This window comes from Toxotes jaculatrix, chromosome 2 (genome assembly GCF_017976425.1).
Source record: "Toxotes jaculatrix isolate fToxJac2 chromosome 2, fToxJac2.pri, whole genome shotgun sequence".
In the NCBI taxonomy this organism is placed as follows: domain Eukaryota; kingdom Metazoa; phylum Chordata; class Actinopteri; family Toxotidae; genus Toxotes; species Toxotes jaculatrix.
Window position 1 is genome coordinate 9,962,053 of NC_054395.1, and position 60,769 is coordinate 10,022,821.

Sequence of the window (60,769 nt, forward strand, 5' to 3'; positions counted from 1 at the left end):
TGCTCTTCTTTGGTCGTGTTCTGGGCGGTGTCCTGCTGGAGGTGTCCTATTGCTCCTCTTTGGTCGTGTTGTGGGCGATGTCCTGCTGGCGGTGTCCTCCTCCTCTTTGGTCGTGTTGTAGGTGGTGTCCTTCTGGTGGTGTCCTGCTGCTCGCTGGTCCTGGAGTCTTCGGTGTTGTAGGTGGTGTGTCCAGCTCCTCGCTGACCCCAGGATCATCTGGACCAGGACACCGCCTACAAGGAGCAGGACACCACCTACCTTGTAGGCAGTGTCTGGACCAGGACACCGCCTACAAGGACCAGGACACCACCTACCACCACCCCTGGGGTCTTCGGTGTTGTAGGCGTTGAAGACCCGGTGTTGAAGACCTCTGTGTTGTAGAAGGTGTCCTGATCCTGGGGTCTTCGGTGCTGTGGGCGGTGTCCTGCTGCTCACTGGTCCTGGAGTCTTCAGTATTGTAGGTGGTCAGTCCAGCTCCTCACTGACCCCAGGATCATCTGGACCAGGACACCGCCTACAAGGACCAGGACACCACCTACCACCACCCCTGGGGTCTTCTGTGTTGTAGGCGTTGAAGACCTCTGTGTTGTAGAAGGTGTCCTGATCCTGGGGTCTTTGGTGGGTCTTTGGTGTTGTAGGCGCTGAAGTGTGTTCTATTTCCTATGAACCTTAAAAAAACATAAATGTCAGATATGTCATAAATAAAATACAAATACAAATACTTATTTTACTTCGCCTGTTGCTCCTCTTTGGTCCTGGGGTCTCCAGTGTCCTGCTGCTCTTCTTTGGTCATGTTGTGGGCGGTGTCCTGCTGGAGGTGACCTGTTGCTCCTCTTTGCTCGTGTTGTGGGCGATGTCCTGCTGGCGGTGTCCTCCTCCTCTTTGATCGTGTTGTAGGTGGTGTCCTTCTGGTGGTGTCCTGCTGCTCGCTGGTCCTGGAGTCTTCGGTGTTGTAGGTGGTGTGTCCAGCTCCTCGCTGACCCCAGGATCATCTGGACCAGGACACCGCCTACAAGGAGCAGGACACCACCTACCTTGTAGGCAGTGTCTGGACCAGGACACCGCCTACAAGGACCAGGACACCACCTACCACCACCCCTGGGGTCTTCGGTGTTGTAGGCGTTGAAGACCCGATGTTGAAGACCTCTGTGTTGTAGAAGGTGTCCTGATCCTGGGGTCTTCGGTGCTGTGGGCGGTGTCCTGCTGCTCACTGGTCCTGGAGTCTTCAGTATTGGAGGTGGTCAGTCCAGCTCCTCACTGACCCCAGGATCATCTGGACCAGGACACCGCCTACAAGGACCAGGACACCACCTACCACCACCCCTGGGGTCTTCGGTGTTGAAGACCCGGTGTTGAAGACCTCTGTGTTGTAGAAGGTGTCCTGATCCTGGGGTCTTCGGTGTTGTGGGCGGTGTCCTGCTGCTCCTCTTTGGTTTTTTGTGGGTCTTTGGTGTTGTAGGCGCTGAAGTATGTCCTATTTCCTATGAACCTTAAAAAACATAAATGTCAGATATGTCATAAATAAAATACAAATACTTATTTTACTGTGCCTGTTGCCCCTCTTTGGTCCTGGGGTCTCCAGTGCCCTGCTGGCGGTGTCCTGCTGCTCTTCTTTGGTCGTGTTCTGGGCGGTGTCCTGCTGGAGGTGTCCTATTGCTCCTCTTTGGTCGTGTTGTGGGCGATGTCCTGCTGGCGGTGTCCTCCTCCTCTTTGGTCGTGTTGTAGGTGGTGTCCTTCTGGTGGTGTCCTGCTGCTCGCTGGTCCTGGAGTCTTCGGTGTTGTAGGTGGTGTGTCCAGCTCCTCGCTGACCCCAGGATCATCTGGACCAGGACACCGCCTACAAGGAGCAGGACACCACCTACCTTGTAGGCAGTGTCTGGACCAGGACACCGCCTACAAGGACCAGGACACCACCTACCACCACCCCTGGGGTCTTCGGTGTTGTAGGCGTTGAAGACCCGGTGTTGAAGACCTCTGTGTTGTAGAAGGTGTCCTGATCCTGGGGTCTTCGGTGCTGTGGGCGGTGTCCTGCTGCTCACTGGTCCTGGAGTCTTCAGTATTGTAGGTGGTCAGTCCAGCTCCTCACTGACCCCAGGATCATCTGGACCAGGACACCGCCTACAAGGACCAGGACACCACCTACCACCACCCCTGGGGTCTTCGGTGTTGAAGACCCGGTGTTGAAGACCTCTGTGTTGTAGAAGGTGTCCTGATCCTGGGGTCTTCGGTGTTGTGGGCGGTGTCCTGCTGCTCCTCTTTGCTTTTTTGTGGGTTTTTGGTGTTGTAGGCGCTGAAGTATGTCCTATTTCCTATGAACCTTAAAAAACATAAATGTCAGATATGTCATAAATAAAATACAAATACTTATTTTACTGTGCCTGTTGCTCCTCTTTGGTCATGTTGTGGGCGGTGTCCTGCTGGAGGTGACCTGTTGCTCCTCTTTGCTCGTGTTGTGGGCGATGTCCTGCTGGCGGTGTCCTCCTCCTCTTTGATCGTGTTGTAGGCGGTGTCCTTCTGGTGGTGTCCTGCTGCTTGCTGGTCCTGGAGTCTTCGGTGTTGTAGGTGGTGTGTCCAGCTCCTCGCTGACCCCAGGATCATCTGGACCAGGACACCGCCTACAAGGAGCAGGACACCACCTACCTTGTAGGCAGTGTCTGGACCAGGACACCGCCTACAAGGACCAGGACACCACCTACCACCACCCCTGGGGTCTTCGGTGTTGTAGGCGTTGAAGACCCGATGTTGAAGACCTCTGTGTTGTAGAAGGTGTCCTGATCCTGGGGTCTTCGGTGCTGTGGGCGGTGTCCTGCTGCTCACTGGTCCTGGAGTCTTCAGTATTGTAGGTGGTCAGTCCAGCTCCTCACTGACCCCAGGATCATCTGGACCAGGACACCGCCTACAAGGACCAGGACACCACCTACCACCACCCCTGGGGTCTTCGGTGTTGAAGACCCGGTGTTGAAGACCTCTGTGTTGTAGAAGGTGTCCTGATCCTGGGGTCTTCGGTGTTGTGGGCGGTGTCCTGCTGCTCCTCTTTGGTTTTTTGTGGGTCTTTGGTGTTGTAGGCGCTGAAGTATGTCCTATTTCCTATGAACCTTAAAAAACATAAATGTCAGATATGTCATAAATAAAATACAAATACTTATTTTACTGTGCCTGTTGCCCCTCTTTGGTCCTGGGGTCTCCAGTGCCCTGCTGGCGGTGTCCTGCTGCTCTTCTTTGGTCGTGTTCTGGGCGGTGTCCTGCTGGAGGTGTCCTATTGCTCCTCTTTGGTCGTGTTGTGGGCGATGTCCTGCTGGCGGTGTCCTCCTCCTCTTTGGTCGTGTTGTAGGTGGTGTCCTTCTGGTGGTGTCCTGCTGCTCGCTGGTCCAGGAGTCTTCGGTGTTGTAGGTGGTGTGTCCAGCTCCTCGCTGACCCCAGGATCATCTGGACCAGGACACCGCCTACAAGGAGCAGGACACCACCTACCTTGTAGGCAGTGTCTGGACCAGGACACCGCCTACAAGGACCAGGACACCACCTACCACCACCCCTGAGGTCTTCGGTGTTGTAGGCGTTGAAGACCCGGTGTTGAAGACCTCTGTGTTGTAGAAGGTGTCCTGATCCTGGGGTCTTCGGTGTTGTGGGCGGTGTCCTGCTGCTCCTCTTTGGTTTTTTGTGGGTCTTTGGTGTTGTAGGCGCTGAAGTATGTCCTATTTCCTATGAACCTTAAAAAACATAAATGTCAGATATGTCATAAATAAAATACAAATACAAATACTTATTTTACTGTGCCTGTTGCCCCTCTTTGGTCCTGGGGTCTCCAGTGCCCTGCTGGCGGTGTCCTGCTGCTCTTCTTTGGTCGTGTTCTGGGCGGTGTCCTGCTGGAGGTGTCCTATTGCTCCTCTTTGGTCGTGTTGTGGGCGATGTCCTGCTGGCGGTGTCCTCCTCCTCTTTGGTCGTGTTGTAGGTGGTGTCCTTCTGGTGGTGTCCTGCTGCTCGCTGGTCCTGGAGTCTTCGGTGTTGTAGGTGGTGTGTCCAGCTCCTCGCTGACCCCAGGATCATCTGGACCAGGACACCGCCTACAAGGAGCAGGACACCACCTACCTTGTAGGCAGTGTCTGGACCAGGACACCACCTACAAGGACCAGGACACCACCTACCACCACCCCTGGGGTCTTCGGTGTTGTAGGCGTTGAAGACCCGGTGTTGAAGACCTCTGTGTTGTAGAAGGTGTCCTGATCCTGGGGTCTTCGGTGCTGTGGGCGGTGTCCTGCTGCTCACTGGTCCTGGAGTCTTCAGTATTGTAGGTGGTCAGTCCAGCTCCTCACTGACCCCAGGATCATCTGGACCAGGACACCGCCTACAAGGACCAGGACACCACCTACCACCACCCCTGGGGTCTTCTGTGTTGTAGGCGTTGAAGACCTCTGTGTTGTAGAAGGTGTCCTGATCCTGGGGTCTTTGGTGGGTCTTTGGTGTTGTAGGCGCTGAAGTGTGTTCTATTTCCTATGAACCTTAAAAAAACATAAATGTCAGATATGTCATAAATAAAATACAAATACAAATACTTATTTTACTTCGCCTGTTGCTCCTCTTTGGTCCTGGGGTCTCCAGTGTCCTGCTGCTCTTCTTTGGTCATGTTGTGGGCGGTGTCCTGCTGGAGGTGACCTGTTGCTCCTCTTTGCTCGTGTTGTGGGCGATGTCCTGCTGGCGGTGTCCTCCTCCTCTTTGATCGTGTTGTAGGTGGTGTCCTTCTGGTGGTGTCCTGCTGCTCGCTGGTCCTGGAGTCTTCGGTGTTGTAGGTGGTGTGTCCAGCTCCTCGCTGACCCCAGGATCATCTGGACCAGGACACCGCCTACAAGGAGCAGGACACCACCTACCTTGTAGGCAGTGTCTGGACCAGGACACCGCCTACAAGGACCAGGACACCACCTACCACCACCCCTGGGGTCTTCGGTGTTGTAGGCGTTGAAGACCCGATGTTGAAGACCTCTGTGTTGTAGAAGGTGTCCTGATCCTGGGGTCTTCGGTGCTGTGGGCGGTGTCCTGCTGCTCACTGGTCCTGGAGTCTTCAGTATTGTAGGTGGTCAGTCCAGCTCCTCACTGACCCCAGGATCATCTGGACCAGGACACCGCCTACAAGGACCAGGACACCACCTACCACCACCCCTGGGGTCTTCGGTGTTGAAGACCCGGTGTTGAAGACCTCTGTGTTGTAGAAGGTGTCCTGATCCTGGGGTCTTCGGTGTTGTGGGCGGTGTCCTGCTGCTCCTCTTTGGTTTTTTGTGGGTCTTTGGTGTTGTAGGCGCTGAAGTATGTCCTATTTCCTATGAACCTTAAAAAACATAAATGTCAGATATGTCATAAATAAAATACAAATACTTATTTTACTGTGCCTGTTGCCCCTCTTTGGTCCTGGGGTCTCCAGTGCCCTGCTGGCGGTGTCCTGCTGCTCTTCTTTGGTCGTGTTCTGGGCGGTGTCCTGCTGGAGGTGTCCTATTGCTCCTCTTTGGTCGTGTTGTGGGCGATGTCCTGCTGGCGGTGTCCTCCTCCTCTTTGGTCGTGTTGTAGGTGGTGTCCTTCTGGTGGTGTCCTGCTGCTCGCTGGTCCTGGAGTCTTCGGTGTTGTAGGTGGTGTGTCCAGCTCCTCGCTGACCCCAGGATCATCTGGACCAGGACACCGCCTACAAGGAGCAGGACACCACCTACCTTGTAGGCAGTGTCTGGACCAGGACACCGCCTACAAGGACCAGGACACCACCTACCACCACCCCTGGGGTCTTCGGTGTTGTAGGCGTTGAAGACCCGGTGTTGAAGACCTCTGTGTTGTAGAAGGTGTCCTGATCCTGGGGTCTTCGGTGCTGTGGGCGGTGTCCTGCTGCTCACTGGTCCTGGAGTCTTCAGTATTGTAGGTGGTCAGTCCAGCTCCTCACTGACCCCAGGATCATCTGGACCAGGACACCGCCTACAAGGACCAGGACACCACCTACCACCACCCCTGGGGTCTTCGGTGTTGAAGACCCGGTGTTGAAGACCTCTGTGTTGTAGAAGGTGTCCTGATCCTGGGGTCTTCGGTGTTGTGGGCGGTGTCCTGCTGCTCCTCTTTGCTTTTTTGTGGGTTTTTGGTGTTGTAGGCGCTGAAGTATGTCCTATTTCCTATGAACCTTAAAAAACATAAATGTCAGATATGTCATAAATAAAATACAAATACTTATTTTACTGTGCCTGTTGCTCCTCTTTGGTCATGTTGTGGGCGGTGTCCTGCTGGAGGTGACCTGTTGCTCCTCTTTGCTCGTGTTGTGGGCGATGTCCTGCTGGCGGTGTCCTCCTCCTCTTTGATCGTGTTGTAGGTGGTGTCCTTCTGGTGGTGTCCTGCTGCTCGCTGGTCCTGGAGTCTTCGGTGTTGTAGGTGGTGTGTCCAGCTCCTCGCTGACCCCAGGATCATCTGGACCAGGACACCGCCTACAAGGAGCAGGACACCACCTACCTTGTAGGCAGTGTCTGGACCAGGACACCGCCTACAAGGACCAGGACACCACCTACCACCACCCCTGGGGTCTTCGGTGTTGTAGGCGTTGAAGACCCGATGTTGAAGACCTCTGTGTTGTAGAAGGTGTCCTGATCCTGGGGTCTTCGGTGCTGTGGGCGGTGTCCTGCTGCTCACTGGTCCTGGAGTCTTCAGTATTGTAGGTGGTCAGTCCAGCTCCTCACTGACCCCAGGATCATCTGGACCAGGACACCGCCTACAAGGACCAGGACACCACCTACCACCACCCCTGGGGTCTTCGGTGTTGAAGACCCGGTGTTGAAGACCTCTGTGTTGTAGAAGGTGTCCTGATCCTGGGGTCTTCGGTGTTGTGGGCGGTGTCCTGCTGCTCCTCTTTGCTTTTTTGTGGGTTTTTGGTGTTGTAGGCGCTGAAGTATGTCCTATTTCCTATGAACCTTAAAAAACATAAATGTCAGATATGTCATAAATAAAATACAAATACTTATTTTACTGTGCCTGTTGCCCCTCTTTGGTCCTGGGGTCTCCAGTGCCCTGCTGGCGGTGTCCTGCTGCTCTTCTTTGGTCGTGTTCTGGGCGGTGTCCTGCTGGAGGTGTCCTATTGCTCCTCTTTGGTCGTGTTGTGGGCGATGTCCTGCTGGCGGTGTCCTCCTCCTCTTTGGTCGTGTTGTAGGTGGTGTCCTTCTGGTGGTGTCCTGCTGCTCGCTGGTCCTGGAGTCTTCGGTGTTGTAGGTGGTGTGTCCAGCTCCTCGCTGACCCCAGGATCATCTGGACCAGGACACCGCCTACAAGGAGCAGGACACCACCTACCTTGTAGGCAGTGTCTGGACCAGGACACCACCTACAAGGACCAGGACACCACCTACCACCACCCCTGGGGTCTTCGGTGTTGTAGGCGTTGAAGACCCGGTGTTGAAGACCTCTGTGTTGTAGAAGGTGTCCTGATCCTGGGGTCTTCGGTGCTGTGGGCGGTGTCCTGCTGCTCACTGGTCCTGGAGTCTTCAGTATTGTAGGTGGTCAGTCCAGCTCCTCACTGACCCCAGGATCATCTGGACCAGGACACCGCCTACAAGGACCAGGACACCACCTACCACCACCCCTGGGGTCTTCTGTGTTGTAGGCGTTGAAGACCTCTGTGTTGTAGAAGGTGTCCTGATCCTGGGGTCTTTGGTGGGTCTTTGGTGTTGTAGGCGCTGAAGTGTGTTCTATTTCCTATGAACCTTAAAAAAACATAAATGTCAGATATGTCATAAATAAAATACAAATACAAATACTTATTTTACTCGCCTGTTGCTCCTCTTTGGTCCTGGGGTCTCCAGTGTCCTGCTGCTCTTCTTTGGTCGTGTTGTGGGCGGTGTCCTGCTGGAGGTGACCTGTTGCTCCTCTTTGGTCGTGTTGTGGGCAATGTCCTGCTGGCGGTGTCCTCCTCCTCTTTGATCGTGTTGTAGGTGGTGTCCTTCTGGTGGTGTCCTGCTGCTCGCTGGTCCTGGAGTCTTCGGTGTTGTAGGTGGTGTGTCCAGCTCCTCGCTGACCCCAGGATCATCTGGACCAGGACACCGCCTACAAGGAGCAGGACACCACCTACCTTGTAGGCAGTGTCTGGACCAGGACACCGCCTACAAGGACCAGGACACCACCTACCACCACCCCTGGGGTCTTCGGTGTTGTAGGCGTTGAAGACCCGGTGTTGAAGACCTCTGTGTTGTAGAAGGTGTCCTGATCCTGGGGTCTTCGGTGCTGTGGGCGGTGTCCTGCTGCTCACTGGTCCTGAAGTCTTCAGTATTGTAGGTGGTCTCCAGTGTCCTGCTGCTCTTCTTTGGTCGTGTTGTGGGCGGTGTCCTGCTGGAGGTGACCTGTTGCTCCTCTTTGCTCGTGTTGTGGGCGATGTCCTGCTGGCGGTGTCCTCCTCCTCTTTGGTCGTGTTGTAGGTGGTGTCCTTCTGGTGGTGTCCTGCTGCTCGCTGGTCCTGGAGTCTTCGGTGTTGTAGGTGGTGTGTCCAGCTCCTCGCTGACCCCAGGATCATCTGGACCAGGACACCGCCTACAAGGAGCAGGACACCACCTACCTTGTAGGCAGTGTCTGGACCAGGACACCGCCTACAAGGACCAGGACACCACCTACCACCACCCCTGGGGTCTTCTGTGTTGTAGGCGTTGAAGACCCGGTGTTGAAGACCTTTGTGTTGTAGAAGGTGTCCTGATCCTGGGGTCTTCGGTGCTGTGGGCGGTGTCCTGCTGCTCCTCTTTGGTCTTCGGTGGGTCTTTGGTGTTGTAGGCGCTGAAGTGTGTCCTATTTCCTATGAACCTTAAAAAACATAAATGTCAGATATGTCATAAATAAAATACAAATACTTATTTTACTGCGCCTTTTGCTCCTCTTTGGTCCTGGGGTCTCCAGTGTCCTGCTGCTCTTCTTTGGTCGTGTTGTGGGTGGTGTCCTGCTGGAGGTGTCCTCCTCCTCTTTGGTCGTGTTGTAGGTGGTGTTCTTCTGGTGGTGTCCTGCTGCTCGCTGGTCCTGGAGTCTTCGGTGTTGTAGGTGGTGTGTCCAGCTCCTCGCTGACCCCAGGATCATCTGGACCAGGACACCGCCTACAAGGACCAGGACACCACCTACCACCACCCCTGGGGTCTTCTGTGTTGTAGGCGTTGAAGACCCGATGTTGAAGACCTCTGTGTTGTAGAAGGTGTCCTGATCCTGGGGTCTTTGGTGTTGGGGGCGGTGTCCTGCTGCTCCAGAGGTCCTGCTTGTCTTTGCTGGGTCTTTGGTGTTGTAGTCGCTGAAGTGTGTCCTATTTCCTATGAACCTAAAAAAACATAAATGTCATAAATAAAATACAAATAAAAAATACTTATTTTACTGTGCCTGCTGCTCCTCTTTGGTCCTGGGGTCTCCAGTGTCCTGCTGGCGGTGTCCTGTTGCTCCTCTTTGGTCGTGTTGTGGGCGGTGTCCTGCTGGAGGTGTCCTGTTGCTCCTCTTTGGTCGTGTTGTGGGCGATGTCCTGCTGGCGGAGTCCTTCTGCTCTTCTTTGGTCATGTTGTGGGCGCTGTCCTGCTGGCGGTGTCCTGCTCGTGTTGTGGGCGGTGTCCTGCTGCTCCTCTTTGGTCGTGTTGTGGGCGCTGTCCTGCTGCTCCTCTTTGGTCGTGTTGTGGGCGCTGTCCTGCTGGCGGTGTCCTTCTGCTGCTCTTTCGTCCTGGGGTCTGCTCCTCTTTGGTGTTCTGTGGGTCCTCGGTGTTGTAGGCGGTGCCCTTCTGGCAGTGTCCAGACTGCAGTTCTGATTTTATAAGCTCCTGTACAACGGCATCGTGACGTCATCGAATAAGCAAACCCGTGCTTTGTTGCGTCAGCGCCTTTGATCACTTATGATGTCATCGAACGATCTCGGGGCCGTGAAATTTTTGGTTGATTAGACAAATTTTTTGTATAATTTTTATAATTTTTTAAAATTTATTTTTAAATATATATTTGTATATATATTTTTACTTTATAGCATATTTTATTTTATAATCTAACGATCTTTCCACGCGTGGGCAGCGTTGTGACTTTTTTGGACTACGCGACTTCCCGTAGAACGGTGTAATTTGTGGCTGGAGCTGCAAACTGTTGTTTCAGAAGAGTTTCAGGCTTAACAGCTCATAATGTAGAGTATAAGGCAATGTGGAGGCTGTCATCGTGACCAGAGGATGGACAGGCGTGGTAAGCGTGTTTGAACGCTATTAACCAGCCGTTCACCTAGAGAGCTGAGAATAACGTTAAAGCTACACAGATGTGTTTGCTAACCGTTAGCTTAAACCAGCCAGGGGCGACAAATGTGTGCTGACAAATGTGGACTGACTGACAGATTTTTATACTAACACCTGACCGAGTAATACAAAACATACCAGTTCCTCTTTTCTTCGGTAAAACAAACTCAACGAGCTCCACTAGTAGTAGTAGTAGTAGTGTAGAGAAAAAGGTTACTTCACTATAGTATCTAAGATCTTATTCTAACTAAAATAATCTACAGTAAGTTATTTTGATCAGAGTCATTCAGAAGCATTCAGTTTACTAGACTGTTTATTAGAATGTCCTCTCCTTTTGGATTTTAAATCAGGACGAAACTGCTTTAGTTTAAAGGTTTCACTTGCTTTACAGAAAAACATAAATATAAAAAAAAAAAACTAAATGCATTGGTATTAAATGTTTTAGGTTGCATGTTTAAACGTACAGTAACTGATTTAAATACAATTAAAACAGCTACCTGCTGCTGCTGGAACTGACACTGATGTGAGTGGAGAGACTGAACTAAAATCAGTAACGTTACAGGCTGTAAAACCAAAACAATTAGTTGAAAGATCCTAAAATGCTCCATACAGGCAAAGGAAACTGGTGATAATTCTCTTTGGGTTCATCAGTAACCTTTCACATTACACAGTCATGTGACCCATTAGTAATAGTACTGTATCAGTAGATGAAGCTGGTGGGGTTTTTTTTCTTTCTTTTCTTCTTTTTTTTTTTTTGCATTCTTGGCTCAGATGACCGTCTTTTGCCCGTCTGCTTATGTGTGAATTCCCATTTCCCTTTTCTGACTTTTCAGAGGGTTTGCTCGGTGTTACTGTGTGGTTGAAGATGAAACTGAAAGCCTGGACTTTCTTAGGGTTGGTCAAGGTTCATTTGACAGGGCAGGATTATAATATTCACATCTGACTTGTCTGAAGCCCTCTTTTCCTCCAGGTGGGCACTTTGAGCAGAGTTATTGATTGATACCTGGGGCAGGGTTGGTTTAAATGGGACATAATGATGACTTTCAGATGACTGGAATTCCTGTGGGTGTTGAGACAGTCTATTTAGGTGAGGTATGAGCATGAACTGGTTACTTGAAACCAGCTGTAATTCAACACCACTCAAGAAAACACTGGCTGCAGTTGGGTAGCTTATTGTCAGGTAGACGTGTCTCTGAACTCACAATCCAAATCATGGCGAATGACTGTAAACTCATAAACCAATGGGGTGTGACTTCAGACTTTTTTGTATTCTACTTTTGGTAGTGATTGGCCTAGTTAAAACAAGAAAAACATGTGATTTGGCAAAATAACCCAGCCTCAGTAAACCTTCACATGATTTCTGCTACAATCATGTGCATAATGGCAAAACGGATGACTCATTTCTTTTGCTTCTTGTGCAGAGTGTAGATTCTGTTGTGTGTCTCTCGCTCTGTGTAGCGTTCAAGAACTACAAGTAGGTTATGAGCCAAGGGACACAAACAAAACGTATTAACATACGGTATGTTATGGTATCCGCAACACAACTACAATCTCTTATCATGAGGAAAATATTACATTAATGATAACTTGATGTTTAACTCATTGTTTAAATGTTTTTGTTTGGTGACTCTGATAAGGCTGTGGGTGCCAAGGGGGAGTAAAACTATCAAATATTTATTGATGATTTATCGAACTGTGTTGAGGTGGGTGCTTTTCTGATCAGGTTGTTGGGGTTGTCATATCCATGCACATGGATATATGGCATCACCGATCATCTTCGTCTCAACGTTTCCCATGGCTTCCGTTTCCCAACTCCAGTCCGCAGTCATAGCAACAGTTGTGTAATACACAACTGGGTTTATTCGTCGTCAGAATCCGCCTCTGGTGGCTCGAGTCTCAGAGGCCGGTTATACAAGGTCTGGTAAGTCAGGTGTCAGACGCTCGAAGCACCGCGCGCAGGTGAAAGGAAGAAAGGAACGAGCAGCAGCAGGACTCAGAGGTGAGTCACAGCGGCAGCAGCGCTGACATTCAGCCTCTCTGTTAGCTCTTCATTTCGGGAAATATACTTCTTTATATAGACACCTGGTCTCGAGTTGACGGTAAGCTCGGCTACTTCCTTAAAACGTTTCAGAATGAATGAATGAAGTTGGATTTGTGTCGATGTTTTTAAAGGGCTTTGGAAGCGGAAGCGAGCATTCGGTCAACAAACAACTCACTTTACAGCACTTACGGTATTTTTATCTCCTATTGTTTATTGTATGCTAGTACTTAAATGGCGTTTGCTGTGGTTTAAAGTAAACGAATAATACTTTATGGGACGTTTTACTCTCCGCTGTAGTGTTTAAAAGTTAATGTTTTCATAGGGGCTCAAAGTGTGTCCGTGGTACTCAGGTGTGTTCACTGACCTTATTACCGTGTTTATGGTAACTCTGGAATCTCCTATTATCTCGCATATTTTCGTAAACTTTGGCTGTGTTTGTTTTGTGTCCTCTTTTTTTCCACTAGAATTATTCTGGGGCTTTTTGCAGAGGAATTACTTAAACTGAAGACACATAACGAAATTCAGTTGCGTATCCATAACCACTGTTTTAACCATACTGACCCAGACTACGACTGTAGTGCTGTTTAAAGACAGCCTTAAAGTTTAAGTACAGACATGTTTTAGTCCTTCACCTCCAAAGTTCATAAAAGAGATGTGATTTAAACCATGTCACCTAAAATGTGTGTATGCAACACGGACCAAACTATAGTTTAGCCCTGTGTGCTTTATTAATATTGACTTAAAGGGTGTGTGTTGTGCTGATCCATTCACGTAAATGTTGCAGCAGAGGAACTGTTTGTGTTAACAGCACTTCAACGTGTTTTGTAGGTAGTGTGGTGGAGCCGCAGAGCGGACTCCCCTCACCCAGTCCACGAGACCCCCTGCTCAGTCCTGACTCACACATGGTAAGAACCACCACAGTGTTTCTGCTAAATCGACAATGGCCACAAGTTTGGCAACTTATGTCTATTGTAGCAATACAAGTAAAGAATCTTAGTTGACAGATGGACAGGCTGCAGCAGTTGTGGTAGTGCCCTTGCTTGATATGGTGTGTACTTCCACTGACACCTGTAAATGTATAATTTAGAGAAGTAGGTATTAACTTGTTATATTTACAGACATAGAGGAAGCAGTGGTTTTCAACAATCTCTCATTTATTCCAGGTACCGCTGTCGAAAGCAGACTGTCACAGTCAGGCTTTTGACTGACTTTATGTAATATGGATGCTGATAAGCTAACCAACTTAATGGAAATGAGCCTCTGCTTAACTCTGTATTTGAATCTGAATGGGTTGTCTCAATCCTTTGCACCACCAGGATGTTCAGGGGTACAAGTGGGTGCGCTGGCGGGTGTGGTTATGTCGTCTGGGTGCCGTGCTGTCCTTGGGTCTCCTCCTGATTGTGTTTCACTGGCGCCCGCGGCTTGGTGTCCTCGCCCGCTGCTGCTCCTGCCCTCCGGCTTTGGCAGATATTCTGCTAATAAGAGTGAGAGAATGAAATAGTCCCTGCTTAGATTTAAAAGCTGCTTGGCACCTGTCGTTATTACTGAAACTGGATTTCTCTTGGCATTGCAAGAATTGTTCCTGACCTGCAAGTCACTTTGTCCCACTTTATCCGTTAATGTTCAGGACTGCACTCAGGCTCATAATGGTTTAAAACTGGCCTGGTCCTAAGGTATTAGATTGAGTTGTAATAGCTATTATAAAACCTGCACTGAAATGTTAGTTTCTCAGTCTGGTCTGTATATTAGTATTATGTTCAATTATGGGTGAATAGTATCTTCATTTAAAGTACTGCTCTAACCTTGAAAGAAATGAATGAGCCTCTGTGTCCCTTGATGTCCAAAATGCTGTGACAGATTATTTTCACTCTGGTATGAAATAACACACAAAACACAGTGCACTTGTAATTTTCATATACATCGGAGCAAAATCTTAGCAATTACCAGCTTCAGTTTAAAATGTTTGCCTTCAAAATGCCTATCAGTCAGGTTGCAGTGCATACTTCCTCTTGTTTCACCATTTTCTGACTAGTATTTATCATCCACGCTGCCTACCATCTGTTTGATTCACATTCATATACACTGGGTAGAACTGTTGATTAAAGTATTCCTGTTTACTCAGTTTTCATATCTGCAAACCGCCACCTCCAAAGCAGGTGAGCTAAGTATATCTATACCTTGATTTTATACTTTGCTTTATATCAGTTAGCGCTCCCTCATGACATTTGATTACACAGCATAGTGTTGTTAGTGCCTGATGGAAAAGGGGACAGTGTCTGTGGCAGTCTTTTGTATTGTCCTCTGATACACAGCATCAGATGCTTCCTGTGTTGGCTGGTCAGTGCGTCGTTTCCCACAATCACAGATGTGTTTATATTATCTTCACCTTCAGGACGTTTCTGGCCAGCAGCATGTCGTGGACGTCCTTACAGAGGAGATGGAGGATGGCAGGTCAGTTCCATGTCTCCATCCTCTGACAGCATCATCTTTAGCCTTTCATCTCTATGCACATGTCTGAGAAACTGTTGAAACTCTTGTTCATTTAGTTTTTTCCTTTCAGCTTGGAGTTGTTGGGAGAGCTGGAGGTCTCTGAATGGAGAGATACAGTTCAGCTGTACAAGGAGGAGGTAAGGAAGAAGGGAACAGTTGAGTGTTTTATTTTTTTCAGAATAATGTGCTGCATGATCTTCTTTCCCATACTGAAAGTGACCTCTATCATGTTACAGAAAACATTGCTGCGCTACTACCTGTTTGAAGGGCTGCGCTACGTCTGGCTGGACAGGAAGGGAGCTTTCTGTCGTGTTAGGTATTGAAACAGGAAATCCAGAAACCTATAGGATTTCATTTAGCCCTGAACAGCTAGGTTCATCCTGTATATCTGGGTATAAATCACTCTTAACACAGTACTAGTTTGTCCTGATACTCAGTGACTTGACATTGACCATTTTCAAGACAATTCAATCCAATAAAATAACCATAAAACAAAAACTTTTGAATTATGTGTGCGTGACATTATGGCTTTTTGTTTGTTTTTCTCAACAATATTGAACACGTCCTTCTTTGTTTATAGTGTCCTCAGTGAGGACTGGACCTGCAAGGACCTGTATGGTCTCCAAAAGGGCCTGAGTCACCTAGAGCAGAGCTTGAGGTAGGAGAGGATGCATTGATGGAGAAATGAGCTGATTCTGTAATCTCAGCTGCTGAGTAAAATTGTGACATGAATTCTTGCAGGAGACGCATTTATGGGCCCAACGTCATTGACGTGCCTGTGAAGTCTTATATGAAACTGCTGTTTGAGGAGGTGAGACGGAAATCACAGACTAATGCTCCCTCAGGTTTATTTATTTATTTATTTTTTATGTTGCTGTGGTTTGAAGTAATATTTAATTCAAATACCAGGTAAACTATTAAAATGAACCTTCCTTTTGTCTCACTCTCTCTCTGTCTGCTTCTTTAGATCCTCAACCCATTCTATGTGTTCCAATTCTTAAGCGTCACCCTGTGGATGATTGATGATTATTATTTGTACGCCATATGTATTTTAGTTTTCTCCATTTTCTCTATCGGCATCTCTCTTTATGAAACGCGCAAGGTGAGTCTGTGGTGGGAGACTTAATCTGATTATCATTTATGATATGTTTAACTCTGGATCTTAATGTAAATCCCAGTATGTGAACCTTATGTGACCTTACTCCACAGCAAAGCATCACTCTTCACAACATGGCCCAGCTGGTCACAGATGTTACAGTACGCAGAAACTCAGGAGGTGAGTTTAGTTTATTCATTTGATTGATATTTAGAGTAATTTTCTTCACTTTGGATGAACATGAGTCCTGCAGTAATGTGTTTCATCTGAAGGCAGGAAAGTGGCAGAAATATTTAAGAAATTAAGATCTAAAGACTTTTGGCACAGAAGGAGTTTTAGCCTGTTAAAGGACCAAGGCAGGGTGAGAGCAGCGTTTAACATAACAACCCAGGTGATGTTTTAGATGGTAGACAATAATAGTTGACCTGCTCTCTTGACGTTTCTGTTCCTTTTTCCTCAGGACAGAAAATCCAAAATAGTAGGTTAGGTTAGGGTTAGAATAAAAATAGTGAAAGGAGAACTTTATCAGCACCTCTCTTACAACAAAAGCTGAGCATGATAACCTTCATGAATGTAGCATTCATTGCAGCATTGTTGTATTAGAGTGAATTAGCTTTAAATGGGTGTGTCTAATAAACTGCAACTGAGCGTGTATCACATCCTTCGTCCTCCCTAGGGGCACTAGAGTTGACAGTTCTACATGGTTCCCTTTAAAACAGGCTAAACCATGGGTGCAACAAAATGACCATGGTCAGTAGAAGTACCAAAGATAATTTGTGCAACTGGCCTATAAGTTGCATATAAAATATAGCAAAGACAGTTCTTGTCATTAAAGGTGACATTTGGAGTTTTAGACCCCTGGAGCATTATGGGGCACTGTTGTTACAAGTGCATTCCAGTTTTGTTTGAGGCCTTTTCAGTTTTTACAGAAAAGGGCAACAAGCAAAGTAAACATGGATGTAAACAATGTAGGGTTTGAAACTTTCACAGAACTGGCTTTGCAAATATTTTCAGAGGAAGGATTTTTTTTTTCCCATTTCATGGGTTTTGGTAGGCAACACTGAATGTAAACAGAAGCTTTGTTTACAAAAAAAAAAAACCCTCCACAGGGCAACTTTAAGCTGTGTGACAGTTCCTCCCTCAAGGCAGAACCCAACTGAACTGAACACACTGGTGTGTTCTACCTGACTATTTAGCTACTGTACATCATTCAGCAGCTATGAAAATGAGAGCTGTTAAAATGACAATGCTCTTATTGCCACACTGTGAGGAGGAGCTTTCAATAAGTAACAGTACATGTGGAGAAGAATGTGGGATGACAAATTGTGGTCACGAGGCAAGTAAAATTTTTTTTGTTAAGTTGCAGGAAGAATTCAATGCTTATTTTAAGAAGAATTCACCTAAAAAAACAGAAATTCAAATTTTGAACCAAGAAATAGAATTGAAATTGTAGCTTTTGTGCCTGAAGCCGAATGCTTACATGTGTCTTGTAACTTCTGTCAACTTCTTTGTTTCAAAATGAATCAGGAGGTAATTTTGTTTTGTTGGACCTACTAAAACCAGACTGCTTCGGTCCAGTGATTCTGTATTAAACCCAGAACTCTGTACAACAAAACTGAATGTTGTGTGGACTGTGTTGTGTGTCTCTCAGCGGAGGAGCGTGTGAGCTCGAAGGAGCTGGTCCCTGGCGACTGTCTCATCATCCCTCAGGAAGGTCTGCTGCTGCCCTGCGATGCTGCCCTGCTGGCGGGGGAGTGTCTGATCAACGAGAGCATGCTCACAGGTGAATCATCAAACCTCAATACCACCAGCACCAGGCACCATTTGTCATATTTTATAACCTCAGCTATAAGAGTTCACTTTGTATTTGGGATTTAAGTTAGAACGCTCTAACATTGTTGACCAGTGAAAAAAACAGTAAATGTGGCAAAAAAAAAAAAAAAACAAAAACCCCGCTGGTAACAGTGTATGAGGGTATGAACCTGTTCTCATTATTGCAGGTGAAAGTGTCCCGGTGCTGAAAACCCCACTGCCAGCTGGTGAGGGGAAGTACAGCTCAGAGACTCAGCGTAGACACACTCTCTTCTGTGGTACCCAGCTCATTCAGGCCAAGGGGGGAGGACCGGGAGGTAGCGGTGCTGTTGCCGTGGTCACAAGCACTGGTGAGCAGAGCAACTGATGACAACATGTTGTTTACAAGGAAAATTCACAGGGCAACTTTACGAGTTTCCAACTGTTCTCCAAGTCAAACCAGTTCTCTGGCTTATTTGTCGTCTCCAGGGTTTTTCACAGCCAAAGGTAACCTGGTCAGCTCCATTATGTATCCTCAGCCAATCAACTTCCGCTTCTACCAAGATGCTATCAAGTTCCTGCTCATCCTGGGTTTTGTCGGTAAGAGCTTTAACTGCAACCTGACTTATTTTGTCTGTAATGAAATGTGCAAGTAAAACGATAAGCAACTCTACTGCTGAATTTCTCAAATTATGTTTTTCAAGCCTATTGACCAGTAACCAAACAATTATTAAACATTAATAATCTTTTTCCAACATTGTCCTTCTCTGTTTCAGCTTTAATTGGCACCATTTACAGCTTTGTAGTCCTCTTCAGATCCAATGTAAGTGTAAGTTACAATGTACTATAAAGACAAAATATTTTCAGGCCTGTCTTTATTTGACAGTAAATTATTATTCTTTTTTTACTGGACAAAAGCAACAAATAATGTGATTACATATGACTTGTGACTGGATGTGTGTCCAGGCAACTTGGAAGGAGTTACTGATCAGGAGCCTGGATATTGTGACCATTGTAGTGCCTCCAGCGCTGCCTGCTGCCATCACCACTGGCACCATCTACGCCCAGCGCAGGCTGAAGAAGCAGGGCGTCTTCTGCATCAGTCCACCACGCATCAACATCTGCGGCAAGGTCTCACTCTTCTGTTTTGACAAGGTGAGAATGAATCTGACAATTGAAGTTTACCGTGTACCTGAAGAACAGTCATGGCCCCTGTGTATGCCATGAGTATTTTTGTTTTTATCAGACAGGAACTCTGACAGAGGAGGGTCTGGATGTGTGGGGAGTGATGGAGGGGCGACCTGCTGGTTTCTCAGAGCTGGTCCCAGACCCCAGTCTCTTGCCCCCAGGGCCTATGCTCACAGGCCTGGCCTGCTGTCACACTGTGATGCTGCTGCAAGGTCAGCCCCTCGGAGACCCTCTGGAGCTCAAGATGATCGACTCCACTGGTTGGGTATGATAGCATAAAGCTCATCATTATTTACTTCAAGGAGTACTTAACTAGGGCCAGACTTTTGGTACTGACCCTACAGTGAAACAATACTTTTTTGATACTTTATTAACTTACTTACAAAATCCTGAAGAAGTGGTTAAAATTTTGAATTAAATCAGATCAATGAATCAGTGACCGAGTGACCACGAAGACCTTGGATCTAACCAGACAGTCAGTGCTAGTGCCTTTTGGGAACTTGTCAGTTGTGGATAGTCGATGTTATAAACACATTTCGGTCAGTTCCAATAAACAGTATCTTGGTTGGATAGCCCCACAGCTGTGCTTGACCCACAGTTCACTGAAAATCAGGATTTGAAAACACATGCCAAAACTTACATAATTTGAAATAATCGACTGTTCTCTATGCAGTCTCACATAATCTAAACACTGATGCAGTGGTACACAAAAAAAATGGAAAAACATAACTTCCACTTTGGTCTTGATCAGCTGTCAATGGGAAGAAATGTTACAAATTGTAACTAAGGCATTAGGCGTTTTCCTTTTGAAACACAATAATGCATTTAAAGTTTCCCTGTTGTTTACACCTCTGGGCACTGCAAGAACCACTCCTTGTTTGTACATTCTTTCATTCATGATATGTACAGGAATTTCCATGATAAAAATGCATCATTAGATATGATGCATTTTTATCATATCTAATGTCCAGACCCACCAGGAGCCAGAGGGCGATGGGAAGGTGCTGGATGCAGAGTTTGGAGGCCACAAAGTTTTGGCTGTTATGAGACCTCCTGCTCAACGGCTCCAGGCTCAAGGAACTGTGAGTGTCCCTGTCATCCATCCCACATAAACTGATCAGTGGGACTTATGTGTAAGCCCTGTGCAGTGTAATCTCTGTTTTGTTTACTGTTTTCTGGAAATTCTTAAAACTTGTGAGCCATAAAAAATCAATATCTGTTTGGTGTTTTCAGTTACACATAACTCTTATTCTTCTCTTTCATTTTTATGTCAGTCCACAAGCGAGGCGGTGGCCATTGTTCAGAGGTTTCCCTTCTCCTCGGCCCTGCAGAGGATGAGCGTGGTCACAGTGGCCCACGGGGGTCGCTCGGCTCTGGCTTTCATCAAAGGATCCCCTGAGATGGTGGCGAGCCTCTGCCGAGCAGAAACGGGTCAGAAACTTAATATTAATAATAATTTGTTAACATTTGTTATTAGATCAGTTATTGTCAATGACAAACAGTCTTTCCCAAATGTAGATAGAGAGTAGAAGTGAATTTTGCCTTGTGTCTTGACCTTCGTATGAAATGGGATGCTTTCTGTTTACAGTGCCAGCACAGTTCTCCAGCAAACTGCGCCGCTTCTCCAGTGAAGGGCTCAGGGTTCTTGCACTTGCCTATAAACCCTTAGATAGTAATTCTGACTTCAGGACTATTGAACGGTGAGAACCCAGTCTGCATTTCCGATTTCTTTGTGACGCCAAAGCCCCTTCATAGACACTTTTGTATGTTTTTTTTAAGCTACAAAACCTAGTTCTGTGTGTTAATGCAGCTGTGTGTCTGTCCACAGAGGGGAAGTAGAGAAAGACATGCAGTTCCTGGGCTTTCTGATGATGAAGAACTTGGTGAAGCCAGAGAGTGCCAAGGTCATTAACATCCTGAGACTGGCACACCTTCGCACCGTCATGGTCACTGGTGAGAGATTTTATTCACTGTATTCTAACTGTCTATATCTAAATATTTGCTTTTAGATGAAGGTTATTCAGATTATTCAAACTGAAGATTATTACTTTATTACCTTCTTCACATAGGTGACAACATTTTAACAGCAGTTAATGTAGCAAAAAGCTGTGGAATGGTGGGATCTGATGAGAAGGTGATATTCGTCAATGCCACCCCCCACACTGCCCAGTCCATGCCAACCCTGAGGTTCAGCCTGGAAGACGGAGCAACAGCTGCTGGCCCGTGCTCCATAGAGGTCATCACATGGGTTGGTCCTGCTCAGACACAACACTGCAGCTTGAACACTGTTTAAGTCAACACATGCCAACATATTTAGACATCAGGGAAGAAGAGAAAAGCGAATTCTTACTCACATACACACATTGATACATTCAGGTTTGTACTGCTTGGTTGTGTCATATTCAATAGTTAAGTAGTTATCTCCGCAGCATACATAAGAGCACAATCATGGCCTACATTTATCTACTGTCAGGTTGAGTTTTGCTTGCTGTTAGTGACGATTTTCCCCTCTCCTCTTAGGGCCTGTACCAGGGTGGTTTTGGCTATCACTTGGCTATTAATGGCAAGTCTTTCGCTGCCCTTTGTGACTACTTCCCTGAATATCTGCCAAAGGTAATGTCAGCTGTGTAATCCTACCAGGAGTATTCTGACAATGGTCCCTGCTAAGTATTGACCAAGTGCTGAGAAGAAGAACGATTAAATTACACCATAATTTGGTTCAGAGGCCTTAAACTACCTTTTCTTGATATGTTGTTATTTCAGGTTTTGATGCGAGCCACAATATTTGCACGCATGACTCCGGACCAGAAGACCCAGCTGGTGAAGGAGCTGCAAAAACTGAAGTGAGTTCACAAAGACACACAAAGTAAAGAATGAGAACACAAGAGTTTACTGAGAACAAAAGACAGACAGAGAATTGAGCATTAGGGGAAATCAAAGCCTTGTTAACCTGTAGTCACAGTACTGGATGTGTGGGAGCTTATATACACAGGTGTGTGTCTTTCTAAACTATGACCAGTCAGTTCAGTTTGCCACAGGTGGACTCCAGTCCCGTTGTAGACACAGGATAATTAAAGCAAACAGGATGCACCTGACCACAGTTTGGAGTGCCACAGTAAAGAGTCTGACTAGTTTTGTAAAAAGGAGATTCTAGTTTTTAATTTAGAGTTTTGTTTTTTTTTTTTTTTTTGCAGAAAACCGTGTAGAATTAACCATGCTGCATTATGTCCATCAGTTGACTTGTAATGCTCTTCTTATATTACTGCAGCTACCGGGTGGGCATGTGTGGGGACGGGGCCAATGACTGTGGGGCCCTGAGGGCTGCTGATGTTGGGGTTTCCCTGTCTGAAGCCGAGGCTTCGGTTGCTTCACCCTTCACTTCCAAAACCGAAAACATCAGCTGTGTGCCGCTGCTCATCAGGTGAGGAAGTGGGTGGCTTGAGGATGACATCTTTGAAAACCAACCGTTTGTGGTTTAGCATCTGTATCATAACAAAATAATAACACATTTTTCCTCCTGTGTCTCTGCAGAGAGGGCAGATGTTCTCTGGTCACCTCCTTCGGTCTCTTCAGATACATGGCCCTGTACAGCCTCATTCAGTTCTGCTCCGTCCTCATCCTTTACACTGTGAGTGGCAGTGGAGCATGTTTCTCTGCTCAGCCATTTGGGTTTCTGTTAGTCAGTCAGCTTTAAGACAAAGTCTGTACCAAAGATAAAACAGAAGAGCAAATGTGACTTCTTGATGTTTGTGTATATGCCCAGGTGAAGACTGGTGTGGCTGACTTGCAGTTCCTGTTCTGTGACATGGCTCTGGTGACACTGCTGGCCATTGTGATGGGAAAAGGGGGCCCCAGTGACCAGCTACATCCCAGCAGACCCCCAGCCAGTCTGCTGGCCCTGCCCGTCCTGGGCAGCCTCTTCATCCACTCCGGCATGATCATCCTGGGCCAGGTGTCTGCGCTCCTCATCACCACCTCACAGGAGTGGTCAGTTAAAAACACAGCTGCTTTCCCATCAGAATTTCCTAAAGAAATGTTTAGTATTTGTTTTTTAGTCACAAAAAAAAGTCAGTGTCTCAGATTTAGGAAAAGACCAGCGTCTCATCTACACCTGATGGACCTGAACACACTGTAAAACTTCATCTCCTGTATTTTAGGTACGTTCCACTTAATTCAACAATGTTTGGAACAGCCAATCTGCCCAACATGGAGAACACCAGTGTGTTTGCCTTGTCAGGTTTCCAGTACATTATCATGGCGGTGGTGGTCACAAAGGGCTACCCTCACAAGAAGCCTCTCTACTACAACGGTGAGTCATCAGTAATGATGATGGTTTTGGGGCAGGAAGGGTGATGCATTCAGACCCATGAATGTGTCGGCTGTTCATCATTAGGAGCTTTATTAAATATATGTATTAAAATTGAAACTTATGATGGATTGAGGAGCCTGAACTTAGAAGTGATTTTTTTCTTCTCTCGTCTTATATTTCCAGTGATTTTCCTCTGTCTGCTGGTCATCCTCTTTTCCCTGATGTCTTGGCTGGTGTTATATCCTGGGCCCGCTGTGTGCCGAATATTTCAGCTGTACGACTTCTCTGACATGGAATACAAAATGCTTCTCATCGCTGTGGCTGCTCTCAACTTCCTCATTTGTTTTTTCGTGGAGGTGGGTGTTATACTCGAGATAAAATCTGTCTTTGAAGACTTTATACTGCTTGGAGAGAAGGATATAAAAGATGTATTCACCATCATGAAGACAAAAGTCTTCTGGTCATCTTGAGTTAATGTCATTTACAATGGACTTCAATGGTGACATGTTTTCATGGCTGAAAAAGTATAAAAATGTCAATAGTAAGTTCTCTAACCACTCCTGTGTGCTCAGGATATTCACTCATCATTTTGACATAATATTTCTACTCAAGCCTGCTCATGCCTTATTTATACACAGTGTGTACAAGTGTTCAGTACAACCCTCAGAAGTCTGAGCTTATAAAGACTTTGGACTTTAATCACTCTCTGGTGTTGGAGCCTGTGTAGGTTTTGCTTCTATGCTTAAATAGAGCTGTGCGATGCACCTACTTCTGGTGTTCAGAGTCATGTGTGCCATTGGTGCTCAGTATCATTTCAGTGTTCATGCAGCATCTGTTCAGCTGCCAGGGCAGCCTTTGTCTCACACTTGGCACCCTGGCTGATTTCCTCATGCCAGCACTGCTTGGTACCGCACCTCCTTACACTTGCCCCACCTCCTCTTACTGTTGAAACTCTTGTCGCTTGTTGTCTTGATACACCCTAATGTTCAGGTATGTTAACAGCCTCGGATTCTGCACTATTAGTGTTAGATTAGTTGAGCTGAGCAGAATCTTGTGATCTTTTGAGGGCTCCCTCAGAGACCAGAGCCTTTTCAGGAGATCTGAGTAACCAGCATGCCTAACACTGGGTTTCAGGAGGCTCCATTATTGAATGAATAATAAATAACACTGGAAAATGAAACACTGGCTCACTGTCTGGGACACTTGAATAGAGCACAGTCATTGTTTATGATGTTAGTAACAACTGTGCTTTTCTGGCAGCAGCAAGTCAAAGTGTCTGCTGTAAAAAATTGTCTGTTTCCATCATTAATAGATAAACACTTAATGGACAATCTGAAAAAAGTGTGGTATATTCTTAAAAGCCCTTATTAACTCTACAGTTGAGGTGTGTTTTTCTTTTTTCTTTTTTAAATACAGGTGCTGATAGACGTGGGTATCCTGAACTGTCTTCGGTCACTGCGTGGAAAACGTCCGTCCAAGAAACAATATAAACGTCTGCACGTCCTTCTGTCTGACTCTCCGTCATGGCCTCCCCTCAATCAAACCCTGTCCCCCGCAGATCACACAGTCATTTGCCTGTCCTAGCACCGGCCTTCCCCTCTGCCGGACAGTTGTCAGTTAAAAGAGCCAAACGATGCTGCTGATGTCTGAGCTGCATTAACAACTTGATCAGCACTGCAAAGTCATGTTTACCTATATTAATAAAAACTATTTTTATGTAAACTATGGTATGTCTTGAAAGATGTTCATATTTCCTATCAAGTTATTTATACATTAGTGGGTTTGCATGTTTTAACCAAATCATAAATATATTTTTTCTCTTACCTCTTGAAGTATCCGACCATGGAAATACTTTTTTCATGAAGGTTGTGAAATTTCTACCTCCTCCCAATACAGCGGAGGTGAATCTAATTTCATATAAAATTCAGCAGTGACACTGGAAACCGTTGTTACTCTGGATAAACAGAATTGTCATAAGCGTACAATGGCAAAACTACTGCAATGAAACTAATTAACATGCATCACAACATGAAAATGACTTTTTTTTTTTTTTTGGCAAATCATTTTATTAAATCAGTATTTACAGGCAGTTTGTGTTCTCACTCAGAGCTCGGCTAAACCCGTCTGTCTCCTGCTCTGCTGCTAGAGTTCCTGAACTAAAATCTCTGACCAGTACTGTGAATTCTCCCACAGATATCTGAACTACAGTAATAAAATCAACAACCGGGAAGTAAAGATGTGATACAGGAGGCACAAGCTGAATTCAACCATTATTAGAACGTATCTACTGATGATGTGTACCACTGAATATGGCTTTATTGAGATCTCTTCTTCTTCTTCTGTTTGAACAAATAAAGGTGAAAAACTAATTGCATCTACTGGGCACAATGGACAGCCAGGTAGTTGATACCTCTCTGGTTCACATCCAGCTGAGTCAACAAGTTCCATTTCAGGAGTGAACCATCGGTTACTGAACAAGGAAGTGTTACAATTTCACACTGTGACCAAGACACCAACAGTTAAGACAAAAAGACAAAAACCTCATTCATTCATCTTGGAACATGGATGTCGCTTCAGTTACGTTTCACTGCACGCTCTGTATAGCACGGTTTCTAACAAAGTGCCAGCCCAAGCTTAATTATGGACATTTGCTGTTTGAGCAAACAAACCTGCTGGAAAAATACAATCTTCTTTCATTTCATTCATTCAGTCTTGTTCGCTTGCACCTGAGTTCCCACGTACTGTACGTCAGTGAAGGACATGATGAAAACGAAGCACGCCGCTGAAGAGGTGGAGATACAACGGAGCGGCTTGTCAAGTACAGCAGTAAATTCACTCCCCCATCTGAACCTCCTGTGAGCTGCTGTCAAAAACCGTCAAATAATGACATTTGAATTTCCTGATACATATACAGGTCGATTTTAAAATGGACTTTTGGTTCATTTGGATTAAAATACTGCTCTGACATTGCTGCCATCTCATACAAAAAAGGCAGAAAAGCTACTTAAAATGGACTTAAATCCACAATCTCCTCTTCACTCTTTTTTTTTTTGCTTTTACTTTTAAATAGAAATAATGAAGAGATGAGGAGACAGTCAAAGGAAGACAGCTGTAAAGCTTAATAATAAAAAAAAAAAAAAACGTAAACAGAACTTGTCAGATATACAACTTGACACACACAACCCTTACCCTAAGTTTTTAAAAACAAATGGCAATTTACAAATTAGGGGTGCACTGATATTGTGAACAGCTCAGTTACCAGACAGGTACCAGTTCAATACTCTGGGTTGGTGGTGAGTTCACTGTGGAAGATTTGACACCACAAGCTGCAGCCCAGGATGTCTGTGCTAAAACCGGATGGACAAATCAAAATGTGGCATTTTGGGATCATTTTAGCCCAAAACAAATTGGAGAAATTTGAATGCTTCCCATTTCATAAAAACTGCAGATATTGCTGTGTTCATTTCTGAGAACATTAATATGAAATGCTGTTTTAATGAACAGGTTCTCGGTGGTGTATGTATAACCTGAAGTACCTTTATCTGTGCTCGGTAAATATCAGAGCAACCCCCAAAAGATAAAAATTTAGTGAGCCAACATCTGAAAAATTAAAAATTAAAAAAAAAAAAAAAACAGCTGTGAGAAGTGATGTGTGGTATTATTGCTGGGGAGAAACTGCTGCACAAATACCAGCTCATCTCATTTTGCTAAGGCCCGTCACGCCTCCTCCTCTCTCTGCCATCCTTGGATAAAGTCTTTGCTTCTGCCTTCCAGGTGTCCTGAGACGGAGCTGCTGGGGACTGAAGGAGGAGAGAGATGGAGGCGAGGGGCGTCTCTTAAAGGGATCATCACAGTGAGTCCAGAAGATGTCCATAATCACAGTGTCAAACAGACTGGATTGGGGAGAGAAAAGAGCGTAATTGACTTCCTCCTGGAGTTCCTCGCTCCCTGTCAGTTCCACACGACTGCTGGTGGGAGGAGCTGAACACAGCAGTGTGGCTGCATTCACTGCCCATCTGATATAATGGAACTGAAGGAAGGAAGGTAAAGAATACAGTGCTGTCTTTGCTCTCAGGAGGCCCTTGGTTTCTCTCCTCTCGATGGCTGGGTGGGCCCCGAGGGCCCATTTATCTGTGCTGTCGGAACCCTTGGGTGCCGTCTGGACCGGCTGGCTGCCGGACAGTGTGATTGTTTGAACGGGTGTCCTCTGAAGGCAATGTAGAGTTATTGCGCCCTGGCCTGGCAGAAAGAGAGGAAACAGAAATAAATTAGAGACAGCAGCCTTTTCCAAGTGCCAGCTGCTTGACAGAAAGTGCTCACAGCCCGTTTCCAGTTGGCAAGTATCAGTAGCATTCTTGTTTTCAATGAAAGTCTTTCTCCTGTGCTGTCCTAATTACAGGAGGCCTGTAGTCTCACATTAGTTTTAGTATTCTGTCTTGGTAACCCCCCCCCCCCCCCCCCCCCCCCACTTTTTTTTAACATTTCATCCATTTTTTGTCTATTTTTGACAAAAATAGAAAAAAAAATTGTCTATTTTGTCTATCTATTCAAATCCAACCACTTCCTCTTTTTCAGTGAATAAACTATGAATGTAAACAAGAAACAGTCAAGTTCTGCAAAGCTGCATCAGAGAGTTGTCTGTGATTATTCTTAGTCTTCACTTCCTGTCAATCAAAACCCAGACAAAAACCACGTGCCTCCACCAGCTGTGGACAAAATCATGAAACCAAAAGTAACAGCAGGAAGGGAGGTTAACAAGATCCCTCACAGCCCTGCTGACGTGTAGATTCTGAAAATTCATCTGGGGTTTGTCTGGAAGTGATCCCATTTTTCTGGTGCCTACTTTGCCACAATTATCGTTCAGATTGTTAGCTTGTGTTGCTACCATTATTTGTCTTAAATATTTTTTTTTCTCATTTAAGAAACAGCTGTTTTGTTTCTAATTTAAGACTGTTGTCTAATAGTACTATAGATGACAGCATAGGGTGAAATAAATCTGAATCAAAGGTCAAGCCTAATTTTAAATACAAAAAAAAACTTCTTCTGGAATCAGAGTATAAGATGGCACTGTGCTTTGGAGATAAACACATTTATACACTCAACAACCAAAGATCAAAGATGCTGGGATCAAGGAGGATTAAGAGATACTAAAATTCTCAGCTGAATGTTTAGATCATGAAAAGTAAAATACAATCATCAGCACAACATGGAATATACCAATTATGAGTGCCTTTCAGCATGGCTTTATGAGGCTCTGAGTCAAAATTTGTGGATTATTACCTGTCAGTGTTGGGCTTGTCCTGAGGCGTCTCCTCTGGGCAGGCACTGCCCAATATTCTCTTCCTGGCCTCAGCGTACTCAGCCTCACGTTGAGCCAGAGACTTGACCTGTGGTGTGGGTCTGTTCTGATTCAAGGGTGACCCCAGCGAACCGTTACTTGCAGGCCGCTTCAAAATGCGTATCGGAGGTGGGGGTGCTGCTGGTAGAGATTCGTCCTGTATCACCATGGTTGTCTTCAGTGGAGATCGTGAAGAATTGTTACTGGACTCCCTAGCAGCAGAGCAAAAGGACAGAGTCCACACAAAATTAGTGATACAACAGATAGAAAGAGACCATTACATTGAAGAGAGGGAAAGAGAGGTAGGCAGTGCCAATAATAGCTTAGATGACACATCCATGGCCAAAAAAAAAACTTATGACAGAAGTCCATTCTTCAACATAGCTCAATTTAAAAAAAGAACTAATTTCTGAGTGAAATAAGTGGAAATGCACCAACCAAATGCAACAAACCGATTTCAATACTGCAGCTCAAGGTACTTCCCAACACAGAATCCAGTAGCAGTGCTCTTTTTCCTAAATTAAAATATGTATATTACACTGCATGAAACTTATATGGATCCTTTTATGTAAGCTGCCGTGAGGACAGATAAATGTGGTGCTAAAAACTGAGTAGAACGGTGCACTGTGAATGGATAAGTGTAGCTGATAACCCTGATGAAGACACAATTTTTGACTGATAATCAGTCAAGTCTGGTCAATACCAAATACACTTAATTAAAGACAGTATTTGCCATTATACGGACCCTATGGATCAAATCAGTGCTTTATTAGCTCTTAGTAAAGCCCCTGTCTGATGAACTGAAGAGCAGCTCATAACAGTTTCGTAAAATGTTTTAGGTCATGTTCAGGTCCGTACTTTTACAGATAAGCAAGAAACACAAACAAAACACTGTAGTCTTGAATGGAAAGTGAAGAAATCCCTTTAAAGCGTCACAAATTTGGCCTGCGTTTCTTCTACCTTTTAAAGCCTTACTTTTCTTTCTGGCTGATCCTTAGCTTCTCTTCTAACCGTTTTTCCATTTCCTGTGGGGGAGAAAAACAGTTCAAACATGAATTCATGTAAACAAACAACATGGTCAGATTAATTATGGATGGGAAGAAAAGTGCGGCAGGTATTAAGCAAGGAGGAGAGTGGATGGAAAGCAGGATTCAGTTACAAGCTATTTATACATGAGTAGGACAGCTGCCAAGTCATAACAGAGAGAGTGCTCAGCTAGCCAACATTAGCCGACTGATGTTGACGCAGGAAATTGTTAATATGAAGGCAACTCGGTTCATTTTAAACGTGTTGTATATCGACTAACCGCAGTTAGAGATGTTTAAAGTATGTGTAACTTCAGCCTGACTACATGATAACGTTACGGCCAACTTCTCAGAACCACGTTCTTGACGTCACGAGTTTGCGATAGTCTGCCACACCACCGTGACGACGGCTAATGTTGGATAAATGTTACCCAGATGTGACCAACTTGCCAATTTGGCGACACAACTATCTCTCTACCCGGTCACTACAAAATAACATGGCCGAAAATGTTGTCCACCAATAAATTGGCCTTGTAACCTAACAGGAAACCGCCGAGTTAGTTCAGCACGCTAACATTCAGCTAGCTAACCTCATAGAAGAACAGTTTAAGTCGTGTTCCTTGATACAATATGCTAAATGAACGTTAACGTGATGGTTACTGTACACATGTTATCTTGCAAAGGTACTCATCTTCACTTTACGATAGTAAAATCTGGACCTTCTGAACTGGTTCACGGTGTTGCTAGTCGCTAGTTGGTGGCTCTTGTGATTAATCAGTGTTCAGGTTGACATTTACCTAAAATAAGAGTTACTGACGATATACAATATAACGTTGTGCCAAACTGAAAGACACCACAGCGAAATTAACACAATCGTCTTACATCTTCCAATAAGTAAATTAATATTTAAATGACAGATTCTACACGGTAGCCATGTAATCTACAGCTAGCTTAGCATTATCTATCGTCAACCGTTGCATTAAAACTAGCGAGACTTTTATTGCAGTGGGCTTAGCTCCGGTCGTCTAAATTTGTTAGCCAATATCCAGGCATGTAACGTTATTTTACGATAAATAAGTAAGAAATAGTGAACGTCACTTGGCTAGTTAGCTAAGTCCATGTTAAGCCCGCCTCGCTCGCTAGCTACCTGACGTTAGCTTGCCAAGTTTCTTAAAGCTAACGTTAGCATTAGCCACATTGTTGGCCCGTGGGAATCGTTAGCGTGGAACAAACGCATTAAGAACTTCTAAAGCCAATAATGTGGATAGAAAGAAGCCACCAACAGCTTATTCGCGTTTAACCGAAAATATAACGAGTCCTTCGCTATTTACCCCACTGTCAGCAGCTTCCTCCCAACTTTCGGCGACCTCCTCATCCATGGTTCATTTTGCTCAGACACGCTGTGGAGGTGGCCGTCCTGGGCTGCTTCAGACCCGCCTCTCCGGTGTCTTGCGGCCTGTGACATCACAGTGACGGATTCCCCTTCTGCACGGCACCCCTCGACACAGCTGATCACAAATGGGCCGCAGGTGTCCGACCATAGTCCAGTTTAATTGAAGGAAAGGACTTCACATCCAAAAGGTCTCCCAAACGTGCCCTACGGAAGTGAACGGCAACATAACAACAGCAATTATGAACTGAAATAAACCTACTGTAGCATTTCTGCCTTGAGACCATTTGGATTTGTTAATACCAGGTGAAACCATGGGACTGGGAGTGCATACCTGCTTTGTTTCCATAAATGTAGCTGTTTACATAGCAAAGACTTTGGTGTGATAGGTAGCATGGTTCTGAATATTGAAATAATTAAATTAAGCATTTCTTTGTCATAACCCTCTGAACATAATGGTTCTCATTGCTAAGGCCTGTCCTCATATATATTCCACTGCAATTCTAACATTCAGATGTGACAGACAAATACTACATTAGAAGAAACTCAACTGTAATATTTCTTCTTTATCTTTGACTTTTGTCATGTATCTCATACACAAAGATACACACTGAAATTGCAGTCTGATATAGTTCCTGATCTCCCATGCAGGTAAACTAGAGAAATGATGTTGTGTTAGTCTTACTATAGTTACAGTTTGAATAGAGGTGCTGAAGGACAGTTGCCTTGCTCACTGAGATTTCTCAGCCAAACCTCATATATAAATGAGTATTTTTACTCAACTGTGTCACATGGCATCTGTGAAACAACCAGTATAGTTTTAATATTCATGGAGTCTTTATAGTCACATTATTTGTAGAGCTGAATCCCTTTTAAAAATGTCTATACTTCCAAAAATATTAAGTTGATATTCTTGGCCAGGTTAGGAGCGTTTTGGATGGGATTGTTGACACAAGGAAAACATTGTTTTATCAGGCAGACTCTCAGATAGCTCTGTTGTTACAAGCCTGTTTCTATTTGGACACATGAGGGCAGCATGGGTGTGTCAACATGGTTTTGTAGTTTGTAGTTCATCTGGAGTGTCTGCTTTTAAATCACTTGATACACCTAAACCAATAGACTACCTGGCTTATATTGTAGACCTATAGATTGAGAAGAATGAGGTTTAGGTAAACACATCATGAATGGAGGTTGTTTTCATCAGAGAGTAAACGAAACTTTGCAGGAAAAAAAATAAATGTCCAAAATATACTTTGCCAAATGAAGTATTTGCTTTGTGATCACTTTGTGTGTGTGTGTGTGTGTGCGTGCGTGCGTGCGTGCGCGTGCGTGCGTGTGTGTGTGTGTGTGTGTGTGTGTGTGTGTGTGTGTGTGTGTGTGTGTGTGCATGTGTGTGTGTGTGTGTCAGAGAGAGAGAGAGAGAGAGAGAGAGAGAGAGAGATCTTAATCTGTAAACTTGTCTTTCTCACAGGTGAAATGAATCTGTTCTGCTTTCTAATGAAGTAAAGCAGACCTGGTGGCTAGTAAGCAGGTTTGGTGGTTTACAAGGTGTTTTAAGAATGTGTTCAAAATAAGAATGAAGAACTGGCTGATAACAGTTTGATGGGTTTTTTTTTTTGTTGTTGTTGTTGTTTTTACAGGACTTTGTCCATTGACTGACTTGTCCAGTAGGACTGGTTAAACACAGACATGTTGATTTATTGCTTCTGGAATTGTATCTGCTTCCTCGTTGTCATAACTGTGTTCAGATAAGAGATTCTTTCAAACTATATATTCTCATAGTGATATGGACAGGATGCAGTGGAGCTGATGTTGACAAAAATAAAAGTTAACTCTATGACCTGACTGATGTGCATGTCAGCTTTTCTTATTTGCCTCATCGTCTTAATGAAGCCAGGAATGTTTCTGTTTCATGGTATAAGATAGATATTTGGTTAAGTGTAATGCAAATTACAGACAGATCTGAACCTGTCTGCAGACCTTTACAGGTTACAATGACTCTGGTCATAGTAGACTTTACTTCTTCTCCTCTCTCCCTTTCCTCTGTCATCAGTGCATCTAGACCAGACCTTTGTCTGTAATAAATAAATAGATAAATAAAAAAAAACATGAAAACACCACTGGTCAGATGTGCTGACACTCCTAGATAATCACGATCATTTAGTCTTAAGTATTAAGTAACTGCTATAGAGTATGTGTACAGTTAATGAGCACATTGCCAGTAGGGCTCAGACTGATCAACAAGCCTTGAATGTCTTGTTTTATTTCCCATTTCATTAAATTCAAACAGTTAAGGCAACTATAAAGATTATGTACTGTGGTACATATTGTACTGTGTTGGTGTTAGTAAAGAATTAGGACTAGGAATAAGGTAACTAGTTTTCATAGCTGACGTTTTGTCCTGATAGTTGAGTCTTCCAGGTCACCAAAAAATATTTAGATCCACCCTCTGAGAATGAATGAGTTCCCATTTCAGATGGTAATGTTGTTATAGAAGTTAAAATATGTAAGTATAGAAATTTCTGGCACAACTTTCCTTGTTTACAAGGTGCACAGAGGAGATCAAAGGTTCATTATAAACAACATTTAAACAATCTTATTTAATTATTAAATGCTTTTTGTAATTTTGTATGATGACGCTGATGAAGAAGGCCGCAAGGTAAACAACAAGCTCTGAAATGTGACTTGAAATTGAAATTTCTGGTTTAGTTCATTTGTCAGCCATTTCCTAATCTTAACATCCACTTCCATTGGTCAGTTCACAATGTCAGTGGCAGATTAGATACCCTTAGCGGCAAATATTTCAATGCTGCAACAAACACAAACACGTCTCTGAGATCAGCATCAAGGCAAAGTCTGCTGCGAAGGAATGAAATGCACCAAAGAAAACAGACAGTCTGTGAAATTGTGGTAGATTTATTTGAAATCGAATTGAAGCAAGTTTTCACAGCAGAGCAAATCAGTTTAAACAGTTCAGAATCAAGTGTTCATCTTGATTTGTGGTAAAAACTTGTTTTCATTGCTGTGGTGTTTCTGCAGCAGTGTGGGCCTAGATTTCATGTTAATGAAGCCTAAGGTGCTGTAGGTGGTGCTGTTTTCTTGGGTCAGCCACAGTGGTTGTAGGTGCTCATACCCAGTTCTTGGAAACAAGCTGTACATGTGACTTACATCACTTTCTGTGCAGAGGAGGATTTTTCAGGGAAAAGAACTGACAGCCTCTGAGTATTTAGAATGTCAGGTATTGAAATATTCAGTGAACCAGCTTCAGATCATCAGACTGTTGATCTGTTGTCATGGACGACCAAACTGAGGTTTATGGTGCATTAATAGAGAATTACTCTTTTTCTAAGGTTGGACATTGTTGCTTGGACATTAGTGCCCAACAAGATGTCAAACCAAGAGTTGCAGACATTAGAACAACTCAGTCATTCATTAACATTCAAGAGGCTGCAAAATCAGCCAACCCTGACCAAACCAAGACAAACCAGGACCGCTTCAGACAAAATCAAAATCCCTCTATCACCTATCAGTGGATCAAGAGGCATCTCTGAGGCAGGGGAACCTACTGCTGTTGTATCATTACACAAGAAGAAGTCAGTCTTACCAAAAACATATAACAAGTAGAAGAATGACAGTAACAATCCTCAAGCCAGTGACAGCAGCATCTTGATGCCAGTCAGTGTTAAAATCTGCTTTAGCCTCTTCTCAGTTCTCAGTCATATTAACTGAATTGAACTCAAATTTAAGATACAAACATATTTCTTGTACTTGGCAAGACACAATTTTATATCTTTGCTCTTTGAAATTCAGTTGACTGTCACAACTCTGCAGTTTTATTAAAACAACAATCAATCTTCATCAGTTCAGAGATAATTACAAAAATAAACCTTTACATAACTTTCTGTTTCCCTGTATTAAAAATTATCATGTGCTGTTAATGAAATACACTGAATCCCACTGAAAGGATGAAGTTTTATCTGCAAAGTTCTGTATAAATCTTGAATTTGTGTAATTTACTATAAGAATGAAATGATCAATAATTTCTTAGATTGATTGCCCATTAGCATGGAAATGCCTTATTGTACACATGATCTTTTCAAGTTTGTGGCTTATCCAGAATGTCCAGGTTCTTTTCTTTTCTGGCTGGACTCCACCATCAGCACCTATGGACATAGTATCCTGTCACGTATCCTATGATGTAGACGGACACCAGTGCAGCCAGAGCTCCTGCTGTCTTCACTGCGATTCCAGTGCTGCCGACACACACTCTGTTGTAGATCCTGTGAATGTAAGAGAAAGGAAGGCAGAGTCAAAGAGTTAAACTACTGAACTTTTGTTTGACTATTTACAATGTTTACTAGAACTATAACATTCAACTGAAATCTGGTTTAAAAGATAATTTTACATTTTGTGACATGAAATTAACCTTGTCCAAACCCATCCAACTCATTCATCAGTTTATTCCAGACGTGTCTCAGTGTTTGGTTTCATCTATTACTCATCTTCCTACATCTCTACAGGTTTATTTATGAAAACACTACATCCAGTCTTTGGATCTTTATGTCAGGCGTCACTCTGTTTCACCTCATCGTTGTGGACTGTGAAGCCTCAACGTTCATGTTGATGTTGTCCTCGTTCCAGCGATCATACTGCACACTGCCGGCACTGTTGGAGTCCATGTGGGAAGTCCTTCCTGTCCTCAGAGGTTTATCTGCTGCCTGGAATCACTGCTCACTCACTGCTCCACTGCTCAGTCTTGACACATAAACTCTGTGCTGTGAAGATTTTTTTCCTGTGCAACAAAATGTCCACAAGACAGATTTTGATTTAAGAAGACAAAAATTTTGTTTCTTTTTAAAAATTGTTACATGTTGTAATGGCAAGAATTAAAGTTGCAGTTTGATTATTTGAGATTTAATAAACTGCTTGTATGCATGGTAATGCACTTTAATCAGTGTGATTATATGTGTTTTACACATATGACATTTAAATTTAGTTTCGATGCAGATGAATCATGTCAATCAAGGATTTATGTTGTTTACTCAGACCACATGCCTGAAATAATCAGATTAGGCAGTGATTTGATGATTGTCACTCAGAGCAGAATTCAGTTTATATCTTCACATTCAAATAAGCTTAATTTGTACTCACCTGAGTCTGAAACAATCAGAGACCTGCAGATACAGCTCTGGGTTCCAGCACGTTTAAAGCCACGACTGAGACTGACAGAGCCATTCCTCCATAGTGTGAGACCTTGGTCATAGTTCATGTGTTCACTGAGGTCAGTCAGTCTGTCATAAATTCATGGTTGTAATCCAACTGTTGTCTTTCACCTCCTTATATGACTCCTACTCTGTGATAAAGGGCAATATAAACTCTGCTGCAGTTAGTCTCCGGTTTCATCACATCCCGTGCAGATAATAGCACTGCAAAGCAAAAACACTTACAGTTGCAGATTTCCTGATATTACCTCACCTGCATTAAAATGATTTTGTCAAATATAATATCACTTTGCCATTTCAAAGAGTTTTCTGTGGCTGTACTGAAGAAGATAAACATTTTGTAGTTGGAGTAATAGTGCCCTCTTGTGTTTTTAGAATTTTTATTTTAGAATGTGTTTGAAAATCCAGCAACCTCAGCTATTCACTTACTTTATTACTGTAAATGTACTAATGTAAAATTTAGGACCTTTTAAGCAGGGAAATAGTCAGAGTCTTTGTGGTTTTAGTATGTTTAAAAAGATCACATTTGCACACTGAGAACAGAGAGTTAAATATACTTATATTTTGGTTTCATTTGATTTTAACTTTCAGGAGTCAATCATTTCTATGATAAGCATCAAACATTATTATTGCAGTCCACATGTTATCGGCCCCACTAGTGCTAGTGAGACAGAGATTAAAGCTTGCTCCAGGTCTGAGGGCTTCACAGGGGACCTGTGAGGTACTCATGGGCCCTAAAAAAGGCTCTGGTCTGTCCTTGTCTGGTTTGTGCTGCACAGCGCGTACCCTGGAAGGCTCAAAGGAGTTGGTGGATTAACATCATTGTTGGACACTGCTGCCGCCTAATGGACAGGTAGACACTGACAGATGCGTAATACTGCCCTCATGACTTTTCTTCAATCGCTGCATGGAATGAAAATCATGAATAGTCTGGGTTGGAGAGACAACATGAAAACGTCTATGGATCACGTAATTAACAATATCATCCAAAATAATATCTACAGAAGTTGAGATGAATGAAATGTAACGTCTGGGTTAAAATTTTATTATTATATATTATTTTGAAATGGAGGATGTCATTGTTTCACACCGGAAGTTTTACGAACGCTACCAATGCTTTCACACTTCCGGTGTGCCATAATACCGCTGCGCATATTTCAGGTTTGTTCAATCATTTCCACTGCTTGGTGAATAACTATCGTTTACCGTACCTAGGCTTTTAAATAGAGTTACGGACACTGCCACAGGTTTTTTTAATTTATACCTCTACTAGCTGTACTAACTTTTTCATTTAAAACCATGTAGTTAGCTGCATGAGTTGTTTAGCAACTGTCGCGTGTGCTAGTTTTAGCTAGCTAATGTGTTAGCATCACGCTTGGCTCACAACACACGGCGGGTGAAAGAGTGATTTGCTACTATTTCGGTTAATGTGCTTGTACATGCTAATACTTTATAATTCACCCACTTGCTTATTAAGAAACAAGTATAACGGCAGCGGGATTTATACCTCCCCCTGCCTGGCCTGTCAGCTAAGCTACACACTGTAACGTTGTGATTGCGTCGGACAGTAAACTGAAGCCAAACTTCGATGACCGCCTTATGCCAAATTACTCAGAATATGTGAACTTGAGTCCGTTTCTAATTTGCTGGAAAAATTGTCGTAGCCATGACTATGGGGAGTACTGCGTTGGTAGTAAAAGTGTTATGCATTGTTGAAACTGGACTTGGAAGAAGACGCGTATAATATACTTATTAATGTTGACGTTTTGCGTAAATCATTGCTGTCTGCTGGAGTTGGTTTATGCTGAACGGCGAGTGTAATTTAAGGATCTTATGTCGCCCTGTGGAACAAATTAAATAAGTAATGATTTACAGCAAGCCTCGAAATTTCACATTATGAATTGAAATTCTGTGAAGACTTTTTAATATTTACTTTTTTACACTAACTTTTTCTTAAACATACAGTGACAACGGGACAATCTGTACTCCTCTAATAATAAAGATTACAATTGGTTTTTATTTTTCCAATTTACATAAAATCTATAATATAAGAAACTATTTTATTTTATTGAATAAGGTAAATTCACTGAAATGATCTTTTTTTGCAAAGGAAATCTGTGTAAAGCAGGTAGAAAGAAAAACAAAGTGACAGAGTGGTTGGTTATTCGCGCCCGTTAATCTGTTATAATTATATTGCTTTATTTTGTCCTACTTAGGCCTTATGCTTCATGATTCAAATGAAATTGAGCTTAAATGATATATGATGAACACTTGTGTGTTGTGTGTTTCTGTGATGTGGAACAGGCGGTGCAGAGTGGATGCTGATGGGGGACGAAAAGGAGACCTGGAAAGTAAAAACCCTTGACGAAATCCTACTTGAGAAAAAACGCAGACGAGAATTAGAAGAGAGAACAGATCCCAAGCGCCAGAAAAATGTAAAGTATTTCGAAGTTAATATAAGACCCTTATCACACCTGCATGTTTTAGAGTTTTATAAATGATAGCAAATATCTATTATCCTATCAGTTAGTTCTATTTGTTGTAGAAATTTGGTATTAAAACTCACTGTGGTAAGATCTGAAAATAAACAATTACATATAGCATATTGATAAAAAAATTAGCCTTGAAAACATACAAAATAGTTGAATCTACAAATAATTGCGGTATCTACACATATGTATGTAGCTTTTGTTATTTATTTTGTGCTTTAACATAATACACAAATACACAGTTTTGGTGGTTGTGTATGTTTTTCATGTTTTTTTTTTTTTTTTTTTTTTTCTAAGAAATTCGTTCAAAAATTAAGACTGCACATAACTGTAGCTGCATTTCAAATGTTCTGCTTTTTGTATTAACTTCCTTAATCTTATTCTGAGCACATGTTAATGCTTTCTCTCTGGGTTTAACCTAAAACTTTGCTCTTTTTGTCTTGCACAGTTCACACAGGGCCTTGTTCCACAGGCGGATGATCGGGAATCCAAACGAGACACTCCGGAGGAAGGAGAACTACGGGATCAAAGAATGGAAATAACAATTCGTAATTCCCCGTACACACGGGAAGATTCAATGGAGGACAGGTACTTGGAATTTGTAGGAAACAAACACGAGTAAATAAGCTGATGTTGACTTCTAATTAAGGAGAGCGTACAAGTTTTGTGTTAGTTTAAAAACGACATACAGCTCATTGCAGCTGGCTCTTTAGATTCTCACTGTATTTTCTTTACATTCATGCAGAGGAGAGGAAGATGAATCACTAGCAATCAAGCCTCCACAGCAGATAGCGAGGAAAGACAAATCTCACCACAGAAAGGAGGAGAAGAGAAAAGATAAAAGACGTCATCGCAGTCACTCTGATGAAGGAGGTATGGGAGTGTGGTTTAATTACATAAACACAAACATGTGTTTTGCAGCTGAATACATCACGTTTGGAACTATTTTTGCGGGTCTGGTTCCACTCATGGTTTTTGCTTCTTGCAGCAGGGAAACATTCACGGCCCAAAGAAAAAGAAAAAGAGCGAGAGAGCGATCGCAGGAAGCGCCAATGGGAAGAAGACAAAGCCCGGCGAGACTGGGAGAGGCAGAAACGAAGGGAACAGGCCAGAGCTCATTCACGCAGAGAGAGGTGAGCATTGACCCTAGAGAGGCTGCACATAAAAAGACGATCTCGTCATAGTTTACACACAGATGTGTTTAATCTCTTGAAACAGTGGGTTAGAACTTGTGTTTGTGTGGGTTAGGGTGTTACAGCAATATGTTAATCATTGAGTACAGTTGTGAAGGTAACAGAGCAGTCCCACAGCTATAAACTACCTGTATGTTTGAGTAAGACAATTTTTCTCAACCTGAACTAAAAATGTAGTAAACAGTGACAAAACTGGACTTTTGGTTGTCTGAACAGACCTCGAGTGGAATCTCCTGGGTTTTTTTTGGACCACAGGGACCGGCTGGAGCAGCTGGAACGCCAGCGCGAACGGGATCGAAAGCTGCGCGAGCAGCAGAAAGAGCAAAGGGAGCTCAAGGATCGTGAGAGGAGGGCCGAAGAGCGACGCAAAGAAAGAGGGGCTCGACGAGAAGGTCAGTGAGTGAACCCAGACACCTGCTCGACAACAGCTGTGTTTTTTTCACTTTGGACAGAGCCAGGCTAGCTGTCTCCCTGTGCCATCAGTTCACATGCTCAGCTAAACACATCCTGACTCCAGTTCTGTAGTTAACACACAGATACAAGAATCACTTTAGTTCACTTCTGTTCCATGATGAACTGTGAAGTGAAATCTACAGCAGTGAATAATAAGAGACTTTCCTGCCCACAGTGCAACCTCACCACCGGATGTTACCTGATGAATATGATGAGAAGCCAAAACAGAGTCACCGCAGCCGCAGTCCTGTCCGCGTTCCCCGAGACAGATCTGAACACAGCGAACCACGGAAAAGTGCAAGTGAGTTCACCATTATATCACAGTCTCTAAAAAAAACTGTATTTTTAAAAATATATTTCTTATATTCTTTTCTTATATTCATTAACTTTAACTGTATCCTGTCACTGTTTGTTGGTACAATGAAAGATCTTTGAAAGATACTTTTTTCCGGCAGCACTGAAGGAGGAGAAGCCGGAAGGCAAAGACCTGCTTGCAGACCTCCAGGACATCAGTGACAGCGAAAGGAAGACCAGCACGGCAGAATCCTCCATGGGTAATGGTTGATCCAACCTACGCTTTCAACAACCACCTGACAGCACTTGCAAACAGCGTGACTTCTTTGGTAGAATACAAGATGTGATGAGGACAATCACTCAGTTATCTTAGTCATAGTGTTGAACTTTACAATGAGGGATGAGTAGATCAGAAGTACCGCAGGAATTTACTGGTGCTGACACCACCAGATTCAATATTGCTGTTGCACCTCTTCAGATTATTTTAAAAATTTCTGCTCTAAACTCTTCATTCCTTTCTAGCATCAGGATCAGGCTCTGACGAAGAGGAGGAGGATGACGAGGATGAAGAGGAGTCCAGCAGCCAGAGTGAGGGTGAAGAAGAAGAAGAGGAGGAGGAGGAGGAGTCTGTCTCAGGCTCAGGAAGGTCTGAGCAGAGTGCAGGTAAAACTGTTGCAGTCTGCTCCAGTAATATGACTAATGTTGCTGTTTTCCAGCATCACAGGTTTAACACTGCGACTTCCTCCCTTTCAGAGGATGTGAGTGAGGACGAGCAGTCAGAGGAAGACTTTGAAGAGGAGCGGGAAAATGGCAATCACATACCTGCAGGTGGGTGAACAACATTTATCTGCGTTTAGTGTTGTTAAATGCTTTTATGTAACCGTTTTTCTCTGGAAGTCAGTTTAGATGGAAGAGTTGCATGGTCAATAGAAGAGCACAGTTGTAACTAATAACATTAACAAAGACACTGTTCCACTGAAATATCCCATTAAGTCCTGACAGCGTGACAGTGAGCCAGCGTGCACATCAGGAGCCTGAACCTGAAGCAGCTAAATGGAATTAAACCATTGTTAATTTTTATTATTTATATCTGTAATGTTCCTACAATGTCATGTCCAAATGTCTTCTGTTGAAAAGGCCTGTTGATGGGTTTTGTAAAACAGGGATTTACACCAGACAATAACTAAAGATAAGGTGTGAAGGTTCATTCATTCTTTTGATCAAAAAGTATCTTAAAGAATCTGAAGGTCATCACTGGCTTTTATATTCAGTTAGCTGAATATTACTCAGCGAAAATTCAGATTATTGTTTAATCATAGAAGTCACAAGCTTCTCAGGTGTAAAGAGTTACATCTTTTCTTTGTTTTCAACAATAGTAAATGGGTTTCAGACTGTAGGTCAGACAGAGCAGGTGGTTAATACATGAACTTACATGAAAATTATCTGCAAAAAGTCATAGTTGTTAGTTGCAACCCTAAACTGAATCTAATTGTAAGTCTAACAGTAAATACGGCATCCTACAAACTTAGTCAATTACAGGATAAATAACATTGACCTGTCCTCATCTAAATCGTTGCAGGTCCCATCAAATGTATTTACCAAGTCCCAAACTAACGCCACCTTGTGCCCCGCAGTGCCAGAGTCCCGTTTTGACCACGACTCTGAGGAGAGCGGCGAGGACATGGAGGATGAGGAAGAGGAGGAGGACGAAGCAGGAGAAGGTGACCCCACTCCTCACTCTCAGACTCACTCGCGCTCCCCAACTCCCGAAGAGAACTACATCCCTGACTCACCCCCAATTTCACCTGTGGAGCTGAAGAAGGAGCTGCCCAAATATCTGCCTGCTTTACAGGTCAGTGCCAACACAGCTCAGAACTACATTCATGTAAATTACAGACATGTAATGTAATCATCATAATGATTACACCATCATAATGCAAGTTAGCTGTGTATTGAGAGCTTCATTGTTTCTGTGTTGGTTTTCAGGGATGTCGCAGTGTTGAGGAATTCCAGTGTCTGAACCGAATAGAGGAGGGAACCTATGGTGTGGTCTACAGAGCCAAGGACAAAAAGACTGGTATGAAAATAAACATGCAGGTACATTGGTTTTTACGGTTCTCTGGAGTTATTGGTTGATGAAACAATAAATGCGGTCTAATGTTTGCAGATGAGATTGTGGCCCTGAAGAGGCTGAAGATGGAGAAGGAGAAGGAGGGCTTCCCCATTACCTCTTTAAGAGAAATCAATACAATTCTGAAAGCTCAACACCCGAACATCGTCACAGTCAGGGTGAGGGGACTTGAAAAATGCTTACTTAGATATTAACTCATTTACTGATGGTGTTCTAGGTGAATCTAATCCTTCCTTTCCCCCCAATATATCAGGAAATAGTAGTTGGAAGCAATATGGACAAGATCTACATTGTGATGAACTATGTAGAACATGACCTGAAGAGTCTGATGGAAACCATGAAGCAGCCCTTCCTGCCAGGTAATGTGAGACATTATTGAGATTTGGTCCATTTCTGTCAGTGTGTGTGACAATAAGATGAATGGGATAAATGTTTTGTCTTTATTCAGATTTGACCCCTGGTAGATTTTTTTTTTTTAAACTAGCAGTGAATGTCTCTCCTCCACCTCACAAAAGCTCTGTTAAAGCATGCCACCTCTCTTTCAGGTGAGGTAAAGACTCTGATGATTCAGCTGCTTCGAGGAGTCCGACATCTCCACGATAACTGGATCCTGCACCGTGATCTGAAGACGTCCAATCTGCTGCTGAGCCACAAGGGTATCCTCAAGGTATGCTAGGACTGCAGTTTTCATCAGGGACCTAAAGGGCTTGTTGTTTATTTAGATCTTCGATAGTTGTTACCATGGCAACAGGTACTCTTCCTGATGTCCTAGAGGGCAACACAGCCAAAACTGATTTCCAAAATTTCCTAATTAAATATCTATATATAGATTGAACTAGGTTTAGCAATCACTCCTTATTTTTCTCAGTTCACTTCTACATCATTGGTTAAAGTATTTCTTTTGATTGTCTGGGATGAGTTGGCTGTCTGCATATAATAACATACTCACATGTCCACGTTTGATTGACAGGTTGATTGGCAGGTGAAATTTACACCCCTGTGGGAATACTGTATGGCTTTCTGGGAAATGTAAGAAATCAGTAATTGTGGTAGATGAGGTGGAGTGAGAAAAAGCTGGTTGGCTTGGAGCGCAATAAACATCACAGATGAATGTATCGTGTACAGCACAAATGAGACGATGGCAAAAATTAAATTTAGTAAACATATACTTAATAACATCTCATTTATGCTGTGTATTGTGTATGGTGTTGGATATCGATCACAGATTCTACCCTTCATTGCATGTAACTGGTAAAAGTGGTTATCACATTGCTCCACTGCGAAAAGTGTCGTTTTTAGTTTTTTAACTTGGGACATTAAAGGACCAATGAAAGATATTAGGGGCTCTATTGGCAGACATGGGATATAAAGTTCAGAATTATGTTTTCATTAGTGTATATTCACCTGAAACTAAGAAGGGTTGTGTTTTCATTAGCTTAGAATGAGCATTATATCTACACAGTGGTTGGGTCCTCTTACTCGAAGCCTGCCGTGTTTATGCAGTAGCCCAGAGCGGACAGGACAAACACTGCCTCTAGAGAGGGGCTTTTGTGTGTTTATGTTACCTGAAGGCCACCGTAGGTTCTCCTGCATGCTTGGAAAGGGGAGAGGTGTTCAGCTGGTTGCAATCTGCAGCCTCACTGCTAGGTGTTGCTAAATCTTACACACTGGTCCTTTAAGAATACAGTGGCTGGCCTGAACAATGTGGGACTACTGATTAAATTTCCTTTTTTCATTCAGTTAATGCAGTTGAAATACTGCTATGAAAATATTCATTCACTTTCAAAAGTTTTGTTGTTTCCCTTATTTGCTCTTTTTAACTCGTGTTCATATTAGAGTCCAGCTGTTAAACTCAAAGCATAGAGTATAGAGCCATGGTCATAAGGCAAAGTTGAGCGTCTCACACAAATGGCAAACACAAGCTTTCCGTTTGCTTTGACCCTTAAATAAATAACTTTAGATTTTCTTTTTAAAAATCCACCTTTAGTCTGATAGAATACAGAAACTCAAAATAGGGTTTCCTTTATTCCATCTTTCGATGATGCACAACTTTCCCCCAAGCTAGCAGCAGTACAGCACAGTTGCACCAACAACACATGGTTACTTAAAGTCAATTAGAGCATGAATTTCTGGCATAAATGTACGGCGGACTGGGTCCATATGTAAATAAACCAGGTTTTTACAGACATTTGTCAGTGCAAATGTTTTACTAGCTGACAATAGCAAATACAAGTCACACTCCATCATTTCATTTTTCACATCCAGTATGACTGTCCTGTACTGTGCTGCCCCAGAATATACAGCCAGTTGGTTTCCTGTGAAAGGTGAGGGCTTCATGAAACCTTTGGAGGAAACCTTATTAATGCTGAGGTATTGTTCTTTTCCCCAAAAGAAAATATAGTGGCCTTAAAGTTATTTTTCTCTCGTCTGTCTTGTACTGTAGATTGGTGACTTTGGTTTGGCCCGGGAGTACGGTTCCCCCCTGAAGCCATACACCCCTGTAGTGGTGACCCTGTGGTACCGTTCACCAGAACTGCTGCTTGGAGCCAAGGTGAGAGTTCAATTTCACACTACCTCCCCACATCGCAGGTGCAGATGAAATACCTACGCAACAGCTTGGACTGCAAACATTAAGGTGATGTGCTCTCACAGCGGTGGTTACATTTTCTTGATTGACTGTTTTACCCAAAGATATATTACCAAGAAAGGACAACATCTGTGAAGGATTTGGCTCGAAGATACAGAATACCGTGAAACACTATTTGAGTTTTACAGTGTGTGATTTACACAGCCAGGCGGCAGAAGTCCAGCAGCCCGTCAGAGCACATCCACTTTCACACAGGAGACAAACTCAAATGTAGAAACGTGCCAGGAGGTCTGTCTACTTTATGTTTCTGCGGACTGCCACTGTGTTTGTTCTTCTCTCCACAGGAGTACTCTATAGCTGTGGACATGTGGTCAGTGGGCTGCATATTTGGCGAGCTCCTGACCCAGAAACCTCTCTTCCCTGGAAAATCTGAAATCGACCAAATTAACAAAATTTTCAAGGTAAATGTCCTCATTCGCCCTTATAAAATGCAGCAAATCCTCACCATAAAGGTTAAAGCTCTTCTGTTTACAGCCAGTAAATCTCAAGCGTGTCGCCTGTCAGTATGTCGGCCTGCAGTTCTGCAGTGCACCGCAGGGTGGAGCTGTTGGTAGATGTTAACCCAGCTGACAAAGTTATTATGAGAAGTTATTATTATGAGACTGAGAAGCTCACCATAGTTGTCTGAATAATTTTTAGTAGATAATCTGCATAAAGCATGACATCTGTGTGTGTGTGTGTGTGTGTGTGTGTGTGTGTGTGTGTGTGGGGACTGATGTCACTCAGGCCTCTCGAGTCATCCCACACTACTTCCCAGTGATGAATTAAAGTATTGAAATGCACTTAGGACTGGTCTATTGCCACATGTCTGTGGTTGATGAACAACTCTGCCGAAGTGGGAATATCTCATATGCATCTGTCCTTGCGCTAACAGTATGTCTGCTGACTCGTCTGTGTTGCCTGTAGGATCTGGGGTCACCCAGCGAGAAGATCTGGCCCGGCTACAGCGAGCTGCCTGCTGTGAAGAAGATGACTTTCACAGAGTATCCCTACAACAACCTGCGAAAGCGCTTTGGAGCGCTGCTCTCGGACCAAGGCTTTGACCTCATGAACAAGTAGGGTTCTTAAAGGCTGTTTTATTCCACACACGACACAAACTGCACTGCATCTTTACTGCACCAGTCGGATCATGGTACTCCAGCTGTTTTTTTTTTTAAATGCAAGTTTATACCAGTGTTAAACACACAAACTCAAAACTTTCATTGTAGATGAAAAAAAATATCCACACATATATACACATATAGTAAAAAAAAATATTTGATGGCACTATTTTCTAACCATTATTGATAGAACACGTACCAATATCATACGTCAGCGAAAGGCAGATGTCAGCCACTAATATCAGTAACAATCAGCATGACTCCTGCAGTGGAAATTGGCTTACTTGGATGAACACAGTGCTACTCTGTCAGATTCTGTTACTCTTTCCAGGGCTTTTTATTCAGTCAGTGCAGTTCTGGCAAGCTGGCTTAAAACATGACAACGGTAGCGGACTGGTAATTCATCAGCATGCCTCAGCAGCAGTCCCCTTGTTCCGTTTCACACACTCACCATGGCGATGCTCCACACTGCAGGAAAATGTTTTAGAATACACACGTTTAATATGGAAAATCATTTTCACACAGAGAATAAAATGTTTCTAATTCTTTGTTGCTCGTTTCAAAGATCAGCATTGTTTTGAAGCTGCAAAGAGCAGAAGCACGCTCTGCTCTCAGATCTTCACCCACCCACAGAGCCTCTTTCCTACACCTGTAAACGACAAAACCATACCACTGGGTTTCTTCACAGCTGCAGAGGATGGTAACAACATGTCCACTGTGCTGCAGGAGGGATCACAGTTCAGTGGAAGCTTGGCGCCTGGCCAGCGCTGCTGAAACCTTCCAGCTGTCAGACGACTTGCAGAGCATTTACTCAGGGACAGATTCAGACCGCAGGAGGTCAGCATGTAGAAGCACTGTTTGAAAGACAGACAGACCAGTGTAGTAGAAGTTTAGAGGTGTAGGTTGGCAGGTGGACATCACAGAGCTGTTTGGAATATCACACCCCTCTGTGTGGGAGAGTTTGAAGATACAGGCGTCTAGTATCCAGCCTCAGCAGGCGTTTCAACACACAACCGTTTCTAAAGTTGCTTTATTTATTACTACAGACTGAAGGAGGTGCAACAATAAAATTTGGTAGATAAAAGATTTTGATTTCAGCCATGGGCCTCAAGTTGCAGAATAATACTGTTTTTCTATCCTACAGAGTAATTGGTTTCCATCACCTTGTGATCCAGGTATGAACAGGTCTGCACAGCTCAGATAAAAATCAGCAGGGCTCATAGGTCCTGAGGAGGAGGAAGCTCATGGGTGCATGAAGAAGTGCACATTCTTGGAATTCCAAAACAAAACCAATAATTTAGACACAAGTGGAGGATTGTCTTAAAGCTGGCATCAGTCAGTAATCCTCCTCAGAGGTTCCCTCCACCTAAAAACAACTGACAGTTTTTTTTTTGTTTTTTTTTTTAGTAAAATCTTTTCAGGCTGGTTAATGATTTACCACACTGCCCTCGGTCGCACACAGGAGAGTCCAATCACGCACCGTCAGAAGGGCAATTATCGCAATTGAGCAGCTCTCCATTATGCTGTGTTGATCCTGTCATGTACAATTAGGAGTCCTTGCACAAAGCCACTGGCCCCTTGTGCCACAGCCACAGTGTCCAGATTTTCTTTGTAGGCATAGTTAAGTTCTCAGGTACCTCCTTAATAGCCTGATGATCAGATTCAATTCCCTGTTTATGTTCACTTCATTATTCTACCATTTATTTTAGCTGTTTTGTGTTTTTTGAGAGGGATATTTTGCCCTAACCAGTCAGCAGTGACTCACTGATCTGTTCCATCGACACAAACGCAGTTTATATTGGCTGCTACAGCAACCTGTATGTCTGCGTTAATCTCATCCCTGCTTGCATCATTTTTTGGCCTTTTTCTTGTTACTGTTTTACTGGCTCTGGCACAGAAAGATGACGCCTCCATCGTTAATCCCTCCTACAATGAGCAAAACACCAGACCCGTTTCAATTACTGAGAAAAAAAAAAAAAAGAGACATGAAAGCAGCCACTCGGGGGTCTGGCACCAGGTTACCTCTCTACCAAACTAAAATCTAAGTGACGTTTTAACAATTTTAAACCACTGCTCTAAACACAAAGGTTTCCACATAAAGTCCACACAACAATTTGAGCTGCCTGTGTTTCTTTATTGAAATATCTCTGAAGTGTGTGAGCATCTCCATATGAACTTCATCACCGGCTGTTTTCCAGATTCCTAACTTACTGCCCCAGTAAGAGGATTGTGTCGGACGAGGCGCTCAAGCATGAGTACTTCAGAGAGACGCCGCTGCCCATCGACCCGTCCATGTTCCCCACCTGGCCGGCCAAGAGCGAGCAACAGAGGGTGAAGAGAGGCACCAGTCCCCGTCCACCCGAGGGAGGCCTGGGCTACAGTCACCTGGTAAGGACATTAGGCTCCACTTTCTCCATTACATACAGCTACCAGGCTTTCTGAACGCTGTCTGTGTTAAATAGATTACAGACCTACAGGCTTCTGCTTTGTGTCCGCGTATTTCCTCCTTGTGTTTTCCATGATGAGCACCCTTTAGATCTTAATGTTTTCAGCAGTGGTCCTACCCACCCAGAAGTTGTTTTTTAAAGGCTGACGCTGATATTTTTATTGCAATGGAAGTTAGAGTTGATATTTTCTGTCTCACCAATAAATTAGACCATTTCATGCCAGAGGTTTTCATTCTTTATCTCAGTTTTATTCTTGTCAGGGTGGAAAAGCTTGTAAAACAGACCATGGGACATTAACACTCTCCACTGGAACCAAGGAATAATAACAACAGTAATAATATTAATAATAAACATGTTCATGCATACTTGTGGAATACAATCAAAATGTCTCCTTAGGATCCATTTGGTTTAAAGGTTTTCCAAAGGTAACCAGTGTAGTATTGATCAGTTCTATAATAAATATGTTTTTTTTTAAAAAACAAAACAAAAAAAAAACAATGAAACTGAATGAAATCAGAGGTGTGATGAAACAGAATGTCTTAATTTTGTTTCTGTTATTTCTCCAGGGTGATGATGACCTCAAAGACACAGGCTTTCACCTGACAACCAGCAACCAGGGAGCGTCTGCAGTGGGTCCAGGATTCAGCCTCAAATTCTGAACCTGAAACTGAAGGACACCTGGCTGTCTTAACAGAGAAGGAGGGAGCAAAAGAGATCTTGGACTTGTTATTGTTTTGGAACTGGACAGTGTTACTGGTTTACAACTGTAAACCAGATTTATATCTGATACAACTGTTACCAAATAGTCAGGACTGTCTCACAGCAAGACTGGTAGCTCAAACATAGTGAATTTTCAGAAAAAAAAATTTTCCCTCTGTCTTTCGGCTCCTTCTCTCTATTTTCAAGCCATTTCACCATTTAAAATGTGGCCATTTTAGCTCTTAAAGAGGAGACACAACCATAAATCTGTTAGAAGTTTAGCTCTCATGTTTGACTTTTGTTTTATTTTCCCTTTTATACTTCATGAGAGAAGACCAGATTTTATAAATGGTTGGTATTTCCTGGCTGACTGAGCTACTGTATAATGATGCAGCATTGGCTGTGTTTTCCATCCACCATAATGTTAGAAATTTACTCGGGACTGTCAGCTCACTAGATGACAGGGGGACGATGTTTTTGCTAGAAATAAAGTTTGAAACTTTGTTTTGTCTGCCGTTTTCCCCATATTTATAAACTCTGTCCAAGCTATGCAAACACAACCGCACACTGCCACGGGAGAAAGAAATGAAGGGAAGTCGAGCCTTTAAAAAAAAAAAAAAAAAAAAAATCCAGCCTTGAACCCAACTTGGTAGTCGGTGTCCAAAAGTGATGTCATTCTTTGCACTGCACACTTTGTCTCAGTACTTTGTTCTTTCAGAGGGAAAAGAGGCCCAGACTTCACTCTGCCTTTGTTTTTAAATGGCTCTGCGACTTCAGTATTAAACCAATAAATTCTTTGATTTTGAGCCGAAGAAAAATAAACAGTACAGTTTCGTTGCCTGCAAGACCGCTTGCTGCTTTCGCTGGAACACGCGCAGAAAAATCCCCTCGTCTTGGGACTTCTAGAGCCAGCACTGAATGGAAATGTTCATTAATCAGTTTTATCTATCCCCTGCCCCCACCGGAGCCCTTCTGCAGATTATTACACCTGATGTGTTGAATAAGCTTGGACGGAGAGCTGCTAGTGGAACTGACTGCTCGGTCTCTGGAGACAGACTGCTGGCTTCACTGTGAGGCTAGTAAAGCAAGCTAGACGTCTGAGGTGTTCCATATGCGGTTTAAGGTCCAAATAGTTCCAAAGGCTGTAGACAACATTGCTTATTCTGGCTTTATTAGCTTAGTTTGGTCAGTGTGTAAATTATTCAAATGGCATACATCTAAGCAAGGGCTTCTGTAACTTTCTTTTTTTTTTCAGGCCCCTGAAAAGAAACACATTAGGGACATGGATATTTTTTGGATGAAGTTTTTTTCCATGGGGCCTATAAGAGTTTGCACTATCCAATAGAGAATTCTCCAACTGTGCTAATGTCTTTTTAATTTAAGTCTAGCACGATCCAGCTAATTGGTCTCCATTTTTCTGGGGACACCCCAAGAAGCCCTGGGTGGCCTTGGACCCCATTACTGCTGTAGCAGCAAGAGCTTTGAAGAAGTCCAGGCTCTATGAATCCAGAGTGGACATCGTCCCAAACAGCTGACGAGGGCTGCAAGGATTTTTCATCACCAAATAAAATACAAACCGGAACGTCTGTCATGAACAGCTTTTCACAGTCAGGTAGTATTTTCACAAAAATACTACTTGTCACGGAACATTTATTATTTGCACATATGAAAACGCATTTACACAATGACAATCGAGGATAGACATTTGTGTGTGGAGGATACAGGAAAGACATTAAGAAAAAAAAAATATGTGCCCTAGTGAATTGAGGTCTCCTGGTGACCGTGTGTGTGATTGTGTCCTGTTCAATGTGCAGAGGAGAGGGCGCAGCCTTCAGAAGCGCACACGTACCCTCCACGAGTAGTTAGTGAGAACTTTCTCTTTTTTCTTCACGATGCAGGTGTATGTGCCTTCATTGATGGCATTGGCCACTATAGTGATGTGGTCATCTTTCAAGGAGATGTAGTTCGGCTGAGAGAACTCCAGCAGCTCCCCGTCCTTGTACCAGCTTGAACAGGGAGTCAGAGGTTAGACAGTGCTCAGGGAAACTCATTCTGTAGCATCACTGCGGTTAGGACAGTTGGACTAATAACAGATCACGGACAGATACTCACTATACTTTGCCTTTCTTTGACGCTATTTTCTTCCCACAACGAAAAGTGAGCTTCTTGCCTTCAATGACCAGCTTGTGTTTGGTCCTTGGGGGAGTCGGTGTGGGAGCCACAGTGGGGAAAGGGAATTCTGAAGAAGATTGAAAGGAAATACTCCACTATAAGATACGCAAATATCACGACCTGTCCATACAATGATCATCTAAGAGCAATGTACTGGAATAATGGAGCTAGGAGAGATATAAATTTACCATTTATCTCAGCGTATTTCATAATCTGGAGATGTCACAGTTTCCCTCACAAAACACCTCGCTGAAACCGATCTGATGCAAACCTGATCACGTCAGACACTTAAGTCCGCTTTCCCCAAACCCTGACCTGCTGGTGCCGTGACTGTCTTATCAATATAATCTCTCCCATCTGGTTTCTGACAAACACAACAGTTTGCCTTGCGATCAACTCAAATTCTGCTCAAAAACAGTCGCTCTCGTTAATGCCACAAAAATCCAAATTGACCTTGTGTGTCTCTAACCCTCAAGCCACAGTCTGAAATTCCAGCGGTTTGGACTCACTCAGGAATTTTCCACAGCCGTACAACATCTCCCAATCAACAATGAGGAACAGATTACTGTGAGCCAGGAATCGTATCCTCTTGCCTCTCTCCACACTGTCCCTTGTTGCTGACAAAATATCTCAGACAGCCACAACAATCTATGGGCTGTGATGGTTAAGACGAGCCATTTCCTGTTGTGCAACAGAAGGACTTAGCACTAGTACGCCCCACGATAAGCCTAAAGAGGCTTAGGCTGTTAACACTGCTGAGGTGTTATCAATACTTGGCGCAGACGCAGCCATCAAAAGGTACCTCCTCTGCTCTGTTTGTGTTCTGGGGGGTGTTGCATTTCTCCAGAACTAAACACAAACTCCTCCAGTAGCAAGTGCAATTTCCCTTCAAATGAGATTCTTGAAAACCCCCATCGCAGCTCTGCATGGCTGGACCTGTTGGCTCCCGTTGCTCCATTGGCAAACGGTTCACAGCAGCTCCTCGCGCTGCTCAATTGAGAGAAAACTTTCTTTTTTTTCCCCTGGACTGCTGCTGTTGTCTGCTGCTGCTGCTGCTGCTGTGTCTTACCGTAACAGAAATCACAGCTGGAGGGGCAGTGCTTCTGCATCAGCTTGCGCTTGCTGTCGCAATAGCCTTTCCGAGCCCAGGCTGGACAGATAAATAACCGGTCCAAACATCCTGGAAGAGAAGAAGAGATGGAGTGAGAAGGAGGAGGAGGAGGAGGAGGATCAGACAGCAGCTCTCAGTCAGCAGCAAAAGAATTTGGATCCCTGATCTGCTTTTCGGTTCCAATGAAAATGACTCACCATAATACACGCTAATCATGACTCATGAGTAGTTTATACAGTATTCATTAATGCCACGTTGGCTTTCAGTGTCAGTCGTCAAAGACCAACACTGTGGTCTACAGTCTGGTTGGTTCTGACCAAAACTGGATCACTGGTTTTGTACCCACTGGTCCTTCAAGTGTCTCTAGATTAATTCTTCTAATGCTGGGATCAGACTACATAACTTTTTTACTTTCGAGATGGTCACTGTGTCAGATTGCCCTGACTTGGTTGAGAGACATGCCAGACTGAACTCCGACCAATCACAGCTTGCCGTCTTTCACAGCTTTTATGACACACACACATGTAATTGGGAAGGAGGTGTCAAGGACTGACTTCACTGTTCCACACGACTGCACCAACTTCGTTTATCTAATGATTTCGGTTTGCTCAACGCCAAGGTCAGTGACCCTGTTGTAGAAGTCGCCAAACTGGGTGGAAGAAGGCAGAGATAATTCTGGTGCTGGTCTTTCTGTCAGAAGGTTGTGAGGCTTCCCAAATGCTGCGCCAGTTGTCTTCCACTGTGACAGACTACTCGGGATAAAACAAGGAAAGCATTCAATGCTCGTTCTTGTTCCTGACATCCCACGCTGTCGATTCGGGCCCTGAGGCCTACCATGTAGTCTGATCACAGCATGAGAACTGGATTTGCTGTCCAAGTCTTGAAGACCTTTTCCATTCATTCGAGAGCCTTTTGGATGAAGTGCGTAATATTTTCAAGATCAAATAAATTCACCTTTGACTTACTACTTCTAGATATATGTCCTGGATCACTGACAGTTTCATAAGACGTGTTTACAATTGTCAAAACCCAAAAGAAGAAGTTTCTCATGTGTGTTCTGACTGAAACATAAGAAACATAAAGGCTGTGAACATACCGTAGAGACGGTGTAAACCCCACACCTCGTCCTGTGTGATTAGCTTGCGGCCTGTCAGAGTTGCATTCAGGTGCATTATAGCTTTTGGGTCCATGGAGTGCATGAGTCCCAGGACGTGGCCAATTTCATGAGTTGCCACATGGACAAGATCCGTCAGCCAAACCCCTGCAACAAAGGTGCTGTTGATTATTTTCTCTTTGTGTCGCCATGACCCCCCACAAGCTGTCTGCTGCTTCCATCATCTCATGGGTTAAATATTAGCGGTTATGACAAACACGATAAAGACACATGCCTTTCTTCCAGCTGAAGCGCATGTTTCCAAGAATCCAGTATTCGTCGTTGTCAAAGTGGATCTCGCCTGTTGGCGGGAAGAATGCATGAGCCAATTCTCCTGTGATGCCGTCGAAACAATGGTGCAAGTGGGACTGCAGACAGTCTGTGTGGTTGACGGGGTAGAAGCCTGCCAAAACAGAGAGAGACGCATACCTCAGAGCCGAGGAGGGAAACCCTCACTCCATTATTTCTGCTCTGTGTCGACTACAGCAGGGGGATGATGAATTACAAAAGACAGAGCTTTTTCTTCAGCCTTCACCCTGCAGGATGACAACTATTCCTCTCACTGTCACTGAGAATTTATGCAGGACCCTGGAGTTTGCACCCAAAGGGACAGATAAAGCATAATTTAGACTGCTCCACCATTGTTTGACATGTATGGAAGTTGTTAAGCATTTTATTTTTTTTTTCATTTGGAATAATGAATCATGCTGAATATAAGCTTGGTAATATAGTTGCGGTAGTGTGATTTAATGACTTTGGAGGCAAAGACATTTCGGCGACGACAGCACGAAGAGAAAAACATTAAAGACAAAGCAGAAGTCTGGAGCTCAGAGCCAACGAACATCTGTTGGGGGACTGATACAGCCACATGCTGAGTACCCACCGATCTTAATGTCTGCTTCTTGGTCAGCTGGCACCTCTCTGAAGCTGAACGGCGAGACGTCGCTCCACATGCCAAAAGCCTTGGCAATGCCTCGACGAGTGTCGCTGGCATTTATCAAGTTTGTTGGGAAGGAGAGCAACCTGCTCGGAAACAACGGCATTGTGTATTTAATACTGGCCTCTACACATATTCCTCTACAGCAGAGGAATCTGCCAAAACACAATGGCTACTGTTCAGACAGAGCAGTAAGAAATCCCACAAGCAAAGCAAGTACAGCTCCATTACTGAGACTAGATATTCTCTTATATACATGTCAGCTCAGGTCAGACTAAAATGGACACTTTAAATAAAGATAAGCTATTGATTTATTGCTATCATCTACTACCAATATGAGTGATGAAGATATAACTTTACTAATTCAGGAACAATTGAAATTTGACTCATTATCTGCTTTTTACCAACTGTCCTGTTAGTTGAATCTTCAGTGATCAAAGCTCTTTAGTTCAGTCTAATTACCTTCTAAAGGACTTTATGGGATCATCTTTTTACAACTTTAGAGAGAATAAAAAAAAAATCTCTGGAACTTTTCCAAACAGTTAGTGCAGAACGATCCAAATGTTTTGTAGTCAAGCAGTTGCAGTGTGGGTGTGAAAGCCTATTGTTCACTCTTATTTTCCTGTCTGACAAATGCATTAAGAGAACTTTTGGTGATCATACAACCTTGAATGGACATCTTCAGCTGTTTCTCATCTACCTTCCCCAGAAGGATTTGTCTACCTTTTCCTTTCCCTTTTCTACAGCTGTACTTTTTCTTTCTGTTGTGTTGGCTAGAGGAAGAATTTCAAAGATTACTTGTATGTTAGCTTAAACTTGTCCCATTTGAGCTGCTCAGGAGTGAGGGTGTAGCGCTTGTTCCTGGAGAGGTGAAGGACTTGCGACCGGGCCTCTTTGCGGATCCCCATGAGCAACACAGTGGTGTGAGCTTCTTCCTTGGACAAAGAAAAACCTTTAATTAATCACCTCACACTGTCGAGCCGAACCAGAAACTGAACCTCGAAGCATCTGAAGCTGTTGCTGTGATGTTATTGAAACTCTTTGATTAGGCTTTTGAAGCAATTCAATTAGATTCTTTGATCTTGGTCTTTTAAAAAGTTTTGTAGTTGTCGACATTAAACTACATTTCTCATCTTGACACTTACAGATGTGCTAAACTGCTATTATTATTTATCTAACACATAGTTATGTGTTAGATTTGTATGCAAGGCCACTCCATCTTTTGGAAAAGGGAAGTAATCAGCAGTAAAAGTGCTTTCCAAACGTTAAGTATGATCCTTTTCACAGATAGGTAGTGTCTGATGTTTTTTTGGGGGTGGGCAACATGGACTCCAAATAATCACACCTGGATTCTGCACTGTTTTTATAGCTTTGAAAGGCTGTCTGTGGGTGCTTTGCATTTTAGTGCTTTCATAAATATTCTGCGACTGAAGCTAAGTTGTGGTTTGCCTTGGCTGCGATATTCCATAATAGTGCTCGCACCAGTTGATAGAACCTATAACTTTTTATGGAGATGGGTTTAAGTAATAAATTCACTTTCCAACATTTGAAGTCGGGGCCGTGATTCTGACCCAAGGAGCCCATTCTGTGCTTGAGAGCAGGAAGACCTCCTGTTCACACTGATGTATTTAGGCCAGATTTAAGGTGGAATACATTAAAGTCTTGAGTCTTGATTTCTTTGAATTGAAATTTTTGAAATTTTTTCTGTTTTAACCTCAACCTCATGTACTTGATAAGCATATATCCAGTACATCAGGTGTGAGATGAACAGAGCCGGCCAATGAGATACAGGTTGCAGTAAGTGGAAAGGCTTTAAACTAAGTATTTGTCGTATTTTCTAACAGTGTTGATGGGTTTTTTTTTAGAATCTAGGATGCAGCCAAATGGAGGCGATGGGGTTTAGTATGCTTCAGAAAAGTGTGTGTCAGACCACGCAACAGCATCTGAAACTTCCTCCCCCACACCTTTTTCAAACCGCAGAATTGTGGGAGCTGCGTCCGACAATATTCATAACGAAATAAAAAAATCTGCCAGCTTTGCAGAGCTTTTGCTCAGCTCTGCTGAGGTATGAAACTAGACAGGGTTAAACTGTTCCCTCAAGCTTTTTCTTATTTTACTAAGACGAATACTAAGATAAAAATCTTTGTAGTGGCTCTTTAAGGCAGTGGGGCACAACCTGGAGGTCGCAAGATAAATGTGATGATGAACAGGAGAGGAAGAAAAACCTTTCAAACCTTCAGTGTTTTCTTACTGGGGAAAAGCCTGTAGATGGAGAGCAAATATCATAGCCACTCCCTTCACTTTGTATTCTACACCCTATCCTCTGGTTCCTGATCCTGATTCGCACAGTCAAGAAAAGTAGAAGCAGTACTTCCTTCATTTCCTGACCAAAACAGTGAAACAGGGGCAGGCAGTCTGGCAGACGATCCAACACTGCTGTAGAAGTGGATGACGCCTCTTGCTCTGATGTTAAAGATAATGTTTCTGTACTGCATTATGTGTGCAGGTCATTGCTTTATGCAACAGTTGCTTTCCTGACCTCAGCTGACACACTGGAGTCTTCTGTTCGGTGATTTATGAGGTGTTTAATGTAGCCAGGCCAGCTCGGTTCTTTTTGTGTCGTGACTTGTTGTATTCACTGCAAATCCAATCTCACTCTTTGGCACAAATAAAGATGAACCATAAACCACGAGGGGCGAAACAAGCGCGTTAGACTAAACCTTGAAGCCGGCGGTGAGTGCTGACTCAGAGGATTCTCATACATCTCTAAATACTGAATCACGCAGTGCATTATGTGCTGTATACATAAAAAGAAACTCATTAAAAACACACTTTGACTGCATTTTGACCTACATTTATTCACCAAATGATAAATGAATAGTCTAATGAGTCTTGTGCTTATGCTGTATTTTATGCTGGTGGCCTACAAGAGGCGTATCTAAGGCAGTTATGTAATCTTCACCAGCAGTCTTTTTGACTGACATATGATTAGAGTGTGTGGCAAAGGAAATGACATAAAGCTGTCCCTCAGGCTCTGCATCCCAGTGGGTGGGGGAGCAGTGATTGAAGTCGTGTGGAGTTAACACATTTATCCAATTCACTGGAGATATTATTGTACCAGAGTCCATTTCCACAGCCTAACCTAATTATAGTATTCATCTCACATCTAAACTTTAACCTAACATTGATTGAAAGTGATGCCTATTCCCATGGGTAAGTTATAACAGTGAGTTCATCTGATGATGCTCAACTAATGATACGTTTAAGGAAACCAGAGACATGACTGAAGTTGCATGGACAGTGGATCCCTACTGAAATTCTTTAAATGCTGAGGACTAATACATGATAACAGTGACAAAAAATTATGTGAATGATGCTCAGGCTATCAATCAAATCAGGCTATCAAAAAATCAATCAGTCAGTTAATTCTGGTTTTGACCCATGATTGTCCTGATGCCTGACTTTCTCTCCTAAAGACCATACTTCATTGAAAAATGTTATAATTTAATTTCATTTTACTATCAAATAACCAGCTTGTATACATTATGATGGTAAGGCTACTCATCTTTATGTAATTGTGGTGAAATGGCATAAAGGATCCACTAACAATTTCAATATAATTCAAAGTTTCACATTTAGATTCATAACTACTACTGTGTTCGAGGAGGGTAGAGGATAGGAGTCTTAACATTTACTTGCAAAAATTTGTTACCGTTTTAAATAAGTGTTGCATCAGGTAATACTGTATATGCCGAATTGAAAAGCGGTCTTTAATAATAAAAATAAATTTAATCCAAAGCATTCCTGTCATGTAGCTTCACAGAAGCGTAGGGCAAATTTTAAGTAGCAGAATTCCGAATGGAGTTTGGCCATGTGTGTGTCTGAAATGATAAAGGAAACAGCTACTCACTTACATAACTTAATAACTGCAAACCAGACAATATACTGGACTTCACAGTTGGAGTGACAGCTTTTACATGTCATGAAGTGGTCACAGCATACCTCTAACCTCCAGGAGGGAAACGCTGTGGTTTGTTGCATCCCTGCGAACAGAAGACTGAGCAGCGCAGCAGCCAGCAGAGGAGCGAAGCCCCAGTCGACCCTTCGTAAACTTCTGGGAGTCTGACAGCACACCATGGCTGCGATATCACACCTCCAGGAAGAAAAAACAAATAATCCCCTCAGCGACGACTAAGACTAGGTTTACCATCTATGCCCGTTAACCCTACTTCTTGGCCATTGCACGTTTCGGCAGTGTGTTACTACTTTGATAGTTTGTGGCGCTGTGTGCGGCAGCGCAGTCCAGCCTGCGGACCGGGTAGTGAAAGCTGAGCAGACTGCATCAGCTCTGCTCGGCTCTTTTCCGCACAGTGCGCCTGCCAGAGGGTTGGTTTCACATTACTGTAGATGGGGCAGGGGGTCAGTGTCGAGACAATCTAATGAAAACCAAACGCGCTCTGTCCATCAAACCACTTGCTGCTACCACTAGAGTTCAGTTAAGGCAGAATCAGATGGCTTATATTGAACATGATTTCATTTTGTTGGTGTTTTACGTTGAAAAAAAAAACGTCTTATACTTATTCTATCCAGGGTAAAAAAAAAAATGGACTGAGGGAGAATCCCCTTGTTAGACAATTTTCTGTGAATGAACTATCTCCAAACCACCCAGGACTCTACACACACACAAAAAATCCAGTTTAGCAAATTATCACATAAAACAGTCCACATTTTCAACTAAATAGAAATGCAGCTTTGGTGTGTTTGTGTGTGTTTTATTTATTTATTTATTTATTTAAAAAAAAAAACTGCTTGTCTCCTCCCACTGTGAATTGCAAGCACTTTTTGTCCAGTGAGGACACTATGAAGATTGCAGGAGCCACAGTACTGAGATTTGTAGGATGACACTGGGGCCCATGGGTGGGCAGTGGGGTTTACAAACAGCTTAAATGTATTGTCGCTGTTTTGTCTTTTTGACAACTATTCAGACCCATGATCGTTGAAGTAAGGTTCAGTGATGGTCCATGAGTTTAATTTTAATTTATCTGAACTAAAACATTTAATGGTTAACCAGCAACATCCCCTCCCATAGTCAGGTCAGTGAAGCAAACAACAGTTTCCCTTTTCAGTCTTAAAATTTAAAAAAGATTAAATCTAGGCTCTAATCCAGTCGATGCGTCTAGTGGTCATCTGAAGTCACATTGACCTGTAACAGCAAGAAAAGCACAGGTGTAATCAGTGGCGGTTCTACAATGAATTACTCCCTGGGCAACACCCCCTCCGAGCGCCCCCTCCCACTTCCCCCCCAAAAGAAAGAAAAGACACTTGATACAAACAGCCATGTTTTAACAATATTTATATTATAACAATCTCCAACTCCAACATTGCCAAAACAATTTAGAAATGAAAGTTATCAGAAATTAAATTAATATACTCTATATACATAAAAGTGGCAAAAATATACACAATCACGCATAACAACAGCAGAGAATAATAGTATAAAATAAAAACAATATAAATTTATTACTTTAGAATAATAAAGAAAATAAAAGAATAATATACAAATAAAATATAGAATAAATATTCTGAATAGCACAAATCCATCACACAAATGAAAACACACTAAAGGAAATCTAAGTACAACACTATTAAAAAAAACTAACTAAACTAAAACCTGACCTTTCTGGCCTTCCTTGATGCAAAATCATCAATAATGTCATCATATGAAACCTGCTCCCATGTTGAGTGATTGATACTGTTGACAGTAAGACCTCAGGTACGACTTGATCAACTGTAGCTTTGAAAAGCTCCTCTCTGCTTCAGCCACAGT

At 43.4% G+C, this 60,769-nt stretch overlaps 4 protein-coding genes across 14 annotated transcripts; 2 read left to right on the plus strand and 2 right to left on the minus strand.

Annotated features, from left to right (window-relative positions):
• The first annotated feature begins 10,063 nt into the window (after positions 1-10,063).
• Positions 10,064-25,199, plus strand: atp13a2 (ATPase cation transporting 13A2). 10 transcript variants are annotated; one of them, XM_041057814.1, is made up of 30 exons: positions 12,146-12,225; positions 12,399-12,457; positions 13,096-13,172; positions 13,584-13,751; positions 14,660-14,718; positions 14,828-14,894; positions 14,994-15,073; positions 15,338-15,415; positions 15,499-15,568; positions 15,725-15,859; positions 15,967-16,033; positions 17,505-17,636; positions 17,854-18,015; positions 18,134-18,244; positions 18,421-18,473; positions 18,611-18,799; positions 18,891-19,097; positions 19,804-19,914; positions 20,107-20,263; positions 20,421-20,532; positions 20,661-20,785; positions 20,902-21,080; positions 21,353-21,445; positions 21,596-21,675; positions 22,101-22,253; positions 22,364-22,460; positions 22,596-22,819; positions 22,990-23,141; positions 23,325-23,497; positions 24,558-25,199. In XM_041057814.1, exons 3-30 carry the CDS (start codon positions 13,170-13,172, stop codon positions 24,723-24,725), a joined length of 3,405 nt encoding a protein of 1,134 aa, XP_040913748.1. In that variant the 5' UTR covers positions 12,146-12,225; positions 12,399-12,457; positions 13,096-13,169; the 3' UTR covers positions 24,726-25,199. The 10 variants fall into 10 exon arrangements, with proteins under 10 accessions (XP_040913730.1, XP_040913739.1, XP_040913780.1 ...); XM_041057796.1 differs by lacking the exons at positions 12,146-12,225; positions 12,399-12,457 and adding an exon at positions 10,064-10,179; XM_041057805.1 differs by lacking the exons at positions 12,146-12,225; positions 12,399-12,457 and adding an exon at positions 10,064-10,179 and having other exon boundaries at positions 18,421-18,467.
• Positions 25,200-26,688: 1,489 nt separating this feature from the next.
• szrd1 (SUZ RNA binding domain containing 1) lies at positions 26,689-30,948 on the minus strand. Its single transcript, XM_041057920.1, has 4 exons — positions 30,836-30,948; positions 29,455-29,504; positions 28,422-28,691; positions 26,689-27,380 (listed from the first exon to the last, which is right to left on the minus strand). Exons 1-4 carry the CDS (start codon positions 30,881-30,883, stop codon positions 27,269-27,271), a joined length of 480 nt encoding a protein of 159 aa, XP_040913854.1. The 5' UTR covers positions 30,884-30,948; the 3' UTR covers positions 26,689-27,268.
• Positions 30,949-37,244: 6,296 nt separating this feature from the next.
• cdk11b (cyclin-dependent kinase 11B) lies at positions 37,245-50,073 on the plus strand. Of its 2 annotated transcripts, none has more exons than XM_041057885.1 (20): positions 37,245-37,277; positions 38,421-38,551; positions 39,054-39,193; positions 39,351-39,478; positions 39,594-39,738; positions 40,015-40,190; positions 40,427-40,552; positions 40,707-40,805; positions 41,068-41,208; positions 41,299-41,373; positions 42,180-42,397; positions 42,532-42,622; positions 42,713-42,834; positions 42,930-43,035; positions 43,222-43,343; positions 45,120-45,227; positions 45,608-45,724; positions 46,230-46,378; positions 48,622-48,811; positions 49,437-50,073. In XM_041057885.1, exons 2-20 carry the CDS (start codon positions 38,435-38,437, stop codon positions 49,527-49,529), a joined length of 2,463 nt encoding a protein of 820 aa, XP_040913819.1. In that variant the 5' UTR covers positions 37,245-37,277; positions 38,421-38,434; the 3' UTR covers positions 49,530-50,073. The 2 variants fall into 2 exon arrangements, with proteins under 2 accessions (XP_040913819.1, XP_040913828.1); XM_041057894.1 differs by having other exon boundaries at positions 40,054-40,190.
• A 78-nt stretch (positions 50,074-50,151) lies between these two features.
• On the minus strand, positions 50,152-59,254 carry mmp23ba (matrix metallopeptidase 23ba). Its single transcript, XM_041057907.1, has 8 exons — positions 58,945-59,254; positions 55,741-55,877; positions 54,889-55,028; positions 54,241-54,408; positions 53,949-54,113; positions 52,811-52,921; positions 51,682-51,808; positions 50,152-51,575 (listed from the first exon to the last, which is right to left on the minus strand). Exons 1-8 carry the CDS (start codon positions 59,077-59,079, stop codon positions 51,401-51,403), a joined length of 1,158 nt encoding a protein of 385 aa, XP_040913841.1. The 5' UTR covers positions 59,080-59,254; the 3' UTR covers positions 50,152-51,400.
• Between the last annotated feature and the right edge of the window lie 1,515 nt (positions 59,255-60,769).

Coding starts and splice junctions, on each gene's coding strand:
- atp13a2 (XM_041057796.1), top strand. Junction 19,098..19,803: donor TGATCGACTCCACTGGTTGG/GTATGATAGCAT, acceptor TCTAATGTCCAG/ACCCACCAGGAGCCAGAGGG. Junction 22,254..22,363: donor TGTGTGCCGCTGCTCATCAG/GTGAGGAAGTGG, acceptor GTGTCTCTGCAG/AGAGGGCAGATGTTCTCTGG.
- szrd1 (XM_041057920.1), bottom strand. CDS start 30,883: ATGGATGAGGAGGTCGCCGAAAGTTGGGAGGAAGCTGCTGACAGTGGG. Junction 28,692..29,454: donor AGGATCAGCCAGAAAGAAAA/GTAAGGCTTTAA, acceptor CTCTGCTGCTAG/GGAGTCCAGTAACAATTCTT. Junction 27,381..28,421: donor GACAAGCCCAACACTGACAG/GTAATAATCCAC, acceptor TCTTTCTGCCAG/GCCAGGGCGCAATAACTCTA.
- cdk11b (XM_041057885.1), top strand. CDS start 38,435: ATGCTGATGGGGGACGAAAAGGAGACCTGGAAAGTAAAAACCCTTGAC. Junction 40,553..40,706: donor CGAACCACGGAAAAGTGCAA/GTGAGTTCACCA, acceptor TTTTTCCGGCAG/CACTGAAGGAGGAGAAGCCG. Junction 41,374..42,179: donor TGGCAATCACATACCTGCAG/GTGGGTGAACAA, acceptor TGTGCCCCGCAG/TGCCAGAGTCCCGTTTTGAC.
- mmp23ba (XM_041057907.1), bottom strand. CDS start 59,079: ATGGTGTGCTGTCAGACTCCCAGAAGTTTACGAAGGGTCGACTGGGGC. Junction 55,029..55,740: donor AAGTTTAAGCTAACATACAA/GTAATCTTTGAA, acceptor GTTTCCGAGCAG/GTTGCTCTCCTTCCCAACAA. Junction 51,809..52,810: donor CAGCTGTGATTTCTGTTACG/GTAAGACACAGC, acceptor AATCTTCTTCAG/AATTCCCTTTCCCCACTGTG.